This window comes from Lathyrus oleraceus, chromosome 4 (genome assembly GCF_024323335.1).
Source record: "Lathyrus oleraceus cultivar Zhongwan6 chromosome 4, CAAS_Psat_ZW6_1.0, whole genome shotgun sequence".
Lineage (NCBI taxonomy): Eukaryota > Viridiplantae > Streptophyta > Magnoliopsida > Fabales > Fabaceae > Lathyrus > Lathyrus oleraceus.
Window position 1 is genome coordinate 356,147,172 of NC_066582.1, and position 72,089 is coordinate 356,219,260.

The 72,089-nt window shown below is 38.2% G+C and overlaps 4 protein-coding genes and 1 pseudogene across 4 annotated transcripts; 2 read left to right on the forward strand and 3 right to left on the reverse strand.

Annotated features, from left to right (window-relative positions):
* Positions 1–2,798: 2,798 nt before the first annotated feature.
* Positions 2,799–3,545, forward strand: LOC127137405 (extensin-like). Its single transcript, XM_051063870.1, has one exon. The coding sequence runs from the start codon at positions 2,799–2,801 to the stop codon at positions 3,543–3,545; it is 747 nt and encodes a 248-aa protein (XP_050919827.1).
* A 30,114-nt stretch (positions 3,546–33,659) lies between these two features.
* On the reverse strand, positions 33,660–34,747 carry LOC127137406 (uncharacterized; annotated as a pseudogene).
* LOC127075455 (nuclear pore complex protein NUP50A-like) lies at positions 34,681–35,381 on the reverse strand. The gene has a single exon (XM_051016918.1). The coding sequence runs from the start codon at positions 35,207–35,209 to the stop codon at positions 34,814–34,816; it is 396 nt and encodes a 131-aa protein (XP_050872875.1). The 5' UTR covers positions 35,210–35,381; the 3' UTR covers positions 34,681–34,813.
* Positions 35,382–35,947: 566 nt separating this feature from the next.
* On the reverse strand, positions 35,948–36,713 carry LOC127137407 (histone H1). The gene is made up of 2 exons (XM_051063871.1): positions 36,478–36,713; positions 35,948–36,089 (listed from the first exon to the last, which is right to left on the reverse strand). The coding sequence occupies exons 1-2, from the start codon at positions 36,711–36,713 to the stop codon at positions 35,948–35,950; spliced, it is 378 nt and encodes a 125-aa protein (XP_050919828.1).
* A 10,173-nt stretch (positions 36,714–46,886) lies between these two features.
* Positions 46,887–47,844, forward strand: LOC127135521 (cyclin-A1-1). Its single transcript, XM_051062196.1, has one exon. It carries the CDS (start codon positions 47,022–47,024, stop codon positions 47,754–47,756), a length of 735 nt encoding a protein of 244 aa, XP_050918153.1. The 5' UTR covers positions 46,887–47,021; the 3' UTR covers positions 47,757–47,844.
* Positions 47,845–72,089: the final 24,245 nt, after the last annotated feature.

The following is a 72,089-nucleotide window of genomic DNA, read 5'->3' on the forward strand; positions in this document are numbered from 1 at the left end:
CCAATCACCAGGTTATAATTTATTCGCTTACTTGTTTCATTTGCTGTAAATCATTCTATCAAACTGTATCAAATGGATGTCAAGAGCGCATTTCTTAATGGCTATATATCAAAAGAAGTGTATGTCAATCAACCTCCAGGTTTTGAAAATTCAATTTGTCCAGTACATGTTTTTAAACTTAAGAAATCTTTATACAGACTAAAACAAGCTCCTAGAGCTTGGTATGAAAGACTAATTAATTTTCTTCTGGAACATGATTTTATCAGAGGGAAAGTTGACTCTACACTCTACTGTAAAAACATTAATAATGACCTCATGATATGCCAGATATATGTTGATGACATCATTTTTGGTTCAACTAACTCCTCTGTATGTCAAGAATTCTCTAAGCTAATGCAGGAAGAATTTGAAATGAGCTTGATGCAAGAACTAAAGTTCTTTCTAGGAATTCAAATCAACCAAGCTTCAGAAGTCACTTACGTGCATCAAAGTAAATACATAAAAGACATTCTGAAGAAATTCGAAATGGCGGAATGCAAACCTGCTAAGACACCCATGCATCCAACTTGCATTCTGGAAAAAGAAGAAGTTAGTCAGAAGGTTTGTCAGAAGCTCTATCATGGTATGATAGGCTCTCTTCTTTATCTGACTGCTACACGTCCTTATATTTTGTTTAGTGTTTGTCTCTGTGTCAGATTCCAATCAGATCCTAGAGAATCTCATTTAACAGTTGTTAAGAGAATACTCAGATATCTGAAAGGAACTCCTAACTTGGGCCTGATGTATGAGAAAACATCAGAGTATAGACTATTTGGTTTTTCTGATGCAGATTACGGAGGGGACAGAATGGAACGAAAAAGTACATCTGGAAACTGTCAGCTCTTGGGAAAGAATGTGATATCCTGGGCCAGCAAAAGACAATCAACCATAGCCTTGTCCATTGCAAAAGCAAAATATATTACAACATCATTATGCATTACTCAGATGCTATGGATGAAGAATCAATTAGAGGATCTTCAAATCTTTGAGAGTAACATTCCTATCTTTTGTGACAATACTGTTGCCATTTGTTTAAGTAAGAATCCTATTTTGCACTCCAGAGCTAAGCACATAGAAATAAAATATAATTTTTTAAGAGACTATGTTTAGAAAGGGGTAGTAATGTTAAAATTTATTGATACAGACCATCAATGGGCTGACATATTTACCAATCCCCTTGCTGAAGATAGATTCTCCTTTATCTTAAAGAATCTTAACATTCAAAATTGTCCTGAGTAAAATGTGCCTCTGAGATAGCAAAATAAGACTCTGATGTAAACAGTTGGATTCTGTATCTGAATCTGATGCTACTACCAATTATAAGTCATTTGAGTTAGAAATCTCTAGGAACCAACCCTTTGGTATTCCTAAAGATCAGATAAAGTAACACGTGGAGCATCATGCGTCTGACCTTGGAACTTCTAGACAGCTATCTAGCAGTAATCAAGAAACAGTCTCTTGAGATCTCCTCGAGCAGTGTGCTGATTTTAGGATTGGACATCATTTATGAGCTGTAATCATTTTCCCTCTAACGTGCGTACTTGGTTTTTGTGCTAAACTCATTTATGTGTGTTGTTTTGCATGCGCCCTAATTTGGGTATTTAGACGCTGTTTTTCACAAATGCACACTTTTCACTCACAAACACTCCTAACCATCTCCTTTAGTTTTCCTCTCTCTCAAGGCATTTCTGCAGTGATAACTCAAGTTCTTTAACGTTTATCAAAAGCTTATCAATATCTTCATGGATTCTCAACAACAGTCTGTGTATAACTTATCTCAAGAAATGCACTCGAATGAGCAAGCTCCTAGTTCAAGCCATCCAAACCCAGCAGTCATAGGCGTCGTCTCCACTCCCATTTACAAATAAACTCACATTCTTGATGGTGAGTCTCATATCCATATTGAAACACCCTTTGAAAAGCTAGAAGTGTTATGTGAAACATTGGTAGATTTTGACAACATGAGAAGAAATGGTGTCGACCTCACTAATGAATTGAAGAAGCAAGGGTGGGAAAACTACTTCTAACGTCTCTATGGCCCAGTCTATACAAATATGGTAAAACAATTCTGGAGATTCGCTGATGCTGACGACCACTACATCGTCTCCTACGTTCTGGGAGTCAAGATGGTGATCACAGAAAAATCTATTGCCGCTCTTCTGGGCATGGAGAAGGCTGGAGGAAGACGTATTTACAACATCAATCCTAGGGCAAAGTATTTTTCCCATGAAATAAACCCTACAATCTTTCAACAGAGCGTTGAAGGCAAGCATTCCAAGAACAAGGAACTACATCAGAACCTCCGGGTATGGCTGAAGATCATCTTAGGCACCATCCATCATCGCCCAGCCTCCAACTCCTCAGATTACATCAACACAGACCAGAAGTGCATTTTGTACTGCATTCACAAGGGTCTAAAGCTATGCCTTCCCGCACTCCTCTTTAAATATCTCAGAGACTCCGTGAGAGATACCAGAAACAACATGAAGACTAGAAATTACATTCCTCTGGGGAGGCTTATTTCTGATGTACTGATTGAAAGCGGTCTCGTGGACCATATGATACAGTTTAGACTCATGGAAGACGTGATGATAGATACTGGAAGACCTCTAAACGCTCACAATCTGAAGAGCATGGGAATTATCAATCAAGTAAGGGTCAAACCAACTCTGGACACCTCCTGGGAAGCTCTTAAAGATCAGAGGAAGATCCCAAATGGACTCTATCTGTTCTCAAAGATCGACCCTCCAGAGGTAGTCATGTACTACTTAGATGATCTGCGCAAACAAGGAGTAGACATCTTAGACTTCACCTTAGACTGGTTGCCAGAATTTCCCCCAGATTTCATGAATAGGACACGAGAACCATATGAGAAGACAAAGCAGGCTAAGAGAGCAAAGCTGGGAGAATCTTCTGGATCAAGACCTCCAGTACCTCTGGTTGGATCCCCTGGTAAGTCTGTACCTCTCCCTCCTTCTGTAATAATTAAACCAATTTCTTCCTCAATCCCTCAACCTTCGCCCATATACACAAACTCTGAAACTCCTCCCTCAACCTCCAGACCATCTAACCAACCTTCTCAAAAATTCAACCTTGCCACCATATCTCTACCCATTTCAGAAGCAGAAATTCTGAACGAAACCACTTCACCCTCCTCATCATCATCTCCAGAATTCCCACCTTACTACACCCTTTCATCTGACACTGAACCCTCTGACCCTCGCTCCCCAACTCTGGCTCAGCTCCAAAACCGTGCTTTGGCCTCTCAACAGCCAACACAATTTATCCCTGAACCAAAAGTTACCTCTCCACCCACAGAAAACCCAAACACAACCACCTATTACCCTCCACCATCCGAACCAATCCACTCTGAATCACATTCATTCCAACCTCAAAACTTTGAAATACCCCAACCAACTACATCCGCTGAACCACAAACTCCCACACTTAACTTAAGCCCCTCACTTCTCCACCCCAAGCCTTTGAACCAGAAAACACCCTTCTAACCCTTGAGGAAGTAATAAAGGTGTTTGTAGAAGCTTGAGTTGACAAGGTCAAGTCTCTGACCATCAACTCTGGCATCAGTGGTGATCCCTCCGTTGTAAGGACTCACATGAATAGAGTGATAACTTGGATGACCTTTGAAGCCTTCAAGCTGAAAGGCCTCGCTGAACAAGTCCACAACGACTTCATCAGAGATGTTGAGCTCAGACTCCAGGAGCCTCTAGCCACAGAAGTTGAGGAGAGGGCACAAAAAGAAGCTGAAGAGAAAGCAAGGCAAGAAGAACTTCAAAGGATCAAGGAAGTTGAGGCCAAAGCTCTAGCTGATGCTGCTGCTGCTGCTGCTGAAGCTGAGGAAAAAGCCAAAGATGCCGCTGAAGAAGCAGCTCGTCTGGATGAAGAGTCTGCTTCCAAAGTCAGAAATGATGCATTAACTCAGGGGGAGTCCTCCACCTTCGTCCCTCTGGTACTAAAGACACTTGAAGAGCTGCAGAAAGAACAACAGGTAGTTCGAGCCAGACTGGACCAACAGGATTCCGTCAATGTCAACATTTAGAACATGCTGACCCAGCTGCTCCAGAGGATGCCTCCACCTCCAAACCCTTAGGCACCTAGGATTTTCTGTGTTCTTATCTGATTTGCTTGTTGCTTTCATCTATTTTGCTTGTTGTTTTCTGCTTCTATGTTCTATGCGTTTCTGGCATCTGTAATTGCTATCTGTTAATATCAATCATTTACTCATATGTTTTTTTTGCTAAGTCTTTTTTATTCTAACAAAAAGGGGAGGAACTAAAAACAACTCTGATGAAAACATATCTAATTCCTTTCAAACTCTGCAAACATTGTTTCTAAATACTGACTTAAAGATTTACAAGAAAGTAGCTAGAAACACCAAATCATGGAAGGTCCGGTAAGAACTTCTCAACTTCCAGATCTAACTCAGGGGGAGCTCACTACAATCTAATCTAAGACTCTTTTCTAAAAATGTTTCATCTCTAAATTAAATTGTTTTGTCATCATCAAAAAGGGGGAGATTGTAAGAACAATATTGGTTCTACAATAGAATTCTAAGATTTTGATGATAACAAAGGATGAAACCAAAAATGGCACTCTAACGAGATTTTTTCTAAGTATGCAGGACTCTAAACAGCAATGAAGGACTCTGATCTCTTATCAGATACAAACACTTGTCAGATACAAAGTGCTAGAAGATCAGACACTGCTAAGGAAGAAGTACGTCCAAGAAGTTCTGATTTTGATCAAAGAAAGACTGTAAAAAGAACTAGAAGCTCCAACAAATACTGGTCTTAGAATCTGATGATCAAGAAGACTAGTACTCTGAGAAGCTCTGAAGAATTCAGACGTGATCACCCTCTAAAGAATGACTTCGATACAACAAGACTCTGATGAAGATTCACCAAGTCCAGTAAGAGTAACAGAAATAATTCTCACTATGGAAAGGAAGTATTTTAAGAAAGAAGTTAATTAGGGAGACAAAATGGTTATAGCAAGAAACACAGAAGTAATGACATTGAATACTCATCAAAGACCAAGATTCTGTTAGGACAACTGCTCCAATGGTGTCATCGACACTAGTTACACCGGTACCATTACAAAGGGTAACTACCCCACCATAGTCAGGAAATTCTTTATTTTACCCTACGGCCGCAAGGCCTTTGTTCAGTTTCTTTATGCCAATGAACAATAGGGATTAACCTTATGGCATGCCAACGTCGATGATGTTTGTGAATGAGAATTGCGACCCAAAGCGCAGCGGAAATAAAAAATTTCTCCTTTAGAGATCCTTACGAATGGTCATGATCAGTGATAGAATATTTACCTCTTGTGACGGTTGAAACCTTTGGTGCAGATCTCTTGTGACGATCAAACCCTTTGATGCAGATCTCTTGTGACGATCAAACCCTTTGATGCAGATCCACTAAACGATCACGAACGTTGAACGATGACAACGTCTCTACTCAGTCCACACGAACGGGTTCCTTCAATCTCAGTGCTAGCTGGTACGAATGAAGGCTTTGAGAGAGAGAGAGAGAGAGAGAGAGAAAACGAAAATAATGCAACCGCCCTTTGTGCTTCTGCACAAGGGTTCTATTTATAGAACCACTTGTGTGGGCTTCAAGCCAAAAGCCCACTTAAGTGTATTTTGGCCCATATCTTATAATATGCCCAAAATCACTTAAGCCCATGGTACCTTACCATATTTCGTATTCTACTCAAGTACACCGTACCTTACGATGTTCTATAATCCACTTAAGGGCACCGTACCTTACGGTATTCCTTAGTTACTCTATCTCTCATCAATCCGTCCTTTGTGTGTGACCCTGTAGGTTTTCGTGGCGTTGGCAATTATATTAAATCACGCATTTAATATAATAAACAGTGAGCGGTATCTAGCAACACATCACTGCTACCCAAGACACGAAAATGTCAAGTGATCTGACAATTCCTTCTGTGATAATACTTATGTGTATAATTACCCTTTTGCCCTTATGTCTATATTGAACACAAGGCATAGACCGTGTCATCCTTGTCCAGTTCAATATTGGGCCCATAGACATTTATCCTGTTATGCAGGATGGGCAAATTCCATCTAGGTCACTCATGTCCCTCAGCATGCTTTGTGGAGTACCCATCAACTGTCTTTATGGTTATCCAGTTACGGACAACGTTGGATCAGCAATAAAGCACTCGACTCTACATCTAGGATCCATAGTGGTTTCAGGTCGAAGAGTGGAATACACTATTATCACCATGAGAACAACCACCTATGACCCTCCACCATCCGAACCAATCCACTCTGAATCACATCCATTCCAACCTCAAAACTTTGAAATACCCCAACCAACTACATCCGCTGAACCACAAACTCCCACACTTAACTTAAGCCCCTCACTTCTCCACCCCAAGCCTTTGAACCAGAAAACACCCTTCTAACCCTTGAGGAAGTAATAAAGGTGTTTGTAGAAGCTTGAGTTGACAAGGTCAAGTCTCTGACCATCAACTCTGGCATCAGTGGTGATCCCTCCGTTGTAAGGACTCACATGAATAGAGTGATAACTTGGATGACCTTTGAAGCCTTCAAGCTGAAAGGCCTCGCTGAACAAGTCCACAACGACTTCATCAGAGATGTTGAGCTCAGACTCCAGGAGCCTCTAGCCACAGAAGTTGAGGAGAGGGCACAAAAAGAAGCTGAAGAGAAAGCAAGGCAAGAAGAACTTCAAAGGATCAAGGAAGTTGAGGCCAAAGCTCTAGCTGATGCTGCTGCTGCTGCTGCTGAAGCTGAGGAAAAAGCCAAAGATGCCGCTGAAGAAGCAGCTCGTCTGGATGAAGAGTCTGCTTCCAAAGTCAGAAATGATGCATTAACTCAGGGGGAGTCCTCCACCTTCGTCCCTCTGGTACTAAAGACACTTGAAGAGCTGCAGAAAGAACAACAGGTAGTTCGAGCCAGACTGGACCAACAGGATTCCGTCAATGTCAACATTTAGAACATGCTGACCCAGCTGCTCCAGAGGATGCCTCCACCTCCAAACCCTTAGGCACCTAGGATTTTCTGTGTTCTTATCTGATTTGCTTGTTGCTTTCATCTATTTTGCTTGTTGTTTTCTGCTTCTATGTTCTATGCGTTTCTGGCATCTGTAATTGCTATCTGTTAATATCAATCATTTACTCATATGTTTTTTTTGCTAAGTCTTTTTTATTCTAACAAAAAGGGGAGGAACTAAAAACAACTCTGATGAAAACATATCTAATTCCTTTCAAACTCTGCAAACATTGTTTCTAAATACTGACTTAAAGATTTGCAAGAAAGTAGCTAGAAACACCAAATCATGGAAGGTCCGGTAAGAACTTCTCAACTTCCAGATCTAACTCAGGGGGAGCTCACTACAATCTAATCTAAGACTCTTTTCTAAAAATGTTTCATCTCTAAATTAAATTGTTTTGTCATCATCAAAAAGGGGGAGATTGTAAGAACAATATTGGTTCTACAATAGAATTCTAAGATTTTGATGATAACAAAGGATGAAACCAAAAATGGCACTCTAACGAGATTTTTTCTAAGTATGCAGGACTCTAAACAGCAATGAAGGACTCTGATCTCTTATCAGATACAAACACTTGTCAGATACAAAGTGCTAGAAGATCAGACACTGCTAAGGAAGAAGTACGTCCAAGAAGTTCTGATTTTGATCAAAGAAAGACTGTAAAAAGAACTAGAAGCTCCAACAAATACTGGTCTTAGAATCTGATGATCAAGAAGACTAGTACTCTGAGAAGCTCTGAAGAATTCAGACGTGATCACCCTCTAAAGAATGACTTCGATACAACAAGACTCTGATGAAGATTCACCAAGTCCAGTAAGAGTAACAGAAATAATTCTCACTATGGAAAGGAAGTATTTTAAGAAAGAAGTTAATTAGGGAGACAAAATGGTTATAGCAAGAAACACAGAAGTAATGACATTGAATACTCATCAAAGACCAAGATTCTGTTAGGACAACTGCTCCAATGGTGTCATCGACACTAGTTACACCGGTACCATTACAAAGGGTAACTACCCCACCATAGTCAGGAAATTCTTTATTTTACCCTACGGCCGCAAGGCCTTTGTTCAGTTTCTTTATGCCAATGAACAATAGGGATTAACCTTATGGCATGCCAACGTCGATGATGTTTGTGAATGAGAATTGCGACCCAAAGCGCAGCGGAAATAAAAAATTTCTCCTTTAGAGATCCTTACGAATGGTCATGATCAGTGATAGAATATTTACCTCTTGTGACGGTTGAAACCTTTGGTGCAGATCTCTTGTGACGATCAAACCCTTTGATGCAGATCTCTTGTGACGATCAAACCCTTTGATGCAGATCCACTAAACGATCACGAACGTTGAACGATGACAACGTCTCTACTCAGTCCACACGAACGGGTTCCTTCAATCTCAGTGCTAGCTGGTACGAATGAAGGCTTTGAGAGAGAGAGAGAGAGAGAGAGAAAACGAAAATAATGCAACCGCCCTTTGTGCTTCTGCACAAGGGTTCTATTTATAGAACCACTTGTGTGGGCTTCAAGCCAAAAGCCCACTTAAGTGTATTTTGGCCCATATCTTATAATATGCCCAAAATCACTTAAGCCCATGGTACCTTACCATATTTCGTATTCTACTCAAGTACACCGTACCTTACGATGTTCTATAATCCACTTAAGGGCACCGTACCTTACGGTATTCCTTAGTTACTCTATCTCTCATCAATCCGTCCTTTGTGTGTGACCCTGTAGGTTTTCGTGACGTTGGCAATTATATTAAATCACGCATTTAATATAATAAACAGTGAGCGGTATCTAGCAACACATCACTGCTACCCAAGACACGAAAATGTCAAGTGATCTGACAATTCCTTCTGTGATAATACTTATGTGTATAATTACCCTTTTGCCCTTATGTCTATATTGAACACAAGGCATAGACCGTGTCATCCTTGTCCAGTTCAATATTGGGCCCATAGACATTTATCCTGTTATGCAGGATGGGCAAATTCCATCTAGGTCACTCATGTCCCTCAGCATGCTTTGTGGAGTACCCATCAACTGTCTTTATGGTTATCCAGTTACGGACAACGTTGGATCAGCAATAAAGCACTCGACTCTACATCTAGGATCCATAGTGGTTTCAGGTCGAAGAGTGGAATACACTATTATCACCATGAGAATAACTTATGACACCTTGCATAACTTTCTATATAGTATTCTCATAGCGGGTCAATCCGGTATAAATATTACTCCTAATATTCATACCTATGTTTAAGACTTGATAACTCTTTATCCATGATCCATGAGATGTGATCATCAGTCTACAACCATAATAGTCTTAATGCTTTAATGTTATCCCACTTCACACTAAAGCTCGACTACGGATACTTTAGGAATAATGTCCTTATGTTTAATGTGTTCTCATGATTAAGTCACACTTAATACGTTAAACGGACTATCTATTCCAGGGACTTTATTAATCAACCATAATAAAGAGAATGCCTTTTATTATTCGATACAAGTACCAAAATGTATTGGCCTCTAGGGCTTACACCAACAATCTCCCACTAGCACTAGAGCCAATCAGGTATACCCCTTATGCCCATTGATCTAGTATGGCCATCATGCTTCTGCTGCGCAAGAGGCTTTGTCAGTGGGTCAGCTATATTGTCAAGTGTAGGTACTCTACATATTCTCACACAACGTATAAGTATGTGTTTGGATCGTCGGTGAGATCTAGGCTCCTTAGCTTATGCGATAGCACCATTGTTATCATAATAGAGACCAATGGGATCCACAATGCTAGGGACTATGCCAAGTTCACTAATGAACTTTTTGATCCAAACAGCTTCCTTTGCTGCACTTGAGGCAGCAATATACTCGGCCTCGGTTGTAGATTCAGCAACTGTATCTTGCTTTGAACTTTTCAAGCTCACAGCGCCACCATTTCAGCAAAACACATAACCATTGGAATCATTCATATTAAAGCGTCTCAACACCTTGTCTATGTACTCTGACTTAGGCCAAGCATTTTATGATCTATCTCTATAGATTTTGATTCCTAATATATAGGCTGCTTTACCTAGGTCCTTCATAGATAGGCATTTCCCCACCCAAGACTTTGCTTGTTGCAGGGTAGGGATATCGTTTCCAATAAGTAATATGTCATCTACATATAATACCAGGAATACGATCATGCTCCCAATAACCTTCTTATAGACACAAGGCTCATCTTCGTTCTTCACAAATCCATACAGTTTCACTGTTTCATCAAAACGAAGATTCCATGAGTAGGTCACAGGCTCATCTTGATCCATGAGGAATACATCACCTTGATCAGATATCCATATATCTCAGGTAGGTGACGTATCCTGCCTGACCTACGCTGGTCTTGTTCTACTTGAGCAGGTTGCTCTTACACAACCACTTGTGTTTCCTGCTCTAATTCCTCCATAGGTGTATCGATAATTTGTGATTCTTGAATTTCTTCAAGTTCTACTTTCCTCCCACTGATTCCTTTGGAAATAAAATCCCTCTCTAGGAAAACTCAGGTTCGAGCGACAAACATTTTGCCCTCAGAAGGATTGTAGAAATAATATCCTCTTGTTTCTTTAGGATACCCCACAAATAAGCATTTGTCAGATTTGGGCTCAAGCTTAGTTGAAACTTGTTGTTTCACATAAACTTCGCCACCCCAAATCTTCATGTAAGACATATGTGGTCTCTTACCACTCCATATCTCATATGGTGTCTTATCAACCTTTTGGATGGAACACGGTTAAGTGTGTAAGCTGCTGTCAATAGTGCATGTCCCTAAAAGGAGTTTGGAAGATCGGCATGACTCATCATGGATCGGACCATGTCTAACAGGGTTCGATTTCTTCTCTCAGATACACCATTCCATTGTGGTGTTCCAGGAGGAGTAAGTTGGGATAGGATCCCACACTCTTTCAGATGGTCATCAAACTTTAGGCTTAAATACTCACCGCCTCGATCTGATCGAAGAGTTTTAATATTCTTACCTAGTTGGTTTTGTACTTCATTCTTGAATTCCTTGAACTTTTCAAAGGACATTGATTTGTGTTTCATTAAATACACACAACCATATCTATTGAAATCATCGATAAATGAAGTACTGAAAACCTCCTCTGGCTGGAATGTTCAGTGGTCCACATACATCAGTATGTATGAGGGCCAAAAGATCATTAGCTCTTTCACCTTTTCCTGTGAATGGAGATTTTGTCATCTTCCAAGTACTTTGGGCAGTTTCTCTTCCAGTGTCCGGTCTTACCGCAATGGAAGCAGGTGCCTGCCTTTGTTATGCCTCCACTAGGCCTCAATACAGTAACAGTGGGTCTGGGTTTGGCAACTTCCTTGCCCTTCCCTTTATCACCCTGCCTGGTGGGCCTTTTGTTCTGTCTCTTTCCATTTCCGATCATCAGAATGGACTTCCCTTTTGTCTTCAGATTCTGCTCGGCAGTTCTTAACATGGCGAGCAGTTCAGAAAGAGATTTGTCCATATCAATCATATTGAAATTTAGGACAAATTGACTGAAACTATCTGGCAACGATTGCAAGACCAAATCAGTCGCAAGTTCCTTTCCGAGGGGAAAACCCAACCTTTCAAGCTTTTCCATATACCCAATCATCTTGAGCACATGGGGACTTATAGGGGCTCCCTCAGCTAACTTGCCTTGAAAAAGGGTTTTTGAAACTTCAAACCTCTCATGCCTTGCTTGCTCTTGATAGAGCATCTTCATGTGTTCGATCATATCGAACGCTGTCATGTTCTCATGTTGCTTTTGCAACTCTGAGTTCATGACATCCAGCATGAGACAAGCAGTTTCATTGGCATCATCGACATGCTTCTTATAAGCATCTCTTTCTGCCTTAGGTGCAGAACTAGGAGGTTCCTCTTCAGGAACAGGTGTCTCCAAGACATACAGCTTTCTATTATGTTTGAGGACAATCCTCAGGTTTCGGTGTCAATCCAGAAAATTTGTCCCAGACAATTTTTTCTTATCAAGGATTGATCTCAAGATGTTGTTAGAGGTGTTTGCAGTCATGGTGATCTACATAAGGATTAATGAAAATATAAGTATCATTGACATATTTAATTAGGCCTTTAATTAAATATGCTCCCACTATTTTACTCAAAACAAATGACCCTCATCATTTGATTCGGAAAATCCCGTTGGAAGATTTTCTAGTGGGTCGAGATCCATATTTCACTTTGTTCTAAGTCCGCGTAGGCGGATTACACAAAACTAGGTTATTTAGGTAGGAACTCCTTCCAATTGTATCTCATACAACTCTCGAAAATTTCAATTGGGTGAATAACTCCTTATTCCAATCCATCATATGGATTATTCCCAACTCTTGCTTCTAAACATATATAAGAAAATTATAATCAAGTTTGACTCATCGTTTTAGCAGTTGGATATTACAATTATCCCATCGCACCTTAGCTAATACAAGACATGCACCTCGCGTAGGCGAAACCTACATATCCGATACCAGTCTTGATGAGTGCTAAAACTTGGAAAGCAAACACATATAATATTATTATAATTTGTTTAGTTAAGTTTGACCCATTGTTTTAACAGTTGGATATTACAATTATGCCATCGCACCTTACTAATATATAGATCATGCACCTCGCGTAGGCGAAACCTACATTATCCATTACTAGTCTTGATGAGTGTTAAAACTTGGAAAGCATAAACTTAATATTTTAGTTTGAGGGAATTGCAATTGTTATGATCTCACCGGCTTGTTTATCATATAAATCGTCTCTCACATGCATCAACATACATTCACATGCATCAACATACATACACAATGAAACAGTTATGGCCCCTAGCGCAATTGTTCTCCCAAGCCAATGAGAGAACCTAAGCTAACCTACAACGATCTAAGCTTCTCCAAGCAAGATCTTCAAGGTTGTCCTCCTTTAGTATTGAATTCTTCTCTAAGCTTCTCCAAGCAAGACCTTCAAGGTTGTCCTCCTTTGATCTTGAATTCTTCTCTTTCTTCATATCATTATTCTCCTTTGATATTGAATTCTTCTCTTTCTTCATATCATTATTCTCCTTTGATATTGAATTCTTCTCTTTCTTCATATCATTACATTACAGAAGAAACTCGTTTTACATACGAGGGTTTGAGATGAGAAAAGAAGTTACATTAAGAGATCAAAAGGAGAGGCACGACACGCAGGTCGTATTTAAAAAACCCAAAATAAAATAAAGAAAGACTAAGGCCATAACTGATCACCACAAGACAATAATAACAAACACATTATTATTATTAATTTTAATTCCTTTAATTAATTAAAACCAAATTAAATTTCAGCGACCGATCACACTACGCAGAGTTAGCCGGGGGTTCCGCTGCCCGGTCACATTACTATTATTCATTTGAAATGGACATTGTTTTTGCATCCACACAACTCTTGCGCAGGCACAAAACAGAGACCCCAAAATTTTTGATTCTGTGAGTGTGACGACCGTCACAGGCGTGTGACGACCGTCACAGGCAATGTGAGTGTGACGAGCGTCACAGGACACGTTACGACCGTCACAGGTCAAAAACAAAAAACGCGTCCTTGTTACGACCGTCATGGGCGTGTTACGACCGTCACACATCCAGTTTGTTACGCTTGTTACGCTCGTCACACGAGCTTCACGCGGCCAAAATAACAGACTTTGAAACAGTCAACACGCTCGTCACACGAGCTTCACGCAGCCAAAATAACAAACTTTGAAACAGTCAACAGACGTGTTCCAAAAGCCCTAAATTGACAACTCCTTGACGGCACAACCCTTGCGCCGTCACCAACCCTAATGCGCCAATTTCAGACCGTCAAACACACCTCGATTGTTGATTCAGTATGATTGATCAACAGGTCATTGCTTCACCATACTAATGTCGGATTCCGAAGCAAATGACCATTGATCGCTCAAAGGAAAACAATCATTTGGTGTTCGAATGAACGAAACAGAAACAGTATATCACATATACCGTATTTTGCATTAGGATTACTTATATCATATATAAGTTGATCGGTCTCAATTGCGTAACCTATGGATGATCGATGTATCGCTGCTTCACCATACTAATGTCGGATTCCGAAGCATAGTCAACATCAATCATCCAACTCGTACACTCATGATGCCAAATTTAATTACCCGTTTAATTAATTGATTCATTCTGTCTTTTAATCATATTAATACAGAAATTAAACAGCTATCCGATTCATGGTTTCGTAAGTGGCTCTAATACCACTGAAGGAGAATTGCGACCCAAAGCGCAGCGGAAATAAAAATTTTCTCCTTTAGAGATCCTTACGAATGGTCATGATCAGTGATAGAATATTTACCTCTTGTGACGGTTGAAACCTTTGGTGCAGATCTCTTGTGACGATCAAACCCTTTGATGCAGATCTCTTGTGACGATCAAACCCTTTGATGCAGATCCACTAAACGATCACGAACGTTGAACGATGACAACGTCTCTACTCAGTCCACACGAACGGGTTCCTTCAATCTCAGTGCTAGCTGGTACGAATGAAGGCTTTGAGTGAGAGAGAGAGAGAGAGAGAAAACGAAAATAATGCAACCGCCCTTTGTGCTTCTGCACAAGGGTTCTATTTATAGAACCACTTGTGTGGGCTTCAAGCCAAAAGCCCACTTAAGTGTATTTTGGCCCATATCTTATAATATGCCCAAAATCACTTAAGCCCATGGTACCTTACCATATTTCGTATTCTACTCAAGTACACCGTACCTTACGATGTTCTATAATCCACTTAAGGGCACCGTACCTTACGGTATTCCTTAGTTACTCTATCTCTCATCAATCCGTCCTTTGTGTGTGACCCTGTAGGTTTTCGTGGCGTTGGCAATTATATTAAATCACGCATTTAATATAATAAACAGTGAGCGGTATCTAGCAACACATCACTGCTACCCAAGACACGAAAATGTCAAGTGATCTGACAATTCCTTCTGTGATAATACTTATGTGTATAATTACCCTTTTGCCCTTATGTCTATATTGAACACAAGGCATAGACCGTGTCATCCTTGTCCAGTTCAATATTGGGCCCATAGACATTTATCCTGTTATGCAGGATGGGCAAATTCCATCTAGGTCACTCATGTCCCTCAGCATGCTTTGTGGAGTACCCATCAACTGTCTTTATGGTTATCCAGTTACGGACAACGTTGGATCAGCAATAAAGCACTCGACTCTACATCTAGGATCCATAGTGGTTTCAGGTCGAAGAGTGGAATACACTATTATCACCATGAGAACAACCACCTATGACCCTCCACCATCCGAACCAATCCACTCTGAATCACATCCATTCCAACCTCAAAACTTTGAAATACCCCAACCAACTACATCCGCTGAACCACAAACTCCCACACTTAACTTAAGCCCCTCACTTCTCCACCCCAAGCCTTTGAACCAGAAAACACCCTTCTAACCCTTGAGGAAGTAATAAAGGTGTTTGTAGAAGCTTGAGTTGACAAGGTCAAGTCTCTGACCATCAACTCTGGCATCAGTGGTGATCCCTCCGTTGTAAGGACTCACATGAATAGAGTGATAACTTGGATGACCTTTGAAGCCTTCAAGCTGAAAGGCCTCGCTGAACAAGTCCACAACGACTTCATCAGAGATGTTGAGCTCAGACTCCAGGAGCCTCTAGCCACAGAAGTTGAGGAGAGGGCACAAAAAGAAGCTGAAGAGAAAGCAAGGCAAGAAGAACTTCAAAGGATCAAGGAAGTTGAGGCCAAAGCTCTAGCTGATGCTGCTGCTGCTGCTGCTGAAGCTGAGGAAAAAGCCAAAGATGCCGCTGAAGAAGCAGCTCGTCTGGATGAAGAGTCTGCTTCCAAAGTCAGAAATGATGCATTAACTCAGGGGGAGTCCTCCACCTTCGTCCCTCTGGTACTAAAGACACTTGAAGAGCTGCAGAAAGAACAACAGGTAGTTCGAGCCAGACTGGACCAACAGGATTCCGTCAATGTCAACATTTAGAACATGCTGACCCAGCTGCTCCAGAGGATGCCTCCACCTCCAAACCCTTAGGCACCTAGGATTTTCTGTGTTCTTATCTGATTTGCTTGTTGCTTTCATCTATTTTGCTTGTTGTTTTCTGCTTCTATGTTCTATGCGTTTCTGGCATCTGTAATTGCTATCTGTTAATATCAATCATTTACTCATATGTTTTTTTTGCTAAGTCTTTTTTATTCTAACAAAAAGGGGAGGAACTAAAAACAACTCTGATGAAAACATATCTAATTCCTTTCAAACTCTGCAAACATTGTTTCTAAATACTGACTTAAAGATTTGCAGGAAAGTAGCTAGAAACACCAAATCATGGAAGGTCCGGTAAGAACTTCTCAACTTCCAGATCTAACTCAGGGGGAGCTCACTACAATCTAATCTAAGACTCTTTTCTAAAAATGTTTCATCTCTAAATTAAATTGTTTTGTCATCATCAAAAAGGGGGAGATTGTAAGAACAATATTGGTTCTACAATAGAATTCTAAGATTTTGATGATAACAAAGGATGAAACCAAAAATGGCACTCTAACGAGATTTTTTCTAAGTATGCAGGACTCTAAACAGCAATGAAGGACTCTGATCTCTTATCAGATACAAACACTTGTCAGATACAAAGTGCTAGAAGATCAGACACTGCTAAGGAAGAAGTACGTCCAAGAAGTTCTGATTTTGATCAAAGAAAGACTGTAAAAAGAACTAGAAGCTCCAACAAATACTGGTCTTAGAATCTGATGATCAAGAAGACTAGTACTCTGAGAAGCTCTGAAGAATTCAGACGTGATCACCCTCTAAAGAATGACTTCGATACAACAAGACTCTGATGAAGATTCACCAAGTCCAGTAAGAGTAACAGAAATAATTCTCACTATGGAAAGGAAGTATTTTAAGAAAGAAGTTAATTAGGGAGACAAAATGGTTATAGCAAGAAACACAGAAGTAATGACATTGAATACTCATCAAAGACCAAGATTCTGTTAGGACAACTGCTCCAATGGTGTCATCGACACTAGTTACACCGGTACCATTACAAAGGGTAACTACCCCACCATAGTCAGGAAATTCTTTATTTTACCCTACGGCCGCAAGGCCTTTGTTCAGTTTCTTTATGCCAATGAACAATAGGGATTAACCTTATGGCATGCCAACGTCGATGATGTTTGTGAATGAGAATTGCGACCCAAAGCGCAGCGGAAATAAAAATTTTCTCCTTTAGAGATCCTTACGAATGGTCATGATCAGTGATAGAATATTTACCTCTTGTGACGGTTGAAACCTTTGGTGCAGATCTCTTGTGACGATCAAACCCTTTGATGCAGATCTCTTGTGACGATCAAACCCTTTGATGCAGATCCACTAAACGATCACGAACGTTGAACGATGACAACGTCTCTACTCAGTCCACACGAACGGGTTCCTTCAATCTCAGTGCTAGCTGGTACAAATGAAGGCTTTGAGTGAGAGAGAGAGAGAGAGAGAGAGAGAGAAAACGAAAATAATGCAACCGCCCTTTGTGCTTCTGCACAAGGGTTCTATTTATAGAACCACTTGTGTGGGCTTCAAGCCAAAAGCCCACTTAAGTGTATTTTGGCCCATATCTTATAATATGCCCAAAATCACTTAAGCCCATGGTACCTTACCATATTTCGTATTCTACTCAAGTACATCGTACCTTACGATGTTCTATAATCCACTTAAGGGCACCGTACCTTACGGTATTCCTTAGTTACTCTATCTCTCATCAATCCGTCCTTTGTGTGTGACCCTGTAGGTTTTCGTGACGTTGGCAATTATATTAAATCACGCATTTAATATAATAAACAGTGAGCGGTATCTAGCAACACATCACTGCTACCCAAGACACGAAAATGTCAAGTGATCTGACAATTCCTTCTGTGATAATACTTATGTGTATAATTACCCTTTTGCCCTTATGTCTATATTGAACACAAGGCATAGACCGTGTCATCCTTGTCCAGTTCAATATTGGGCCCATAGACATTTATCCTGTTATGCAGGATGGGCAAATTCCATCTAGGTCACTCATGTCCCTCAGCATGCTTTGTGGAGTACCCATCAACTGTCTTTATGGTTATCCAGTTACGGACAACGTTGGATCAGCAATAAAGCACTCGACTCTACATCTAGGATCCATAGTGGTTTCAGGTCGAAGAGTGGAATACACTATTATCACCATGAGAATAACTTATGACACCTTGCATAACTTTCTATATAGTATTCTCATAGCGGGTCAATCCGGTATAAATATTACTCCTAATATTCATACCTATGTTTAAGACTTGATAACTCTTTATCCATGATCCATGAGATGTGATCATCAGTCTACAACCATAATAGTCTTAATGCTTTAATGTTATCCCACTTCACACTAAAGCTCGACTACGGATACTTTAGGAATAATGTCCTTATGTTTAATGTGTTCTCATGATTAAGTCACACTTAATACATTAAACGGACTATCTATTCCAGGGACTTTATTAATCAACCATAATAAAGAGAATGCCTTTTATTATTCGATACAAGTACCAAAATGTATTGGCCTCTAGGGCTTACACCAACAGTTTGGCCTACATTATAACATGTATACTTTTAGTGATAACGCAATGGCCACTGCGCCATTGTATAACCCACAAAACGCCTCGACGTCGACCATCAATAATATGTGTCGACTAGAAGGGATAAGCTATATCCCCCAAACAACACCGTCGTTGAATACCACTTACATGATGGCTATAAGGAAACAAATGGACGTGAGTAACCTGGAATTAGTAAACACTCTTACCCAAAAAAACGGGGATTATTTTCATCCCGTTGATTACAAACACAAACCAAATCTACAAACTATTGGCAAACCAAATAGGGCAGATAGCTGATTTCTTTGGCACACCCCAGATCACGCCTCGACCAACTCCACAAATATCAAATGTGAGATAGGTAGAAATGCCTGAGAATGGAATGGTCCAAGAAAATGTAGGCCAAGATCAAGGGTTTCAACCTGAACCAAACCCAAATATGGAAGAAAGGGAATACATGGGTCAAGCCAATTCCAGACCCCTGATGGTTCAAAGGAACCAAGATGCGGATCAGGTCCTTTGAAATTTTAAGCAAAACAATTTTGTGGGCATTATAACATAGCCAACATGGTCGAACAGATCTTGGCTCAGAATGGCCTCAATGTGGGACTCCAAAAACCTAACTTCATATCCCTTTTGTATGGATATGTTCAAGAAATGGAGTTACCCAAGGGTTGGAAAGTACCCAAATTCACAAAGTTCACTGGCGACATGAGTGAGTCGATGGTCAAACATGTCGCCAAGATTCAGATTGAAGTTGGTGACATTTCAAACAATGAGAATTTGAAAATGAAGTATTTTCTAAATTCTCTTACAAAGAACACCTTCACCTAGTTCACAACACTTCCTCCACACTCTGTCCAAACATGGAGTCAGTTGGAGAGGTTGTTCCAAGAACAATTTTACATGGGTCAGTCGAAAATACGTCTAAAAAAATTGGATAGTGTTAGCCAAAAGGTTCCTAAATCCATTTATCACTATCTATACAGGTTTAGACTTCTTAAAGCAAGGTGTTTTACATAAGTCCCTGAGCAAGAGCTGGTTGAAATGGTTGTGGGAAGCCTATACTATTCGATTAGGAAGAAGCTAGACACTCGTTACCATAGGGACATGACGCAATTGGCAGATAGGGTTTGCTAGGTAGAACGCCTAAAGGCTGAGAAGGACATGACAAATAAGTTTCATAAGAAAGAGTTAGTCGCTTATGTAGAGGAAGAAAGTTATTTTTCAGACATAGCTGACAAGTGTCTCAAAGAAAGCGAGGTAAATGTGGCTAAACTTAAGCCAGGACCCCCCGATTTATGCAAATTGCCGAAGCCTTCAGACGGAAAAGTCTTGTCGATCTCAACAAGAACGAAAAATTTGTCACCAAAACTTACACTTTTGAAATAACAAAATGCGAAGAAATATTTGATTTGATATTTAGAGATGGACAAATCATAGTGCCTCAAGGCTTAAAAACTCCCCCCATTAGAAAAAAGAAAAAATAGAGGCTTTTGTAAGTACCGTAACTTCTTAGGTCATAAGACTTCTCAATGTGTTATTTTCAGGGATTTGGTCCAGAAAGATTTGAAAGAGGGAAGACTCCAATTTGGCGAGAAGTCAAAGACAGTGATGAAGGTGGAGTCTGACCCAATGCAGACCGAGGATAGTCACTGAGGGCTTCAACATGGAAGTTGACAAGGGTGAGAAAATCTCTTTTATTGTTGACTCTGACATGCAGACGGTGTACCCCCAGGATAAAGAGGGGTTGATAGACTTTCATGAGTGTTGAAAGCTTAATGACTCTAAGACAATGTTGTGACCAAGGTCAAATGCTAATTCCTGACTAGAAAATGCTTTTAATAGCCAAACAATGCGTCAAAACACATTGAATTTTTTTATCTCTTTATCCCATAACGCCTGCGATGCTTAGAATCGCACGCGTGATGCAAATCCATTATGCATAAAATAGCGTGAGACGGCGTGGGAGAAACTCACTAGCATTCGTCTTTTTGTACCATCCCCCCCCCCCTAATTTTTGCTATTTTATCCTAGTATCTTTACTTAGTCAATCTTTCCTATTCCTTTGCACATTTGCTTCACTTTTACTTGATATTTCATCGAAATCACTCCAAATACTTGTGAAAAACATGTAATGCCAGAGTGTCATCAGAAACACCCCAATTTTGAGATCTCATTTTTTGAGAAGGATGTAGCAGACATTCACTTACATGATGATGGCCGCATGGTCAAAACTGTAAGGTGTGAAAATTGGGAGATTAAGGGGGCACTGATTGATCAAGGAAGCTCTACAGATATCCTCTACCTGCACTTGTTCGAAAGGCTTCACTTGGACCCGGACAACCTTAAAGCTTTCCAAGGATCATTGGTAGGATTCTAAGGAAAGCAATTGTAGGTGAACAGTTATATCACCCTGAAGATCACATTTGGACCAGAGGAGATCGCCAGGACGATAAAGGTAAGATACTTAGTTATAGATGCACCTTTCTCGTATAACATGATTATAGGGCATCCTTATTTATATCAACTTGGAGCAGCCTTATCTTCATTGTACATCAGCATGAAATACACATTAATGGATGAGCTAGTATGGGTTATCTAGAGAGATTAAGCGATCACCTATAAGTGTTATGTGGAGAGCCTAAGCTGAATAAGACTAGGAGCATAAGAGTGACCATTATAGGCATAAAGTTGGGTTGCAAGTCACGATAAGTAAATCCAGAGTATGAGGTCCTGACCGTTCCACTCTAGGAAAGTACAAAGGTAACAAGAGAAGATATTTTGTTGAAATATTTTAATTTTTTAGGTGTTAAGCCATGTTTATCTTAGTTTCATGTACTTTTGGTTTATTTATGATATTTTCAATCTTTGTCGCTTGTACGGTTAAATTCATGACATTCTTTGTTTGATGGGGAGCACTCTTTTCACATGTAATATTAATGAGGCACAAGGTTTTTTAATGAGGGCCATCACAATTATTATATAAATTTGGAATATTATTACTTTGTTTTGGAAAGAAAACCCATAGAAATTGCCTTTATAGGCGATCACACATGCTTAATCCAAATGCAGAAATCCTTGTCGCCCTTTGAGGCAATTACATATGTCACATCCTCAAGAAGGAAATCTTTCAGCTCTTTGAGGAGATTACATATGTTGGATCCTAAGGAAGGAATCCTTGTTGCCCTACGAGGAGATCACATGTGATGGATCCTTATTCAAGAATCCTTATCACCCTCGAGGCTTCATCGTCACCCTCAATGCATGAATCCTTATTTTCTAAGATAATAACGAGGATGAAACCGGTTCAAAGGACATTCTAAGATAACTCACACAAAGGTGATAATAATGAAGCATGTAATTAAATAGCATCAAAGCCATCGATGACAATATTCATCATTACATAAAAAATCCCCTAGTGAATAACTGAATAAGCCACCATGGACATGATTACATGATTAAGCAGCAAAGGGGAAAAATGAAATAGGAAAAATCTCCAACTGGATGACCCTCTTTGGGTACCCCTTCTTTCTTAGAAGCATACTCTATACGAGTCGCCTTTGTATTAACTTCCTCCACCGCCTTGTTGCCCTCAGGCTCAACTTGGATATCCTTAACAGGGGAAGTGACCGACGTATCAGAGCAATGACCCTCCTCTTCATCCACCAGTTGACCATCACTTACAACTTTGAATATGTCCACAAGGATCTAGTCCAGCTTATGATGAAGGAAGTACACCTTCTCTTTTGCTCACTTAATCTAAATACTAGAGGTGTCTACGAGCTTATCCATGAGCATAAACACCTAATCTTCTAGCTTATTCTTGGAATAGAGGGCACCATCAAGGGATGCCTGCAATATTTGCTCAAAGACAGCGAAATCCTGAGCCTTGGTGTATTCTTCCTTAAGATTGGTCACTAACGTCTTCTTCTCTTCGTCTAAGACCTCAATTTTTGTTTGACCTTTGGTATGATCCTCTTGGTAGCTTACACTATGATTTTAGCTCACTCTGAGTTTAAATGTTCTTCTCTCTATCAACATGCGCCATCAATAAAACCCTTAGAAATAGATTCTTCTTAAGGCCATACAACTTGAGGAGCTCCTTATTATAAATAACCTTGTAGTCATCTGGGAAGTCCTTAGGGAAAGGAAGGTGAGCGCTAATGTACTTGATTGTGTCAATGTTTGGATAATTCCATATAGAGGACGAGCAAGGAAGTTCCTTGTTGTCGCACCTCGAAAAAATGGGGATACGACTTCAAAGCGAAGCGCGATCGCACGCTCGCAATGATGGACTGAACAGAGTCGCCACCGAACTTTATTTATTCCTAAAAAGGAAAGGGGAAATATCGATAAAACCCAAGACAAATGAAAGGATAAGATATGGTCATCGCAACCAATATCAGGGTTCGGGAGTCGATTACGCAAGGGGAAGGTATTAGCACCCCTCACGTCCGTTGTACTCAACGGGAACCATTAGGTCAATTGTGTGCGTTAGTGTTAGTTAAAATGTTAGGCTTTTTAATTTATTAGGTGGGAAAGAAAGAATATAAGAGGGAATAAATGTTTTTGGATTTTTTTAACGAAGGACTAATCCTAAGTTTTTTTATTAGTGGGCCTGACAAGATTTACGAATCCTGCTCCTACGTATCTCAAAAGAGAAATCAAGGCTTACGTAGTTCTGGGTAGAAAAATGTTTGTTTGTTGGTCGATTATAGCGAAAGCTATATTGTATTAATCGATAAAAACATCGTTTTACCCAAAACAGATGAGGAGTGGACGCGTACCACACATCGAACGGATTTATAAATCTACATTTGGAAAAGCGTCATTTATCTCTACTCAACAATCGTGGCCGAAACATTGTTTTGTATCACTTAAGACAGTATATCTTCCATTTATGAAAAGGTTTTTGATTAATCCCACGGCGGCGAGAAAAGAGTTTGATCGGTTGGATGTGTTTTGAGTGATGGCGAGAACTTGGATGAGCGAGATATACATCTCGAATCCTAGCCTCAGGAGTGCATGGTATACACCATGTTCCATTTCCATCTTTATTGAAAAAAAGTTAAGATAGGAATTAAGTATTTTTGGAATTTGACTGGGAAAGGGTTTGAAGAAACCGCATTGACAATTTTAGACGATGGCGAGAACTTGGATGAGCGAGATATACATCTCGAATCCTAGCCTCAGGAGTGCACGGTATACACCATGTTCCAGTTCCATCCTTATTGAAAGAGTTTAAGATAGGAATTAAGTATTTTGGAATTTGATTGAGAAAGGGGTTTGAAGAAACCGCATTAACAATTTTGACGATGGCGAGAACTTGGATGAGCGAGATATACATCTCGAATCCTAGCCTCAGGAGTGCATGGTATACACCATGTTCCATTTCCACCTTTATTGAAAAAGTGTTAAATAAGAATTAGGTATCTTGAGTTTGATTGTGAAAATGACTTGACCCTAGATCAAGTATTGATGGACGTTCAAGAGAAATTTGAATGAGTGTTTGAGAGAAAACAAAGTGGATAAACTTGGATGATGGCGAGAGCTAGGATTGGCGAGATATACATCTCGAATCCTAGTCTCAGGAGTGCGTGGTATACACCACGTTCCATTTCCATCTTATTGAAAAGGTCTTAACTATAAATTAATATTTTTTGAGTTTTTATTAAGAAAAAGTGGCTTGACATTGAATCAAGCGTTTGGTGAAAGTTTGAAAGAAATGGAATAGAATGGAGGGAGAAATGAATTGGTTTGTTTATCGAGAAAATACTCGACGTTGGATCGAGTCATATTTTTGTATTTTTTGGAAATGGTTGATTTTATTCTTGTGTTAGTATCTAACTAAACAGTCAAGCAATAAAGAAATAAAACAGTACCAAATTATTACACATCGGGGGAGTGGGGTACATCTTGTTAAATGGGGATTCAAAATCATGATCTTTAGGCCAAGTGCCAAAAAATGAAAAAAAGGAAAAAAATCCAAAACCAAAATCGGGGTATGACAGTTGCCCCTATTTAAGCATCTTCAACTAGAGAATATGAAGCAGGACACTCTTCATATGATCATAGTGGGAGATGGTTAAATACTAAGAAGACCCGGATTATGATCCTGAATCCCTATGACATGATGTGATATGATATGATATGATATGATATGATAGGCATGGATGCATGATTCCTTTTTTGTAATTTTTATCTGCTAGGAATATGATGGACCATTGACAGGAGATGCTACTAGACAGACCAATCTGTGGGGAATGCTGGTGACCCACAGGGAGACAGACAAATGGTAAAAAACAAACTTATTGGGGAAGACAAAATCCTGCCGGAGAGACAGACACACACTGGGGAGTATTCAAAGTGAGATTTGATAAACGACACTTAGAATACAAGGGATTTCGGTAGTAAGTTCACATATGATTTACCAAACCCGAATAAAGGAAAAGATGCTACAACAGGTTCATATATGACCTGACAACGCTGGGGAATATCAAGAAGTTCTGACAGCAGGTTCAGGTATGACCTAACAAACTCAGAAAAATTCAAGAAGAGTGTATTAACATGTTTATATATGATCTGATAATACTGGAACAATCATAGAGAAAGACTCTTCAGAACAGGTTCATATATGAACTGACACCTGAATAAAAGTTCAACAACAGGTTCATATATGACCTGAATAGTATTGAACAAAAGGAAAGAATCTTCAGAGCAGGTTCAAGTATGACCTGACACCGGAATAAAGCTCAACAACAGGTTCATACATGACCTGAATAGTATTGAACAAACATAGGGAAAAAATCTTTAGAACAGGTTCAAGTATGACCTGACACCGGAATAAAGCTCAACAACAGGTTCATACATGACCTGAATGGTATTGAACAAAAATTGGAAAAACTCTTCAGAGCAGGTTCAAGTATGACCTAACCCCGGAATAAAAGCTCAACAACAGGTTCATATATGACCTGAATGGTATTGAACAAAAATTGGAAAAACTCTTCAGAGCAGGTTCAAGTATGACCTGACCCCGGAATTAAAGCTCAACAACAGGTTCATACATGACCTGAATGGTATTGAACAAAAATTGGAAAAACTCTTCAGAGCAAGTTCAAGTATGACCTGACCCCGGAATAAAAGCTCAACAATAGGTTCATACATGACCTGAATGGTATTGAACAAAAATTGGAAAAACTCTTCAGAGCAAGTTCATGTATGACCTGACCCCGGAATAAAAGCTCAACAACAGGTTCATATATGACCTGAATGGTATTGAACAAAAATTGGAAAAACTCTTCAGAGCAAGTTCAAGTATGACCTGACCCCGGAATAAAAGCTCAACAACAGGTTCATATATGACCTGAATGGTATTGAACAAAAATTGGAAAAACTCTTCAGAGCAGGTTCAAGTATGACCTGACCCCGGAATAAAAGCTCAACAACAGGTTCATACATGACCTGAATGGTATTGAACAAAAATTGGATTTGAAAATGACTGCGAAAACCGGATGTGGGTTTAAGGACACCAAATACAAACTGGAATCAAAGGTCAAAGGATCTAGGATCGACAATGAGACCTGGGTCAATGCAAAATGAGCACGAAGTGCATTTCGGCTATGCATGATTTGAATTTACTTTTATGCATGATATATGAATGATCATGATTATGAGAATGTAGACACTGGGCAGACTGGGAGTTCATAAAGGCTTTTTATGGAGGCTCATGATTCCTCAACACCGAGAACTCAACCAAATATTTTATGATAGATGTTGCCAAAGGAGGATTCTATCCAGCTTGATAACTACAACTTTGCCAATGGGATCCTTTTGGAGGATTAATGAATCGTGCTAGCATAATTTTCGGGCACTCGTCTTAAACTAAATAGTTGTTGACGTATGGCAGAATTTGTTTGAGTAGTTTGAAAGCACGAAGAAAGAGGTTCTGCCCCTCTGTGGCTCATCTTGCCCCAGTTTGTTGGGTCCTTGGAAATGTTCACCTTGAAAGTGAGTTTGGAAACAGCTTGCCATGAGACTACCTCGAGATGGCTTGCCCCAAGTGTTTGAAACTTGCAATGGTCTGAACTTGACTAATCCAAATGTTGGAACGGTAGACTCTTGACTGACATTCCTTGGATAGTTGGACTCATTGAGCTCTGAGGTGGCTTGCCCCGGTCTAAATCTTGAAGCAAATTACTCTTGGTTAACTGAACCTTGGAGTGATTGGACTTACTGAGCTCTGAGGTGGCTTGCCCCTGACTAGACTTCTTTCACTTTATCAAGTTCCTCAACTGTATTTGGAATTTCTTGATGCTAAGTGTTGACTTGCAAATAAGATTGTTCATTCAAAAATGGTAATTTTAATGCAGTGTTTATGCAAAAATTTGAAATCAAAATTTATTGATATGAACGGGTGAAATACAGTGAACGAGTCGTTGATCAAGTCATTCACAGTGTGCAAGTTGGTGCCATTAAATGATTTACAAAAATCGCTTGGAGTCAAGTTAACACAAACTTGTTATAGTATGCTTTCAAAATAAACCCTGCCTCAATTAGGTCTTTTAAGGGTTGTAACGTGGTCTGGTTCACGGTTTTTTTTAAAACAAAAGGATATAAGGCTCAAAAATTGTTTTTACCCACCCCTTCTTCTTGATGATCTCCAGTTCCTACGTTCAGTTAATTCGATACACGCATTCGACTTCCAAGAGGGTTCGAAGGTGTGATGAGGATTCAAGACGAATTTTCTTGAAATGGCAGTCACCCCTTTTTTTTTGTTGAGGATTTTGGTGACCTCTTTTGATTGATCTTCTTTATCCCTAATTTTGCCTGGACCGCTTCTCTGAAGCTTTTGGTCCATCGGGATGCCCTGACTTTTGCCTAAGTCATTTTGTGGTATTTGATTTAGCGGGCTTTTTTATTTTTTAAAGGTATTGACTGCCACATTATTGGTGGATAAGGATCAACCAACACTAATTTTAGCTTTTCTTAGCTTCTTCGACATCTCAACATGTGCGCGAAGGATAACATGTGGTTGAACCTAATTGGAGGGTGTTCATATGGACGGTTTTTTTTTGAAAGATCGGATGCATGATCAAACTATCTGAACACAACTACCCTGCCCCAGGTTAAGATTAAGGGTTTTAGATCCGAAATAAACACCAACTTCTAGGCTCAAAGTGGTTGTCTAGGGATTAACTCCTTATCACTCCAGTGTTTGGGGATTTGAAACAATGCCTTACATCATCGACAAGGTTTCACTCAAAAGCATACCTCAACAATTTCAGGTGTTTCGTTTTCATCATCCTCCCTCCAATCTTTGTTAGCACAACGGTTTGATAAACCAAAGTGAATGAGAGGAGTATTTTTGTTTTTAACATAAATGAGAAACGAGTGAATACGAATGGATCAATTCAAAAGATGCATAAACATTTCATTAATCTTACCAATTCAAAGAAAACAACAATGCTTAAAAGCAAATATCAGTCAACATGCAAGGAAACTACAAAAGAAATGCTGAAACAGCCAAATGATTGCCAGCTTTAGGGAATGACTTCTTCAATCTTGATCCATTAACTTAGGTGGACACCCCTTGAGATCTTCGCACTTATCCGGTCAATGGGTTAACATTTACCACCAAGCTTCCTTCTTGAAAGGCTATGTACCTGTTGTCAATCAGCTGCTGTACTTTGGCTTTGAAAGCGTCACAGTCTTCAGTTGAGTGCCCTTCTGATCCAGCATGATATCCACATTTCTCATTTGGGTTATACCCGGGTGGGTAAGGTTGTGGAACCAGCTTAAGAGACTTGGGAACCACCAACGAGTTTTGAATTAGAGGTTGTAGGAGTTGGCTATATGTCATGAAGACTGGATGTCGAGGATCATTTCTTCTTTCCAAGCCATTTTGAAACCTATGTTGATTTTGATATCTCGGGCCTTGGGCTTGTTGATTTGGATGGGGAGCAAACCAGGATTGTTGGCAATGAAGACCTGAAGGTGGTGGTTGCTGGTACAACACTTTGGGCATTACTAACTGCTCATTTTCAGCCACTTGAAGGTTGGGATCAACAAGCCTTTTGACATTGGCAGGATGATCTTCAAATTCTTTTCCTTCAGTCTCATCGTTGAACGCAACCCTCTTGGATCCACTACTCACTTCTCCTTTTCTTTCATTGGTATGGGTCGTGATATTGGAAATCCAAGGCGGTATCTCAATGCTCTTACCAGGAAACAATGATAGCTCACTAGCCACATCCCTGACATCTTCCTTGTGGTACAAAACCTTGAGGGGTCTCAAGGGTCCTTTCCCTTTCTCATTACCTGGCCCAGAAATCAAGGTATATGTACCTGAGCCTTCTTCCTTGAGTGTTGGTGACCTTATGTCAATCAATCCTTGCAGCTTGAGCTTAAAACTCTTGCATTCCTCGATGGACTGCCCCATTGTCCCAGTATGGTATTCGCACTTGACCTTCGGATGATCTTCTTCAAAGATTAAGCTCTTTTTGTTAATCAACCCTCGCACCAAGGCTTTCAACGCTAAGCAAGAATCCAGGTCATGTACCAATGCTCCTTTATGGAATTCACATGTTGCATTTGGATTGTACCATGGCAGGTATGGTGACACAGGTGTGAGAGCTCGAGGGGTCACCAAAGCATTTTGGATCAGTTGCGGGTAGAGCTTATTATATGGCACCGGAATCGAGTCATTATGATCCTTGTTCCTCTTGTTCTGATTCTGATTTTTGTTCTGAACCTGGCTTTGGTGACTTTGAGGAGCAATAGCCAGAGGATGTTGATGATGACGTCTTGAGGGAGGTCCATATACTGGTAAATGAGGATTTTCCACATAGAACTTCCCTTGACTTGGGGTAACACCAGATGGATGTGGCGTAGTAGCTCTCTTTGTTGCAGCAGCGTATATTGGGTGACCCTCTTTTCTCAACAAGACTTGCAGGGTTTCCAAGACCCATCTCATTTGGCTCTTCAAAAGATTAAGTTCCTCCTTCAGCGCTTCTTGGCTTTTCCTTAGCTCGTCCATCATCCCCTGAGACATGGTTCTTTGCTCTTCGCGTGTTGAGAATCACTTTGCTTCACGGACAAAAGATGGATGAGTTTTTTTGGTATTTTGTCTGGAGAATGACATGCATTATGATGCGATGCAAATGCAATGGAATGCGAATGAATGCAATGCAAGCCATGCACATTTGTTTTTTTCATACACGGGTTCAAAAGTCTGAGGTATTGATGAATCTGATTGTTTTCCAAGAATAGGTTCTCACCGGGTAAGATCTAAGGTTTTGTTATAAAGGATTCCCAGAGTCATTGATTCACAAGAATGTTTGACGCTTACGGGAAATACTTTGCGGTCGTCAACTCCATCAAGGGAATCTATTCTGGGTGAGGTTCTCGTACCGACCCTTACGAAGTATTCACCTCGGGAGTCCGTACTACGCAACCATCGACTGGGTTTTAGACAGGGTACTCAGAGTCATGGATTCAAAAGACTGTTTGACGCTTACGGAAAATACTTTCCGGTCATCAACTCCATCTAGAGAATCTATTCTGAGTGAGGTTCTCGTATCGATCCTTACGAAGTATCCACCTCGGGAATCCATACTACGCAACCATCATTTCTAGTTGGCCAAAGGTTCAATGTTCTAAAAGGTCCTTAGAGTCATGGACCCCTTTGAAACATCAAAGCTTATGAGGTATACACCTCGGGCGACAATATTTGCAAAAGAATCTACTCTAAGTGAGGTTCTCGTACCGACTCTTACGAAGTATACACCTCGGGAGTCTGTACTACTCAACCATCGTCCTATCTTACATTTATTCTTTTTCACTCTAGACTCGGGCGTAGAGTCTTTCCCACATGGTTTGCAATCAAATACCCAAGTACCAACAATCACAATAGAACCAATATCCAACAGATATAACAATAAAGATGATAAAACAATAAAGAAAAGCTACACAATTAAACAAACAAAGGCACACAAATGTCCTAACTAGGCTTGACTCGCTTAGCACCCCTCACGTCCGTTGTACTCAACGGGAACCATTAGGTCAATTGTGTGCGTTAGTGTTAGTTAAAATGTTAGGCTTTTTAATTTATTAGGTGGGAAAGAAAGAATATAAGAGGGAATAAATGTTTTTGGATTTTTTTAACGAAGGACTAATCCTAAGTTTTTTTATTAGTGGGCCTGACAAGATTTACGAATCCTGCTCCTACGTATCTGAAAAGAGAAATCAAGGCTTACGTAGTTCTGGGTAGAAAAATGTTTGTTTGTTGGTCGATTTTAGCGAAAGCTATATTGTATTAATCGATAAAAACATCGTTTTACCCAAAATAGATGAGGAGTGGACGCGTACCACACATCGAACGGATTTATAAATCTACATTCGGAAAAGCGTCATTTATCTCTACTCAACAATCGTGGCCGAAACATTGTTTTGTATCACTTAAGACAATATATCTTCCATTTATGAAAAGGTTTTTGATTAATCGCATGGCGGCGAGAAAAGAGTTTGATCGGTTGGATGTGTTTTGAGTGATGGCGAGAACTTGGATGAGCGAGATATACATCTCGAATCCTAGCCTCAGGAGTGCATGATATACACCATGTTCCATTTCCATCTTTATTGAAAAAAAGTTAAGATAGGAATTAAGTATTTTTGGAATTTGACTGGGAAAGGGTTTGAAGAAACCGCATTGACAATTTTAGACGATGGCGAGAACTTGGATGAGCGAGATATACATCTCGAATCCTAGCCTCAGGAGTGCACGGTATACACCATGTTCCAGTTCCATCCTTATTGAAAGAGTTTAAGATAGGAATTAAGTATTTTGGAATTTGATTGAGAAAGGGGTTTGAAGAAACCGCATTGACAATTTTGACGATGGCGAGAACTTGGATGAGCGAGATATACATCTCGAATCCTAGCCTCAGGAGTGCATGGTATACACCATGTTCCATTTCCACCTTTATTGAAAAAGTGTTAAATAAGAATTAGGTATCTTGAGTTTGATTGTGAAAATGACTTGACCCTAGATCAAGTATTGATGGACGTTCAAGAGAAATTTGAATGAGTGTTTGAGAGAAAACAAAGTGGATAAACTTGGATGATGGCGAGAGCTAGGATTGGCGAGATATACATCTCGAATCCTAGTCTCAGGAGTGCGTGGTATACACCACGTTCCATTTCCATCTTATTGAAAAGGTCTTAACTATAAATTAATATTTTTTGAGTTTTTATTAAGAAAAAGTGGCTTGACATTGAATCAAGCGTTTGGTGAAAGTTTGAAAGAAATGGAATAGAATGGAGGGAGAAATGAATTGGTTTGTTTATCGAGAAAATACTCGACGTTGGATCGAGTCATATTTTTGTATTTTTTGGAAATGGTTGATTTTATTCTTGTGTTAGTATCTAACTAAACAGTCAAGTAATAAAGAAATAAAACAATACCAAATTATTACACATCGGGGGAGTGGGGTACATCTTGTTAAATGGGGATTCAAAATCATGAAATAATTAAATCGGACCCAAACAACAAATAATGCAATGCATGAGTGTAAGTGCAAGAGAACCGGCTCATTGTAAGAAAGCCCAAGAGTAAGCTATGTGAGGTTGATGGCGATGCTTAAAAGCAATCGACTTACAAGGGTATGAAAATGGGCTCGACATTGAATCGAGAAAAATATGATTTTTATAGTTTTAAAATGGTTTTGAATGAATGATGAAATTAAAAGAAAGCAGATCAACCATGAGTATAATAAAAACAACAAACATATAATAAAATGCTACATAAACATAAAAATAAAATGCTAAAAGAAAATAAAATGCTAAAAGAAAAAAGGCTAAAAGAAATAAAATGCTCAATACGGGTATCGAACCCACTACACTAAAGACCATAAAAATCACCCCTCTCCACCAGACCATTTATCATTAGTTGTCATTTTGATGCTAGATTGGATAAATAAACTAAAATGGATTAAAAATTAGAATTAAAATAAAAAACTAATAAAAAAGAAAACTGTTGGACTAACCTAATTAAACCCAGCCGCTTGGCTGTTGGGTTCTAGAGGCTAGTGAGATTGGGAATCAAAAACATAAGTTAATGTAGTGTATTAAATGAAAACATTAATAAATGAAAATCTAGAAAGTTTAATCATAAAAAAAACTTAATGGTTTTCCTGTTTATCCTCGTTTAAAAATAAATTGAAAAAAGGAAAAGGAAACAGAGTAGCAGTTTCATCGCCCTCGTTCTCCCCATCTGCTTCACAAAAAAAACGCCCTCAATGAGATCTCCTTCCTCATTACTCCGTCCCCAATCGCTCTCTCCAAATTGCGTCTTTCTCACAATCTCTCTCAAAATCGCCCATCATCGCTTACCCATCGCTCATTTCTCTCAGTCTCACGATTCGCTCACACCTCAGCATCTCTCAATCGAAATCTCTCTCTGCTCTCAAAACCGCCCATCACCTCTCACTCTCTCTCAGCAAAACTCACAGTTTTAAAGAAAATCTGAAGTTTACCTCCGGTGGTGATTTGGTAGTGACGATGACGATGAAGCCTAAACTTCACTCTTTCTTCTCTAATCCAGGTATGTTCGATTTTGGAGTTAGGGTTCTTGGTCGAATTTGGTCCGCCTCCTTTTTTTCTCCAATCCCCTTTCTCACTGATTCGCCTCTCTTTTTATATTTGCAGATTAGGGTTTTCAGTTTGGTATCCAAAGGTTCAAAAGAGGAATTTCCTGGAAGTGCTTTTTTGGTGCTCAGAACTGGATCGCCCTACTTGATGCTAGATTTGGAACAGGTAATCTGAGCTCAAACTTTCTTCTTCATTTTTGTCTTAATTCCAATTTGGGAATTTTCTGGATTTTTACAGCTTTGAGTAATTCAAATTTCTTACTGCAGTGAAACTTTGGGGTAGTGGATGAGGTTGCGGACCAGGGGCACAATTGAAACAAGACGGGTACAAGTTTGAGCGTGAAACATTGATGGATGATTCTTTGCTGCAGATTCTGTTGATACATGCAGCGTAATCTTCCAATCTCTCTTCATTTGCATCCGAAACTTAGAAGTTTCAGAAATAATCATTGAATCCATCACCTTTGCTCGTGACACATAGGCTAGTATGAACTTGCATTTTCCGCCTTCTTTAACTTGCAGGAGCTGTCTAACACTATAAAACAGCAAAGGGATGCTTGACTGCTGAAAGCAGATATCCGCCCCAAGAACGAAGTCGAAACCTCCGGGATGCTTTTGTAGAATTTCATGGACCTGATCAGTGTTCCCCCATTTTAGTTTCTCTGCTACCAATCCATGAGAAGTAGGACTAACATCTTCAGGACATAAATGCAGCTCTATATTTTTATTTATGATCTTAAGCACCTCTTCATTATAGTCTGTTGACACAACTTTATTGCAGAATTTGCGGTAAAGTATTCCAGTAATACCAACGCCAGAACCTAATTCAATGACAGTGGAGGCAGAATGCAGACAGAAGAGTCGAATATGTTGAGAGCCAAATGTGAATTCCGTCAGCTAGTAATTGTCATTCATGAAGAACGATACACATAAGAAAACGATTTCATCATCATCGGTAGAAACTCGTTGTGTTTGATGTTACAGGTTTATGAACATGGATTTGATGTGTTTGAACTCTGACTTGTTGAATGTGCATGATGATTGCAGCCTTATTGTAGCAGGTTATGGTTGGTGATTCTGATGTTTCGCCCAATGCTTCCACCCAATTTTCTGGAAGATTCAAAGACGGTTTCGGTTTTGATCACAGCTTTGGATTGCTATGGTTTGGGGAATCTCACGACAACAAATGGTAATCTTTTGTTCCTTGTTTACGCTATTTTCGCTCTTATCATTGTTCTCAGTATTTTTTTCTTCTGTAGATGGTTCTTTTTCAATCTCGTCAATCTCATCTGCACTTTCTTTATCAGCAGCTTCCTTATTTCCCTCATTTTCAATCTTACTTCCATCCTTACTTTGTTCATGATCTACTTTAGAGTTCTCGCCGATACTCTCCTTCTCCGCAAGCTCCTTACTTACATTGTTTTTTTTTTTTTTGCAGCATCGTTATTTGAAGTAGATTTGTCCTGTACCTCAAGAGCTTTGCTCTCTAGCTGCTGCTTAGTTTCTTCATCCTTAGCTTTCTCCGGTAGTGTTTCAGCAGTAGCTTCAACAGGCTTGGCACTGGATTCAGTAGGAGCAGACAAGCGTATTCCAGCAAAAGGGTTTGAAGAAAGAGTAGAATTAGTTTGTTGGCGACGTCCTACTTTGATAATTCTCTGGGATGCTAGAACCTCGTCACTGGCTTTCTTGAAAGTTCCAGTATAAAGATCAGCGTCATCTTCATCGTCGTCAAGAGGAGTGTCTCGTGTGAGCTCCCGTCCAGCAGCCCTTTTCTTTGATGACTGTAAGGCATTCTCGGTATCCTCCATTACAGCAAGAACTTCGTTTCTGGCAACCGGCGAGAGATTCCGGCTGAGATTTCTGGGAAGAAGAATAGCTCAGTGATGCGATGAAATTGAATGGAAAATGTTAGTTTGATTCGATGTAGCTGCTGAGTTTTTGTTGTTTTAGGGTTTTGATTCTTGCAGGGCTGCGATTGTTTTGCTGACGGTCGCATGATAACACTTGCCGAATTGAAAGCAGTACCTTTTTCAAAGTCACTACTACCATTGTCATCATCAGAAAAGCTTATCACAAGATTTTTATCATCGCTTGCATGACCAGTCCATGGAGAAGATTTAAGGGGTAACTGTTTTGAATTTTTTTTATGCTCTTCTGTGAAACTGGTTGTATGGTTGGTTATACTTTTGTAACACGTTTCCACTGCAAGTTTTGGCTCAAACGAGGCTTGGTGATAGAGCAACAACAGCAAGTGTCATGGCAACATCTGGCATCTTGAACCGTGAATCAATTCAAATGACCCTGTAGGAAATGGTAGTTGTTTTGTGGACATGGCGGAAATCATTGCACCCATTCCTCGCTCAAATGCAATATGAATCTGATTTTCGTGACCATCCTTGGGGGCAAAGGACATAGCAGTCAATTCACTGTTGAAGGTTCAAGCTTTCACAATAGGCCGAAGTTCGAATCCACCATGAAACGAGTCACCAACCTAACGACCATTTCTCACAAGTAACAACCATCCTGAATTTGTTCAGACGCCGGTTTTACTCAGACCACAGCCTTCTCCTCTGGCAGGTAAGTCCCATATCCTTAGCCATTTGATGCACAATATGAGCGCTGTGTGAATTTCTGTGATGTGGATATATGTTGATTTGAGAAGCCACCACTACTGTTGTGAGGTAAATTCTGCATAGAGCCGGGAATTATAGCAACAGTGTTAATTTCTACTTCCTCTTCTACTTCCCAATAAAACTAACCTTCATGCACCGTTGATTTGTTGTTTTCTAAAACTGTTTCCAAGCAATTAAGAAGAACAGTGGCAGAAGCTTCAAGATGGGCAACCGTTGTTTGCACTCACTTGGGCAGTGCCTTATAATGGTGCACAATAGTTGACAACAAGCAATAAATAGATTAATTGTGAACTGGTGATCTACATGACAAAAATTCACTCCATCTTCCGAATGGGAATTTTGCTCTTCTACGACCATAATTGAATCTGAAGGATGAGAAGCTTTTAATCGGGCACATTCCTGGTTAAGGAAAATTTGATATCCACTTCGTCCTATTGGAACACCTCGATTTTTCTTCTGTGACTCTGTGATAGGTAAACTTGACAAGCTTACGGAAAGTTGGAGGTGAGTCCTCGTGTTTCTCTTCGATGAATTTTGTTACAGCATATTGGCTTGAACCGGTTCTTTCTTTCAGGTTTGCGATTGCTTCAGTTATCATCTCAGCGAAAGTGGGATGAGAAAGCGGCTTATTTGCTGCAGCGGTTTTTTTTTTAGGCTTGGTTTGAGCGACGGTTGACATGGCTGAAAGTGGAGAGCTGGGTTGTATTCAACATTGAGATCTATGAGTTTTATGTGTTCTGAGGCTTTGGTAGTTTTGAGTTTTTTTTTTCAAGTAACAGTAGGACTCCATTAGACATTTGTGCTTTATGATTCTAATGTGTCCATGGATAGTTTGTAACAAGAATTGATTGTAGCTCCAACTTTATTATGGAAAGTTCACGGCATCTACTTATGGCTTTGCCTTTTTGCTAGTGTTTATGACAGGATGTGATGCATTGTTATGCTTGAATGTTAAATGGACATGAAAATGTATGAATGAAAATGAGTTTGGAAATGTTTGATAGTTAAATATTATTGAATGTTATGAAATGAGTGTATGCACTATTTTGATTTGAACTATAGATGGAAAATGGATCATGTTTGGTTATAAAATGGATATGGATTTTTAGGAATAATCCAAGACTAATTTAAATATCAATTTAAATAATAATAAAAAATCAGTAAAAACCAAATTAAAATCAAACTAATCTATAATTTGTTAAAATTACTTTGATGTCAAATTCTAACATTTATTTGGATATTAAAAATCAATTAGAATTTGAATCATTAGTAAAAATACAATTAAGATTAAATTGAAATTTGGAATTAGACTTAATTTGGAATTAAAATAGAAAAAAATAAAAAAGAGTCAAATATTTAGAATCCATTTCATAATCAAAACACCATGACAAAGAAAAACTAAATAATGACCAATGTATATAAAAAAAATATGGATTTGGGAATGGATGGTATGCAAATGAACTTTAGGCCAAGTGCCAAAAAATGAAAAAAAGGAAAAAAATCCAGGACCAAAATCGGGGTATGACACTTGTGAGTGACAGATGTTCACTGGGCCCCTCAACTTTAGAGGTTTGTATTTCCTTTCCCTTTAGAGAAGGGGATAATCCCACTTCCTATTTTTGACTTTTAGGGGTATGGTATGTCGGAGGTACATCGCCCTTAGTGTTCAATCTGTCTAGGTGACTCTAGAGGTTACTTATCGCTAAGGGCTTGAAATTTTTCTTTTCCCGACTTTCCTTCCTCTATTCTAGGGAGACTTTTGACATCTTATATGTAAAAAATAATACTACAATTTATGAATAATATGACCCAAAAAAGTCCTAAATAAGTTTGTTACTATATTGAATTTACTTATATTTATATTCAAGTTTTTATCCTCTCATTTGTTTTAAGCGATCACGATATGAGAATTCATAACCTCAAACTCATCCAAAATATGAACCACCTTTATCTCATTGGGTGTAAGGTGCCCAAATCTGCACCTAGTGATTTCCTCTAGATTTTGTGTCCAGGCTATAGGAAAAAGTGTGTGTGTGTGGGGGGGAGGGGAGGGAGGGGTATCATCCACTCAATAGTAACTGTGGAGGAGCCATCTCACCCTATCACCTTCGCAAACTTATCGTTCTAATTCTTGTAGGGATTGGAGTATGGTCTGAATAAAGTTATCCAATATAAGGTACCTAGGGTCACCCAACCCCTTTAATATCCGCCTTGGTGCCAATGGTACCAATGAAGGAGAAGAAAATTCCTACTGTAGGATGAACTGCAAATCACTGACATATGATCCCAAATGTTGATATTAAGCTCCAACCTTTGAAGGGTGGACTGGAGGTAGCTTACTTAACAGCGAATCGTGATAAAAAAAAATGTGTATTTTATATTTGTTGAATCTTTGATGTTTGTGTTCTTGGTTAGCGAAAAAATTTTAATCTAGAAACGTAATTCAACCCCCCCCCCCTCCCCCTTCTTGTGTTTCTTGAAATTACAATTGGCATCAGAGCTCCGGTTTTGGTATTGATTATTTTATATCAAACACTTAATTGTGTTAGTAAAAGATCGAATTCTTGAAACACAATATGACTACTATCAACAGTGAAAAAGATCCTTACTCTACTAGAAGGATAGAATCAAAAGCTTATTCATTGGAGACAAGTTTGATTATTAGAAGGATAGAATCAAAAGCTTATTCATTGGTTATGATGCAGACTTGGTGATATGGTCATAGATGTCTATACACATCCCCTGGATACAAATGGTACTAAGTTGGAAATAAGTAAGATGGGTGACCAACAAAAGAAAGACAACATAAATCATCACAGGTCAAGAACCATCCTACTGAATGCTATCTCATACATTGAGTATAAAAAGAAAAAAATAGAGACTCGGCAAAGTCCATATTTGACTATCCTAGAATGACTCGTGAAGGAAACAAACAAGTAAATGAAACCAACGCTCTTGCCTTAATTCAAAACTATGAAGCCTTCAAAATGGAGAATGATAAAACTGCCAAGGGCATGCTCTCAAAGTTTCAAACACTTGTAGATGGCTTAAAGGTTCAAAACAAAGGCTACACTACTGCATATAATGTGAATAATATTATCAGAAGCTTACCAAAGAAGTGGATGCTTATGGTGACTGGTCTTAAGGTGTCCAAAAATATGAACAATACGACTTTGGAAGAACTTGTAAGTTCTTTAAGAAGTCATGTGAAAAAGTTGGAAGAGGATGGGCCTCAAAGAAAAGTAAAATATGTGGCTCTTAAATCCAAAGGAAGGACAAAAAAGGCGAAGGAATATTAAGCTGAAGAAGAAGAAGAATCAGAAGAAGATTCTGACAAAGAAGACGAGCTTTCTCTTCTTTATAGAAGATTCAATCAACTTTGAAGGAAAAGTCAAAAGAAGCCCAAAGGAAACAAAATAAAAAGTGGATGCTTTGAGTCAACATCTGGATAAAAGAAGTCTGGTGCTGACAAATTTGTCATCTTTTTTGAGGGTAAGGAGCCAGACCATTACATAAATGAATGTCCCAAGCTAAAGAAAGAAAAGCCTAAGAAACAGTTCTTCAAAGATAAGAAAAAGGTTTTGATGGATACATGAGACGACTTTGAGAATTCATAATATGATTATGAAGAAGATCAAGCCAATGTAGAGCTGATGGAAAGCACATAAGCATCTGACTATGGACCAGGATTAGAATCTGTATCACAATCTGAATCAAACTTTGATGAGGTATTCTCTAAGTTAAATCATTCTGAAGTAGAGTTATGTCTCACTAAAATTCTTGAAAAGTATTAGAGGTTTTAGAAAAGGTACAAGGATTTGAAGCAAATTCATGTAGCTGACTCTGAAGCCCATAGTGAGCTAAAGAAAGAAAACTCCACTCTAGAAGAAAAGATATGCAATCTTGAAAAAGATAACTCTGCCCTCAAAAACAAAATTAAAGAACTTGAGAAGGAGATTCTTTCATAATCTCTTATGGACTTTGAATCCGTCATTAATAAATATGACATGTCTTCTAAAAAAATCTTGCATGAAACATAGATCAAAACAAAATGGCTTCTATGATCTATGGAGTAAGCAGAAATGGAAGGAGATGTAATTGTTATGTGCCAACTAAGAATTCTAGGGTTAAACCTAATTCAAAATAAAATGAAATTAAACTAAAAGATATATACTCCAATTTCACATATGGACATACACATCATGATTATTTAATGAACAATTCATTTGAAACCAACGTCATTTTTTGCATTAACATTTTATACTTTAAAGCACAACCCTTATACCGCCATGAACCCTAATGCAACAATTTCATACCATTAAACACACCTCGATTGATAATTCAGTATGACTTATTAACACGTCATTGCTTCACCATACTAATGTCGGATTCCGAAGCAAATGACGATTGATTGCTCAAAGGGATAACAATCATTAAGTGTTTGAATGAGCGAAATAGAAACAGTATATCATATATACCACATTTTGCATCAATATTACTTATATCATATATATAAATTGATCGATCTCATTTGTGTAACCTATGGACGATCGATGCATCGTTGCTTCACCATTTTAACATCGGATTCCGAAGCATAGTCAACATCAATCATCCAAATCATACACACATGTTGCCAAATTTAGTTACTCGTTTATTATTTAATTCATTTTGTATTTTAACCATATTAATACAGAAAATATAGAAAATAAACAACTATCAGATGCATGGGTTCGTAAGTGTCTCTGATACCATTGAAGGAAAATTGAGATCCAAGACGCAACACAAATTAAAAAAATTCCTTTAGTGATTCTTACGAATGGGCATGATCAATTATAGAAACCGTTACCTCTTATGGCGATTGAAACCTTTGATGCAAATCTAATGAGTGATCATAAGAGTTGAATGGTGACAACGTTTCTACTCAGTCCACACGAACGGATTCCTTCAATCTTAGTGTTAGCTGCTACAAATGAAGGCTTTGAGTGAGAAAGAGAGAAAAACTAAATTTCATCAAGTGAAATGCTTATACACAAGGGTTCTATTTATAGAACCTCTTATGTGGGCTGCAAGCTAAAAAGCCGACGTAAGTGTATGTGGCCCACATCTTATGCTATACCGAAAATCACTTAAGTGTATGGTACCTTACCATATTTTGTATTATACTTAAGTGCACCATACCTTATGATGTTCTATATTTCATTTAAGTGCACTGTACCTTACGGTGTTCCTTATTAACTTTATCCCTCATCAATCTGTCCTTTGGTGTGTGATCCTATAGGTTTTCGTGACATTGACAATTATATTAAATCACATATTTAACATAATAAACAGTGAGCGGTATCTAGAAACACATCACTGCTACCCAAGACACGAAAATGTCATGTGATCTGACAAATCCCTTTTTGGGATAATACTTGTGTGTACAATTACCCTTTTCTCCCTTATGTCTGTATTGAACACAAGGCATATACCGTGTCATCCTTGTCCAATTAAATATTGGACACTTAGACATTTATTCTATTACACAAGATGGGAAAATTCCATCTAGGTCACTCATGTCCCTCGGCATGCTTCGTGGAGTACCCATCAACTGTCTGTATGGCCATCCAATTACGGAAAATGTTTGATCAACAATAAAGCACTCGACTCTACATTTAGGGTCCATAGCGGTTTTAGGTCGAAGGGTGATATACACCACTATCACAATGAGAATAATTTATGACACTTTGCATAACATTCTATGTAGTATTCTCATAGAGGGTCAATCCAATATAAATATTACTCCTAATATTCATACCCATGTTTAATACTTGATAACTCCTTATCCATGATCCATGAGATGTGATCATCAGTCTATATACATAATAGTATTAATGATTTAATATTATCCCACTTCACAACAAATCTCGACTACAGATACTTTAAGAATATTGTCCTTATGTTTAATGGGATCTCATGATTAAGTCACACTTGATACATTAAACGGACTAGCTATTCTAGGGAATTTATTAAACAAACATAATAAAGAAAAAGCCTTTTATTATTAATAAATAATTTGATACAAGTACCAAAAGTATTAGCCTCTAGAGCTTACACCAACAATATCCCACTAGCACTAGAGCCAATCATACATACCCCTAATACCCATAGATCTAGTATCGCCATCATGCTTCTGCTGCACAAGAGGCTTTGCCAGTGGGTTGCAATATTGTCAAGTGTAGGTACTCTGCATATTTTCACATCTCCTCTATCTATTATCTCTCGAATGAGGTGATAACGCATAAGTATGTGTTTGGATCATTGGTGAGATCTGGGCTCCTTAGCTTGTGCGATAGCATCATTGTCATCACAATAGATATCAATGGGATCCATAATGCTAGGAACTATGCTAAGTTCAGTAATGAACTTTTTGATCCAAACGGCTTCCTTTGTTGCACTTAAGGCAACAATATAATCGGCCTTGATTGAAGAATCAACAATTGTATCTTACTTTGAACTTTTCTAGCTCACAGGGCCACCGTTTAAGCAGAACACATAACCAAATTGTGATCTAAAGTCATCCTTATCTGTCTGGAAGTTATCATCGTTGTATCCAATTACATCCAGCATTTCCTGACCTTCATATATCAAGAATGAGTCCTTAGTCCTTCTAAAATACTTAAGGATATTCTCGATAGCTACCCAATGAGCATCACCAGGATCAGATTTGTACCTACTCGTTGCACTTAAAGCATACGAGACTTCTGGTCGAGTACATAACATGGCATACATTATATATCCTATTGCAGATGCATATGGAATCTTATTCACACGATCCCTTTCTTCCTTAGTTGGAGGGGATTGTGTTTTTGATAGACACATGCCATGTTGCATAGGTATGAATCCTTTCTTGGAATCATGCATATCAAAGCGTCTCAACACTTTATCTATATAGGTACTCTGACTTAGGCCAAGCAGTTTTTGTGATCTATCTTTATAGATCCTAATTCCTAATATACAGGCTGCTTCACCTAGGTCCTTCATAGAAAAGCATTTCCCCGACCAAGTCTTTACTTGTTGCAGGGTAGGGACATCATTTCCAATGAGTAATATGACAACTACATATAATACCAGGAAGGTGATCATGCTCCCACTAACCTTCTTGTAGACACAAGGCTCATCTTCATTCTTGATGAATCCATATTGTTTTACTGTTTCATCAAAACGGAGATTCCACCTTCTAGACGCTTGCTTTAATCCATAGATTCATGTTTGTAACTTGCATATCTTTTGGGCTTCTTCTGGTATGTCAAATCCTTCAGGTTGTGTCATGTACACATCCTTAAGAAGATTACCATTAAGGAAAGCATTTTTGACATCCATCTACCATATTTCATAATCATGATATGCAGCGATAGCAAGTAAAATCCGAATAGATTTAAGTATTGCAATTGGTGAAAAGGTTTCATCACAGTCAACCCCATGGATTTGTTTATATTCTTTTGCAACCTGTCTTGCCTTATAGGTATGTACCTTACCATCCATGTCAGTCTTCTTTTTGAAGACCCACTTTCATCCTATAGGGTTAACTCCTACATGAGGCTCTACCTAGGTCCAAACCTGGTTTGTGTACATGGAATCCATTTCAGATTTCATGGCTTCTAGCCACTTCTCAAACTCAGGACCAGTTATGGCCTCTTGGTAGGTCACAGGCTCATCTTGATCCATGAGTACTACATCATCTTGATTAGTTATGAGATATCCATATCTCTCAGATAGATGATGTATCCTGCTTGACCTATGTTGGTCTTATTCTACTTGAGCAGGTTTCTCTTCTATAACTACTTATGTTTCCTACTCTAATTCCTCCATAGGTGTATCAATGCTTTGTGATTCTTGAATTTCTTCAAGCTCTACTTTCCTCCCACTGATTCCTTTGGAAATAAAATCCGTTCCTAGGAAAACTCCAGTTCGAGCGACAAACACTTTGCCCTCGGAAGGATTGTAAAAGTAATACCCTCTTGTTTCTTTAGTATACCCCACAAATAAGTATTTTTCAGATTTGGGCTCAAGCTTAGTTGAAATTTGTAATTTTACATAAACTTCGCAACCCAAAATCTTAATGTAAGACATATGTGGTTTCTTACCACTCCATATCTCATATGGTGTCTTCTCAACCTTTTTGGATGGAACACAATTAAGTGTGTAAGCTGTTGTCAATAGTACATGTCCCCAAAAGGAGTTTGGAAGATCGACGTGACTCATCATAGATCGGACCATGTCTAACAAGGTCCGATTTCTTCTCTCAGATACACCATTCCATTGGGGTGTTCTAGGAGGAGTAAGTTGGGATAGAGTCCCACACTCTTTCAGATGGTCATCAAACTCTAGGCTTAAATATTCACAACCTTGATCTAATCTAAGAGTTTTAATATTCTTACCTAGTTGGTTTTGTACTTCATTCTTTAATTCCTTGAACTTTTCAAAGGACTCTGATTTGTGTTTCATTAAATACACATAACCATATCTACTGAAATCATCAGTAAATGTGATGAGTACTGAAAACCTCCTATGGTTGGTATGTTCAGTGGTCCACATACATCTGTATGTATGAGGGCCAAAATATCATTAGCTCTGTCACCTTTTCCTGTGAATAGAGACTTTGTCATCTTTCCAATTAAACAAGATTTGCATGTCTCATATGATTCATAATCAAAAGAGTCCAATAGTCCATCTTTATGGAGTTTGAAAATGTGTTTCTCATTTATGTGGCCTAATCAATAATTCTAAAGGTAAGTTGGATTTAACTCATTAGGTTTCATCTTTTTAGTATTAATGTTATAAATAGGCATTTCAAGATCAAGGACATATAGTACATTATTCATTTGTGAAGTAGCATAAAATATATCATTCAAATAAATGGAGCAACAATTGTTCTTGATTATGAATGAAAATCAAACTTGTCCAAACAAGAAACAGAAATAATATTCTTATTAATTGCAGGTACATAATAACAGTTCTCTAACTGAGTTATTAAACCACTAGGTAAAGTCAATACATAAGTTCTTATGGCTAAAGCAACAACCTTTGCTCCATTGCCAATTCGTAGGTCAACTTCACCTTTTTGCAAATCTCTACTCCTTTTTAGTCCCTGCACATTTGTACAAATGTGAGAACCGCATCAAGTATTTAATACCCATGATGCAGAAGTAGATAGATTAATTTCAATAACAAAAATACCTGAAGTTTAAGTCTCTACTCCATTCTTATTATCTTCCAGGTACTTTGGGCAATTTCTCTTCCAATCTTTGGTCTTACCGCAATGGAATCAAGTGGCATCCTTTGCTATGCCTCCAATAGGATTCAAAGCAGGAGCAATGGGTTTGGGTTTAAAAACTTCCTTGCCTTTCCCTTTACCACCCTGCTTGGTGGGCCTTTTGTTCTGTTTCTTTCCATTTCCGATCATCAAATTGGACTTACATTTTGACTTCAGATTCTGCTCAGCAGTTCTTAACATGCCTAGCAGTTCAGGAAGTGTTTTGTCCATATCAGTCATGTTGAAATTAAGGACAAATTGACTGAAGCTCTCTGGCAACAATTGTAAGATCAAATCAGTCGCAAGTTCCTTTACAAGGGGAAAACCCAACCACTCAAGGTTCTCCACATACCCAATCATCTTGAGCAAATAGGGACCTAAAGGGGATCCCTCATCTAACTTTCCTTGAAAAAGTAATTTTGAAACTTTAAACCTTTCATGCCTTGCTTTCTCTTGATATAGCATCTTCAAGTGTCTGATCATATTGAACTCTGTTATGTTCTCATGTTGCTTTTGCAACTTCGAGTTCATGGTAGCTAACATGAGGTAAGAAGCTTCATTGGCATCATCAACATGCTTCTTATAAGCATCTCTTTCTACTTTAGGTGCAGAACTAGGTGTCATACCCTGATTTTTGTCCTGAAATTTTTTCCAATCAATCATTCATTTACATTTCTCCTCGTGACCATTTCATCTGGTCATGAATCTATCCACCGTTTTGTTTTGTTTAGACCTATCACCACCTGCTAATCCATAAACCTTTGGGCCTTGCCATTTGTCTTGGTAGGGGGTATTAATTTCCCTTGGTCAAGTAGGACATGGAGCCCATTATCATTTTATAAGAATCAGGTGGAATCTCACAAATTTTATTCTCATGACTAAATTCAATCCATGTTTTGTCTCCCTCGTAAAGTACCATTCACCCCTCGTTCAAGTGTGTCACGTATGTTATCATTCACATTCTGTTGTCTTGTTCCTAATCCTCACTCATTTCTAATGAATTTCTATGCCAAATACAAACATTAGATTCATTCAATCATTCATATTCATTATCCATTCATTCATGATTAAAATAAATTCCAAATGTTCCTCTATACACATTCATATTCTCTATTTCATATTCATATTTTTCACTCTATATTGGGAAATTTTCCATTCATTCATATTTAAAAACTTACACATATTCATTCATATTCCATATTATTTCATTCATGTCCAAGAATTTCTCACATTCATTCAATCATAGTAATCCATTTACACGGCCTGTGATTAGTTCATAATTTTAAAAGTACCTCACATAAATAAATGAAAGTTCTAAGGTACAAGGAAATAACTTTGTTTTTCCCCAAGAGGACCAAACATGATACTAATAAGAAACAATCACCTAATATTGCAAAATGGCACTTGAATTTCAATTACAAGGAGGAAGATGCCACCTTTGTTTACAATGAACCGCAAAAGCATGAGAAAGATTTTCCAAGCTGTTTACAAAATGAACTTTGTGTTGAGAAAATTAATGCACATACTGGTTCAGGATCCTTGACACATGAGCTAAAAGATTTGGTAGAGGGGGAGAAAATTGTTAATATTGATGATGATCATGTGGATCCTCAGCTTTGTGCATCGTTTGCTTGTGATATCTACAAGCATTTGTGTGCTTCTGAGGCAAAGAAAAGACCATCCACAAACTTCATGGAGAAAATTCAGAAGGATATAAATCCCAGCATGCGTGCTATATTGATTGATTGGCTAGTGGAGGTGGCTGAAGAATATAGACTTGTACCAGATACATTGTATTTGACAGTAAACTACATAGATCGGTATCTCTCTAGGAATGCGATGAATAGGAAACAATTACAATTACTTGGAGTTGCTTCTATAATGATTGCCTCTAAATATGAGGAGATTTGTGCACCTCAGGTGGAGGAGTTTTGTTATATAACGGATAACACATACTTCAAGGAAGAGGTTTTGCAGATGGAATCTACTGTCTTGAATTTTTTGAAATTCGAAATGACTACCCCAACAATTAAATGCTTCCTAAGAAGATTTGTACGTGCAGCTCAGGGAATTGATGAGGTCCCTTCACTACAACTAGAGTGTTTGACAAACTACACTGCCGAATTATCCCTTTTGGAGTATAGTATGCTTTCTTACACTCCATCACTTATAACAACTTCTTCAATTTTCCTGGCAAAATTTATGCTATTCCCTTCTACGAAACCATGGAATTCAACATTGCAGCATTACACTCAATACCAAACATCTGATTTGTGTGCTTGTGAAAAAGATCTCCATCATCTTTGTTGTAACAGCCCTAATTCTAATTTGCCTACAATTAAGGAGAAATACAATCAGCACAAGTACAAGTATATGGCCAAGAAGTATTGTCCTTCATCAATACCCCAAGAGTTTTTCCATAATTGAGCAGAGTTGAAATGTTGAACGTCCAATTTCCAATTGGAAAGCAGTAGATCAACACAAAGGGCTTCTTGTATCTGCTTTAATTGATATGCCCCCAAAATCTACCATTTAGAAACAACCTGTGACTGTCGTAGCCTTGCAACTAAACACGACCAAAGCCCTGTCGAGACCAACCAAAATCACGTCGAAACTGCTACAACAGAACACACCAAATCAGTATATTTCCATAGGACATAAACCAAAATACACCGCGGTAAATAAGCTTGTTACCGACTGTAAAAGATTGAGGAAAGGAAAAAGGGACCACTAAGACAGACGCGGACAAAAAAGGTCCCAAAGCGTCCATACCGATGCTCACCACTACCCAATGTTTGATACCATCACTAACGGTAAGAGGGAGAGTGGAGGGGACCACAGGGAGATGATAAAACCTTGTCTCTCACGAAATGAAAGGGGGCATTCACATATCGAAAAAGAAAAGAGAGGGGGCGGAGAAGAAATTCGGCAGAAATCAAAAATTCTAGAAAACCCTAGAGTCCCCAACTTCCTTTTGAAAAACAGACGGTAATAGAGATTTATGGAAAATACCTGATTTCTGAACGAGTCCTCTACCAAATGTAGCATGCGAGCAAGGAAAGAAAGTTTCAAGCAAGGCGTTTACCTGGTCGTCCAACCGCCGTTGACCCCATTACAATCGATTAGTTTTGCCTTCGATCTCCGTTGCGTTTCAACTTTGTGGTGCATCCGTTCGAAGCCATAGAATTTTAATATGGTGGCTTTCCGAGTCCAACTCTGATTCCACTTTGAGTTTCTTTTTTTTTTTTTGGTTTGAGTCGTGGCGCTGTTGTTCTCCTTCAGCTATTGCTGAATCATCCTTCTTTTCGTTACTGTTCCAAAATATACATTTCCTTTTTGAAGGAGGTGGAAAGTTTTTTGCATTTTGTGAAGAGCTGATTTGTTTTCGTGGAGGGAGGAAGACGAGTTATCGGTTTTTCTATGCTTTGATTTTTCCAAGTTTTGTTGTGATTTGACTTTTAAAGTCTGGAATTGACACTTGTGCTGCTTTGCATTTTCCCTATGGCCTTTTGGTTTTCCCATTTGGCCGTGTTCCCATAAATGGCAGACAACTAGCCATTAATGAAGGAGATTATTCTCCTCTGTTCGTCACCCAACAGCCACACGGCTAGCGTGTTGTTTCATTTTCCGGTTGCCACCTCATCATGGGCCAGACTGGAGCGGGTCTCATATGACTCGAACCCAAACAGTCCAAGAGGATGTTGGGTATTCTTCAGGCTTAAACTTGTACGACCCATTGTTTTAATTTCATTTAGTTTTTTTTATTTTCCTTTTCACTCTATTTTGTTTCTTGCTTATATGTATGGGCCGCTGCTAGTCTAACAGCTGGTTGTCCATGGCTGAGTGGAGGGAGAGTTGTCTCATCTCCCTTTATGTGGTGGGTTTGATACCCATGTATGGCATGTGGATTTTGATATACACTAATTTTCCCATTTATTTCCTTTGATTTCCTTTCATATTGTTTGCATTTATCCAACGCTCGTTGATCTTGCCGCTTGTCCTCGATTTTATTTTAATTGCTAAAACATCGATTTTAATTTATGGATTCAATCACTCTCATGTTGTTTATCCATGATTATTTTATCGATATAGCGATAGAATTTCGCCGCGTTTCGATTTGTCGCACATGATCCTCCAATGTTTGTCATGATGTGTAAACCGGCTTTGAGCACATTACTTTTTTGTCACCCCCCATCTCCACAACCTTGTAACTGGATTGCTTTTAAGCATCGCCACCAACCTCACATAGCTTACTCTTGGGCTTTCTTACAATGAGACAGTTCTCTTACACTTACACTCATGCATTGCCCATTGATTGTTTTGTTCCATTTTAATTATTTCATTTATTTTGAATCCCCATTTGATAAAATGTACCCCACTCCCATGATATGTAATAATTTTACCATTTTATTTCTTTATTTGCTTGACTGTTTAGCTAGCCACTAACACAAGAGTAAAATCAACCATTTCAAAACATCAAAATAATGACTCGATCCAACGTCGAGTATTTTTCTCAATAAACAAATCTATCCATTTCTACCCATTCCATTTCTTTCTAACCTTCATTCAAACCTCTCTCAATCGCCCACCAAATACTTGATCCAACGTCAAGCCATTTTCACAACAAAAACTCAAAATATACTGAACTTCTACTTAAGACTTTTTTTTCAATAAAATGGAAACGGAACCTGGTGGATACCACGCACTCCTGAGACCAGGATTCGAGACGGATGTCTCGCCTATCTTAGCTCCCGTCATCACCCAAATCTATCTATTCCATTTTGTTCAAACCTTCATTCAAATTTTTCATAACGTCCATCAAATACTTGATCCAACGTCAAGTTATTTTCTTAATAAAAATCAAAATACCTAATCCCTGTTTAAACACTTCTCAATAAAGATGGAAACGGAACGTGGTGGATATCATGCACTCTTGAGACTATGATCCGAGATGGATGTCTCGCCTATCTTAGATCTAGCCAACATTTAAAATTGTCAACACGGTTTCGTCAAACCCTTTCTCAATCAAATTAAAAAAACACTTAATTCTCATTAAATACTTTTGCAAATAAGATGGAAATGGATCGTGGTGGATACCACGTATTCCTCGCCATTACTCAAAACACACTCAAACCAATCAAATCCTTTTTCTCGCCATCGTGCGATCGATCCTTAAACCCTTTCTTAAACGATAGGTACTTTGTTTCAAAATAATGCAAGGCAATGTTTCTCCACTTGTTTTGGGTAGTCCAACAATGTTTTCGTCGATTAACACAAAGTAGCTTTCGCTAAAATTGACCAACAAACAAATATTTTTCTACCTAGAACTACATGAGCCTTGAGTTCTCTATTGAGATACGTAGGAGCAGGATTCATAAATCTTGTCAGGCCCATTAATAAAAAACTTAGGTTTAGTCCCCTTCGTTGAAAATCCAAAAACATTTCTTCTCTCTTCTACTCTTTCTTTCCCACCTAATAACTTGAGAAAGCCTAACATTTCAAACTAACACTAATGCGAACAACTAACCTAACGGTTCGCGTTGAGTACAACAGACGTGAGGGGTCCTAATACCTTCCCCTTGCGTAATCGACTCTCGAACCCTAATTCGGTTGTGACGACCATAATCATTGTCGTTTTTTCTTGGGTTTTATCGATATTTCCCCTTTCCTTTTAGGAATATATAAATTTCGACGGCGACTCTGTTCTGTCCATCATTGTGAGCGTGCGATTATGCTTCGCTAGGTCGTTCTCTCATTTTTTTCAAGGTACGACACTAGGAGGTTCCTCTTCAGGAACAGGTTTGTCCAAGACATACAGTTTTTTATCATGCTTGAGGACAATCCTCAGATTTTGGTGTCAATCCAGAAAATTTGTCCCAGACAATTTTTCCTTATCAAGGATTGATCGCAAAATGTTGTTAGAGGTGTTTGTTGTCATGGTAATCTACATGAAAAATATGAAAATATAAGTATCATTAAAATAACATATTTAATTAGACATTTAATTAAATATGCTCCCACTATTTTACTCAAAACAAATGACACTCACCATTTGATTCAGAAAATTCTGTTGGAAGATTTTCTAGAGGGTCGAAATCCACATTTCACTTTGTTTTAAGTCCGCGTAGGCGGATTACACAAAACTAGGTTATTTAGGTAGGAACTCCTTCCAATTGTATCTAATACAACTCTCGAATATTTTAGTTGGGTGAATAACTCCTTATTCTAATCCATAATATGGATCATTTCCAACTCTTTCTTCTAAACATATATAATCTTATTATAATTTGTTTAGTTAAGTTTGACCCATTATTTTAGAAATTTGATATTACAATTATCCCATTGCACCTTACTAATATAGAACATGCACCTCGCGTAGGCGAAACCTACATTATTCGATACTAGTCTTGATGAGTGCTAAAACTTGGAAAGCATGAACTTTATATTTAATTTGAGGGAATTTGAAATTATTTTAATCTCACCGACTTATTTATCATATAAATCGTCACTCACATGCATCAATATACATTCACATGCATCAATATACATTCACATGCATCAACATACATACAAAAACGAAACAGTTATGTCCCCTAGCGCAATTGTTCTCCCAAGCCAATGAGAGAATCTAAGCTAACCTAATAACGATCTAAGCTTCTCAATGCAAGATCTTCAAGGTTTTCCTCCTTTGATATTTTATTCTTCTCTTTCTTCATAAAATTACAATACATAAAAGAAACTCGTTTTACATAAGAGGGAGTGAGATGAGAAAAGAAGTTACATTAAGAGATTAAAAGAGAGGCACGACACGAAAGCTGTATTTTAAAATCCCTAAAACAAAATAAAGGGAAACTAAGGCCATACCTGATCACCACAAGACAATAATAATAAACACATTATTATTATTTATTTAAATTTTGTTAATTAAATAAACCAAATTAAATTTTGGCGATTGATCACACTACGCGGTGGTTCCGAAACAAAATTCTTGCATGGAACATAGACCGAAACAGAATGGCTTCTATGATCTATGGAGTAAGCAAAAATGGAAGGAGATGTATTCATTATGTGCCAACTAAGAATTCTAAGGGCAAACCTAATTAAAAAATGAAATTAAACAAAAAGATATATACTCCAATTTTACATATGGACAGACACATGATGATTATTTAATGAACAATTCATTTGAAATCGACGTCGTTTTTCGCATCAACACTTAATACTTTAAAGCACAACACTTGTGCAGTCACAACCCTAATCGCATAACTCTTTGACAGCACAACCCTTGTACCGTCATAAACCATAATGCAAAAATTTCATACCATTAAATACACCTCGATTGATAATTCAGTATGATTGATCAACACGTCATTGCTCATGTCTCATTCTGAAGCAAATGACCATTGACCGCTCAAAGGAATAACAATTATTCAGTGTTTGAATGAACGAAATAGAAACAATATATCATATATACCATATTTTTCATAAATTGATCGATCTCATTTATATAAATTGCTTATATCATACAGAAGATCGATGTATCAGAATTACTTATATCATGTATATAAATTGATCGATCTCATTTGTGTAACCTATGGACGATCGATGTATCGCTGCTTCACCATACTAACATCGGATTCTGAAGCATAGTCAACACCAATCATCCAAATCATACACACATGATGCCAAATTTAATTACTCATTTATAATTTAATTAATTATATCTTTTAATCGTATTAATACAGAAAATACATAAAATATCCAACTATCAGGTGCATGGTTTTGTAAGTGGCTCTGATACCACTAAAGAAAAATTGAGATCCAAGACGCAGCGGAAATTAAAAATATTCCTTTAGTGATCTTTACGAATGGGCATGATCAGTGATAGAAACCGTTACCTCTTTTGGTGATTGAAACCTTCGATGCATATTTAAGAAGTGATCACAAGTGTTGAATGGTGGCAACACCTCTACTCAGTCCACACGAACGGATTCCTCCAGTATCAGTGCTAGCTGCTATGAGTGAAGGCTTTGAGTGAGAAAGAGAGAAAAACAAAATTTCATCAACTGAAATGCTTCTGCACAAGGGTTTTATTTATAGAACCACTTGTGTTAGATGCAAGCTAAAAAGACCACTTAAGTGTATGTGGTCCATATCTTATGATATACCGAAAATCACTTAAGTGCATGGTACCTTACCATATTTTGTATTCTACGTAAGTGCATTGTACCTTACGATGTTCTACAATTAATTTAAGTGCACCGTACCTTAAAGTGTTCCTTATTTACTCTATCTCTCATCAATCCATCCTTTTGTATGTGACCCTGTAGGTTTTCGCGACATTGGGAATTATATTAGATCATGTATTTAACATAATAAACAGTGAGCGGTATCTAGCAACACATCACTACTACCCAAGACACGAAAATGTCATGTGATCTGACAAATCCCTTTTTGTGATAATACTTGTGTATATAATTACCCTTTTTGCCCTTATGTCTATATTGAACACAAGGCATAGACCGTGTCATCCTAGTCCAGTTCAATATTGAGCCCCTAGACATTTATCATGTTACGTAGGATAAGCAAATTCCATCTAGGTCACTCATGTCCCTCAACATGCTTCGTGCAGTACCCATCAAATGTCTTTATCGTCATCCAGTTACGGATAATGTTTGATCAGCAATAAAACACTTGACTTTACATCTAGGATCCATAGTGGTTTCAGGTCGAAGGGTGGTATACACCACTATCACCATGAGAATAACTTATGACACTTTGCATAACATTCTATTTAGTATTCTCATAGCGGGTCAATCCAGTATAAATATTACTCCTAATATTGATACCTATGTTTAAGCTTTGATAACTCCTTGTCCATGATCCATGAGATGTGATCATCAATCAATATACATAATAGTCTTAATGCTTTAATGTTATCCCACTTCACAACAAAGCTCGACTATGGATACTTTAAGAATAATGTCCTTATGTTTAATGGGATCTCATGATTAAGTCACACTTGATACATTAAACGGACTAGCTATTCTATGAACTTTATTAAACAAACATAATAAAGAAAAAGCCTTTGATTATTAATAAATAATTCAATACAAGTACCAAAAGCATTGGCCTCTAGGGCTTACACCACCACTTGGCATAAAAGGTTAGGCCACATTAGCATGAGAAGAATGTCAAATCTAAACAAGCTGAAAATAGTCAGAGGCTTTCCAAATTTGAAGTTTGCTTCAGATGCTCTTTGTGAGGCATGCCAGAAAGGTAAGTTTTCAGAAAATTCTTTCAGAGCTAAAAATATTGTTTCAACCTCTAAGCAATTAGAGCTTTTGTACATTGATTTATTTGAGCTTGTGAAAACAACCTCTGTCAATGGCAAAAATTATGGATTAATTATAGTAGATAACTACAACAGATGGGCCAGGGTAAAGTTCCTAAAACACAAGGATGAGTCACATTTTTTGTTTGCTACATTTTGCTCCCAACTACAAAATAAAAAATATTTTAAAATTATTACAGTCGAAAGTGATCATGGTGGGAATTTGAAAACAAAAAAATTGAACTCATTTTTTATGAAAATTGAATTTTCCATGTTTTTTTCCCGCCCTAGTACCTCTCAACAAAATGGAGTTGTAGGGAGAAAAAACCGTACGTTATAAGAAATGGCCAGAACCACGATCAATGAAACTAATATTGCAAAGCACTTCTAGAAAGGAACAGTTAAGATAATATGTTACATTCAGAACATGATCTCAATAAGACCTATTATGGGTACGACTCCATATGAATTTTGGAAGAACGAAAGCCCAACATATCATATTTTCATCTATTTGGATGTTCATGTTTTATTTTAAATACTAAAGAGAACATGAAAAAGTTTTATTCCAAAGCAAAAAAATATATCATGTTAGGATACTCTGAACACTTAAAAGGCTACAAAGTGTACAACACTGAAACACGAACTATTGAGGAATCACTTCATGTTAAGTTTGATGATAAACTTGAGCTTCAAAATTCAAAGCTATTTGACAAGTTTTCATATTTGGAGATTAGCTACTTAGACTCTAAAGGCAAGGAATCTGAAGTGAAAGACTTTGTAAGTGCTTAACGCAAAACTGCTTAATCAGAATCAGAAGTTGCTGACACACCAGCGCATCTGAGGAAACATAGGAAAAGATATTCACGTCTTAAGGGATTGATTATCGGAGATAAGATAGAACCCATAAGAACCAGATCCTTATTCAAATCTTCTGAAGAAATGCTTATAGGTTTGGTTTCCATTACATAACCTATTTCCATTGATGAACCACTTATGGACATAAACTGGATTATGGCAGAGGCAAGATAAATTGAATCAATTCTCCAGAAATGACATATCGGATCTTGTGCTACGACCCAAAGAAACTCGTGTTATTGGAACTAAATGGGTTTTCAAAAATAAGCTAAATGAGTAGGGAGAATTGGTAAGGAATAAAGCTAGTCTGGTTGGACAAGGCTATAGTCAACAAGGAGGAATTGACTATACTAAAACCTTTTCACCAGTGGCCAGGTTAGAATTCATTTTGAAGGAGAATAGCAATCCAAAATGCAACGGAAATTAAAAAATTTCCTCCTTTAGTGATCCTTACGAATGGGCATGATCAGTGATAGAATCATTACCTCTTGTGGAAATTGAAACCTTTGATGCAGATCTAATGAGTGATCACGAATATTGAATGGTGACAACACCTCTACTCAGTCCACTCGAACGGATTCCTTCAGTCTCAGTGCTAGCTACTACAAATGAAGGCTTTGAGAGAGAGAGAGAGAGAGAGAGAGAGAGAGAGAGAGAGAGAAACGAAATTTCATCTGAACATATGCTTCTGCACAAGGGTTCTATTTATAGAACCACTTGTGTGGGTTGAAAGCTAAAAAGCCCACTTAAGTGTATGTAGCCCATATCTTATGATATACCAAAATCACTTAAGCGCGTGGTACCTTACCATATTTCGTATTCTACTTATGTGAATTGTAACTTACGATGTTCTACAATACACTTAAGTGCATCGTACCTTACGGTGTTCCTTATTTACTCTATCTCTCATCAATCCATTCTTTTGTGTGTGATTCTGTAGGTTTCCGCGGCATTGGCAATTACATTAAATCACATATTTAACATAATAAACAATAAGCGGTATCTAGCAACACATCACTGCTACCCAAGACACGAAAATGTCATGTGATCTGAAAAAAAAAATTATGATAATACCTGTGTGTACAATTACCCTTTTTCCCTTATGTCTATATTGAACACAAGGCATGGATCATGTCATCCTTGTCCAGTTCAATATTGGGCCCTTAGACATTTATCATGTTACGCGGGATGGGCAAATTCCATATAGGTAACTCATGTCCCTCAGCATGCTTCATGGAGTACCCATTAACTGTATTTATGGTCATCCAGTTACGGGCAATGTTTGATAAACAATAAAGCACTGGACTCTACATCTAGGGTCCGTAGTGGTTTCAGGTCGAAGGATGGTGTAAGACCCCAATTTTGACCCTAAGATCCCTCATGCAATTTCATCATATGCATTAGCATTGGGATCATACCTTGGCATCCTCCTTACCCCTCTCTCATTGGGTTTGTTTTGGGAGAGATCACCAAGCACCATGAGATTATATCATACTTGTATATTATCATTTTACTGACCAAAATACCAAAAACAAAGAGTATTTTCATTTGTCTAACTTTTTGTAGGTAGGGCATAATCCTCATTGATCTATCAAGTCCATTTAAGGGGTTTGAGACCCTCATGACTAAAAGCACAACCATGGATTGACCCACAAATGTTTCAAAGCATCATATATGAGTCCCGATGATCTCTACATGTTATATTGATCAAGTTTTCTTCAAGAGTATGGAGGTGATTTGCCTTAGAAACCCTAGTTAGACTGGGTATCTTGAGTAAATCCTCCAACAAGGTATCTCACCAATTGATCAAATTTCTCAAGGGATACTTCAAAATTCATCATCTTATGCATATACGATCTACCATGATCCTAGAAAGCCAAGAGAATTGAAGGTTAGCAAGTTGGTTGGTGGTGGTTGGCCAGATGAATCATCTTATCCAAACTGGGTCTCCCTAGACCCTATCTCCTACAATTTTCACCATATGAAAATGATTCCAATATTCAAGTTACTCTAAATAACATTCCAAACAACTTTCATGTTGAGACCTAGAGCTAGTTTTTCTTGGAAATCATTTTCTATGTTGAAACATTATAGGTCATTTTGTCTAAACCCTAATTTGAAAGTCAACCTCCCAAGGCCATAACTTTCTCAATTTTTATTATATGAAAGATTTACAAGTTTCACAATCAAATTCAAGATGTCTACTTCAACTCTGATGTTTGGAGTAAGAGCTAATTCAACTTTTATGAGCATGTGATATGAGGATACATTATAGGTCATTTTTGACCTATACCATTGAACAAGTGATTTTCCTCAACTTCAAAAATGCATAACTCTATCATTCTAAATCCAAATTACATGAAATTGGTGACCATTTTGAAGGTATTTGAAATATATATAACTTTTATGAATACACTTTTCTCATTTGAAGCTCACATAAAAAGTTAAGCAAGGTGGAATATTGAGATATATGGCTTGACACTTAGAAACATTTTCAACATGTTGAAATTTCCAAACTTCCACCTTAAAATTCGCCATGATCCAAGTTCCAAATTAAAAAGTGTCAAATATAAAAGTTGTTCCCCTTGATCTAAGCTTTCCAAAGAACCCAAGTTCATGTATTTTGGATAAAGTTTGATAGGGATGCACATGGCTTTAACAGGTTTGCATGATTGGAAGAAATCAAATGCCGAAAATCCCATTTCACATTGCCTTGACACCCAAGCCTCATTTGAACTTCAAAACAGTTGCAAGTGGATCAAATTGGATTACTTCATGGTCTTGTACACGCCCATGCAAGCTTGTGCATGAAATATCCAAATTTAGCAATTTTTCAAGTGTGCAAATATCAGTCCCAATTGCTATAAATACAGGCCCTTGGAGCTCAATTCAAAGACCCCTTGCGCGCCAGCTTTTCCCCCCAATTGAAACCCTCACCATTCAAAGGAAAACCTGAGAATTTTCAACTTGAAAATTGAGTTTGAATCTCACTGTTTGGAGATTCAGAAACTCCAGGATCCAAAGCTTTGTACCATTGTCAAACCTCTCCTGCAAGCTTCTCAAGTGTGATCAGATCAAGGTTGAAGCAAGCAAGATCCATTTCTGCACAACATTGAAGGTAAATTTTAGAAAACTTCATCTCTCCGATTCTCACTCTGTTCTCATTAATTCTCTTGAATCTTTGGTTGTCTGAAGTCCTACCAATGTGGGCAAGAAGATTGAGTTGCTTTGAGGTCAAATCGAAGCAACTCAGTTGTCACACCTCAAAATTCAACTCCTCATATCTTTTTATATATTTGGAGTTAGTTGAAATTGAGGTCAGATTCGTGTTCTACGCCATTTTTTCTTTCAAATCATATCCTCCTTTTTTATTTTGGTGATGGTTGACGGTGGACCAGTCCGGTGAGGTCCACCAGAAGAGAAGACTGGAGCTCTGGCTCCGGCAGTGTGTTGGCACGTCTCTAGACCACAGGATCCATTTGAAATGTTTAAATCTTAGGCGTTGGTTTTGATTACCATGCGTGTGGCGCGCTGACTAAGTTCCACCATGGAACGCGCGTTTCCAGCCACTTAATGAGGGAGATCAAGTGGCTCACGTTTTGATTTTTGGATTTTTGTTTTAATTCATTTTATTTCATTAATTCATATTATATTTAATATTAATCCAAAAAATATGAGAGTTTCACCAAAAAAATTTAAATAAATTCCTCTTCCATATTCTAAATTAAAATTATTTTTTTGGATCATTATTAATATTTTTCATGATTTAATTGATTTTGTGATTATTTTTAATTATTTAAAAATACTTTTAAGTCTTTAAAAATTCTGAATTTTTTTCTCCAAAGTCCTTTGATCTTGTTTGACCTATGATAAATCTCATGGCCATTTCTTTGGTTTTTTGATGAAGTTTTAGGAATTTGACAAACCGTATTTAATTTAAATGCATTATTTTAGTATTTTTAAATTGAATAAATGCCAAATAATTATGTTGACCTCTTGCGATTGGTTTGTGTAAGTTTGACTTGTGTTGTTGGGCCTTGGTCAAGGTTGATTTGACTTTGCTAGGTTAATATCATTGGATTTAGGGGATTGACAGAATGTACATTCCATCTCCCAAAATGAATGAATGATATTAACTTGGTAAAAGTCCTCCCTTGACCAATTTGAAGTATGATCCATTCCCCTCCCTCTTCATCTAATTCGCCTATGACATCTCAAAATCCTAAGGCTAGTTAATTGCAAAATCAACATAAGTATGGATGAGATTAGACCACCTCTTTTGCATATTCTTTGTGTGTGGTATGTTTCATGAGCATATCCCATTATACTATGTCTCTAACATGCATTAACACCAAAATTCTATTGCCCGGCCTCAAATAGTTGTGACTTCAACATAAGTCCAATTACGATTGCTTAACATAGCGCTAAATTTTTTACACAAAAGGCATAGCATTCTAGTTAGTGAGATTGTAAGTCTCCCCTATTTCATGGTATTGTGTTGAAACTTCATCTTTTTTCCTTCCTTTGGAAGATGTCTTGGCTCAAGGATTCATGCTTGTGATAAGTGGGTTGAGTGTTCTCCAAAGAATGACTTAAAACAAAAAAAAGCAAAAGCAAAACAATACTAACTTCTAACTCATTAACAACTAACATTTAATTTCAAGTCATTTACTTTAATGCCATTTAATTTCATTATTCATACCATTCTAATTGTTTATGTTAATGCCATTTTCACTTTGTCCATTTGGACCATATGGTGTGATATATCTTGCTTGTGTATATTTTGTTTGTTTGTGTGGTCCTTGACCATTGATGTACATAATAACAACAAAAAAACCCTAAAAAACTTTTTTGTGGACTGTTGATTTGGTCTTGGACAATTGGACTTAGAATTTAGGCAACATTCCTATGCTAAAGGACTTGGCCAATGCCAACTTTTGTAAACCAAGTGCTTGCAATTTGAAACTTCATTTGATACATCTTTGAAGATCCCTTTGAGTTCATCTGCAACATGATCATTATGAAGCTGTTATTTTATGGAATTCATCTGCTACATGGGCTAATTTGAAGAAGATCATGGAGTGGTTAAGCTTGGATGTGGCTATCTTTATTTGATGCCTTGCTCTTCAAGATTGATATAATATGCATTGTGTGTTGCTTGATTCTAAATGCCCAAGGGAATTTGGGTTTCTATATGACATTCTTGTCTATTGGATTGCTACCCATTGGTCAGATCTTTTCAACTCTTAACTTTTAATTTTGTGCATAGGATTAGTCTCTTCATCTCCTCCCCACTTCTTTAATTTCAAAATATCTCCCGTCTTTTAAAAATTCTTCTTTGCTTGAACTAGTTTTATTCTAAACTTTGAACACTTTACAAACTAGAAACTTTGGCCTTATGTGTAGCGGGAAATTCATGATCATCAAGCTATGGATAAGCTAGAGATCAAATAACAAGAGTCTCCACCACGCTTTTATTGTTTCCAAAGGAAAAAGGGAAAAAGTATGAACAAAACCCAAAAAGTAAGAAGTTTTCAAATCAAAACTAATAAAATGTCAGAGATTACCGGTAAGGGGGTTGGTTACACAGAGGGAAGGTGTTAGCACCCAAAGTGTCTTAGGTACTCATAGGTAGCCCTTTTTGTGTGCATATGTATTTGGTATAAATTGATGTTTACAAACAAATAGAATGGGAGGATGAGAAAAGAATTCATTAATTATATTTTTGTGTTGGACAAGACCTTCGGTCTTTGTAGAGGGGTATTCGTTACCTTTAGATTTATTGACTATATCAAAAGTAAATCATACAATTCGAGTCGCCACCGCACTTCTATTTATCCAAAGGAAAGGTTAGAAACGAACAAAAACCGAGAAGTTTTATCAAGTCAAAAACTAATAAAAAAGTCAGAGATTTGGGTAAGGGGGTTGGTTATGCAATGGGAAGGTTTTAAGCACCCAAAACATCCTTAGTACTCTAAGGGGGCCTTTTTTACAAATGTTGTAAGGTAGGTTGGTATTTGTGAAAATTATTTGTGCAAACATGATTGGGGGGATGAAAGAAGAATATACAAGTTATATACAATTTTGTGTTTGAATGGATAAACCCATTGCCTACTGTCATACGGTGAACTGACTTTGTGTGTTTTTGCTTTGGAAAGAAAATGTCGCGGTTAGCAAGAGTCGCCACCGACTTTTCTTTTATCCAATAAGGAAAGGAGGAAAAGAACAGGAAAGACCTTAATTAGATTTTGGGTTCGGGAGGTACATTATACAAAGGGAAGGTGTTAGCACCCTTTGTATCCATGGTTATCCATGGGCTCTTAATTGCTTGATCACTTATGTTTTTCTTGTCTGAAAAAAGTGTTTGTGAACTGCTTAGGAAATGTTTTGAAAAGAGAGTTTAACTTTGTAATGATTCTTGTACGAATGTATACAAAGTATTTATCTCGTTTAATTTTGAAAGCTGTTTAGAAAAATATAACTTGGCAATGATTCTATACGAATGTATACCAAGTGGTGATTTTCTAATAGATGTTTTGCAAAGTGTGAGGTGTGAAAAGTATTTTAAGTTGTGAGTCAGCATTTAAGAGTTATACCTACCCAAGGTCTTTATGGGCATTTCCTTTCCTTAGGAGGGTAAAACTGTCCTTACTATTGAGGAGTAAGTAGTCTTATCCTTTGGATGTAAAGGGACATCGTAGGGTCATCGATTGGTCATTGAAGGCAACATTTGTAAGGATACCTTAGCATTCGAAGGGACGATCATCATTTTAACCGTAGGCTACCACGAAGGGTCATCGAGGGACAAAATCATATATTCGCAGGCAACATCCGAGGGACTATGATTTATCTTATAGGGACATGATGATTTAATCGAAGGGTCTTTGCTAAGTGTATCCCCACATTCGCGGGACATGACCGTAATACCGTAATACCGTAAGGCAACAAAGAGAGGGCCAAGATCACATATTCAAAGACAATATTTTATAATCAATTAGGCAATTAGGATGAATCTCCATATTATTATCAATTAGGTAATTAGGATGAATCTCCAAAAACATTTGTAATCAGTTAGGTAATTAGGATGAATCTCCACAAGGGTATCCCACAAATAAAGGGGAATACCTAGCAAGCTACCTTTTCCGGGAGTATATGAGTCCTTTCAAAATTCAGCAAATAGGTCAGAATACCAAACGGTGTGCAATCAAGAGTTGCACCAAACAAAGGAATCACAACAGTAATAGTGTCAGGTAAACAATGCATGGTTATAATAAAACATGCTAGAGGAGCAAAGCCCAAACCCTATGGCATCCCTTACGGCAATTACATGGTTAAACATTCAAGATATTATTTTTGCACATTCAGATATACTTAAACCCACATGCAAAGCCTAAGATACGTTTAGAAATCATGTCACATGTAAATTGGGAACATAAAACGGTGGTGGTAATGCAAACCTGTTTGCAATTGAATTGCAACGTTGAATTGGCATATCACTCTTAGAGTTGGTCTCGGATTGAGTTGGGCGGAGGTAACCTTTGTGCAGATGAGTTGCCCTCAGGGTTTCCTTTAGGGTTGCTCTGAATTCTCTTGGTTAGCCTCCAGGGTTTGCTCGGTTGCTTCTGTTAGGGTTTCCTTGCTAGGGTTGATGTTCGTCTCCTCTCTGTCCATTTTTCTGAATGAGGTCTTGGTATTTATAATAGTTTTTTTTGTGACCTAATGGGATCAGAATGAAGCCCAAAATTAACGGGCAAATTTTGGGGTATGACACCTACGTACCATCTTAAAAAGGTAGGATCAAAACCTCGTAGTTCGGGGTAAATATCTCAAAACAAATTGGTGAATTGATTGGTCAAAAAGCCTTAAGGTCTTTTGTTATCAAAGGGAGAAAACTCAACCTAAAACCACAAATCCACCATGTGAGGAGAGCTTCAACATGCTAGTGAGGGGTTAACCCTATAATAAGCATGGAAGACTTATTGTCCATCACTAAGGATATAGGTGAGTATTATATAAACCTCAAGGATAAATCAAACCTAATAGCTAATGTTTATGAAAAGCTTTGGCAAGAAGTGGCCATTGAAACCACAAAAACAATTGAGTGAGTTGTATATACCAATGAAAAGTATTTACAAAGTAAGGTCAAAGTTGACTTAGGAATAAATTTAAAATAAGTGTTATTGAAAAGAAGTTTGAAAAATCAAAAGCATAGTGCTTAGGTTTCTAATTTTGGAAACAATGTTAATGTTTGCACTAAAGTTTGGCTTGGGTTAGAGTGGAGGGAAGAAGAAGAATGGCTAGATCCTAGACATACAAAGATAAAGGAGGAGAAATGAAACCACAATGGAGTTCCATTATTGATATCATAGTGATGATCCAAGTTGTTCCCTTTCCTTTGGATTAGCAAGCAATAAGCAAATAACTCAAGAAATCAAGCAAACAAGCAAGCTCCTAGGAATCTTCCAATGGATTTTGTATCTCTCACTTTGGATGCTCATGACAATGGTTCTTCTACTTGATTCAAGTAAGGAGATCCCTAGCACATAAGAACACACAAATCAAAAAGTTCCACAATGCAAATAAAAGAATAGACAAGAGTGAGTTTAGAATTAGGATCCTTTCCAAGTCTTCTTCAAGATTAAGCATTCTAAAGGCATGAGGCCTAGTTGCTCTTTGACATTTTTCTTCTTTTATAGCATTCTAAAGGCATGAGTGTTAATACCTTAGGATTGGCATTAATTTTAGTAAAACAAATAATGTAATCACCTTTGTTGTTTTAATATGTTGGGTTGAAAAAATTCAACATCTGGACCAACATGTCATGTACGATGTCACGACATCAGGTCTGTGACATCGCACTTGTGTAGAAAACTGAATTAATTAATTCAGTATATATTCTGGGATCAGCAAGGATATCTGGTGAATATCCTAACTCCCATGTGGAGGTCTTGAAGACTCAATCAGAATATATATAGGCTCTAAATATGGAGATATATATGGAGAGAGTTTGGAAACTTGAAGACCTTGTTTGTAGCGGAATTTTTCTGCTGAAGTTGTAATAGCAAAGAACAAGTCTGCTGTGACTTCTGAAGGCCCAAATCCAGTTGGGTGATTAGGTTATAAATAGCTGATTGTAATCTAGTCTTTGTAAGCCTCTTAGAATGAAAATTTAGGGGTGTGTGTGAGGTAAACCTCCCAATCTGTGGGAAGGTTACCATGTGTTTCTCAGTGGTAAAAGCTGAGAGTATTTGTAACTCAAAGCCTGTAGGCAAGAGTGATTTTGTTCTTGAATGAAGCTGTGAAGCAAGTTCAAGGTGTGTTAACTGTAGCGGTGTATTCGTCGCTATATGATTTATCGATTAAACCATAAGCAAGAGATACAATGAATTTTCGAGTCGCCACCGCACTTTTATTTATCCAAAGGATTGGCTAAAAAGCGAACAAAAGCCTAAGAAGTTTTACACGTAGAAAACTAATAAAAAGATCAGAGAGTCTGGGTAAGGGGTAAATTACGCAATGGGAAGGTGTTAGGCACCCACTACGTCCTAGGTACTCCTAGGGAGCCCTTTTCACACTTGTTGTAAAATATTGTTATTTGTTATGACATAAGCATTGTGCAAACATGATTGGGATGATGAGAAAAGAATATACAATTTTTATTGGGTTATTGGGTTTGAACGGATGAACCCGCTGCCTACGTACCTTCCATCAAAGGTAAGGATCAAAACGCCGTAGTTCGGCTAAAAGATTTCCAAAAATTGGTGGATTCAATTTTAAACAATAGCACTGAGGCTTTTCATTATCAATGGGAGAACACTTGACCAAAACCAACATCCACCATGCGAGGATAGCTTCGACGTACTAGAGGGGTTAGCCCTGTTTTCAGTACGGAAGTCTTACTGTCGACTCACTAAGGATAGGCAAGATTTACATCAACCACAAAGATAATTGAAACCTATGGCTAATGCATGAAAAGATTAACAATGGACAAAGCCAAAACAAGTGAATGAGTGAAGTTAATTGATTGTGATTATGAAAGTGAAGTCAAAGTATGATTAAGATTGATTCAAAAGAAGTATTATGAAATGGAGTTTGAAAAAAAGTCAAGGACTTGGGGTCCAGGTTTTTAACTTAAAAGCATGAAGATGTTTGCACAATATCTATATCAAGTTTTGAAAGTAATGTGTGAAAAGGTTTAGGACAAAGAGGGATGAATGGATGAGGATGGATTGTAAAACTTCTTAGAAGGTTCACTTCTTGAAGTCATATAAAAGATGATTCAAGTGTGTCCTTTGGAATGGACAATGGATAATAACAAACAAACAAGAAAAGCGGATATCGGATGCCAATCACTGGGCTTATACCAATCTCCTAAAATAAAACTAGATATCAGATGCCACTCAATGGTCTTACACTAATCTCCTCCAACAAAGAAATAAAAGGTGGATGCCGGATACCAATAGATGGATTTACACCAGTCTCCTAAAACAGAACAGGATATCAGAAGCCACTCAATGGACTTATACTAATCTCCTCGAAAGAAAACAAAGATGAAATATGGAAGTCAACTGCCAATCTATCTGGACTTAGGTTAACTCCACATATGCTCATAGGAAAACCAATGCCACATTACAGGGACTTACAATGGATCCTCACATACAAGAACAAAAGCAACACATGATCATAGGAAAGCAAATGCCAACTCACAGGGACTTATAATTGCAACCTCACATACAATCAGAAGCAAAACATGGATGTCAGATGCCAATCTGTCTGGGCTTACTCTAACATACACAGTATGATCCTAGGAAAACAAATGCCAACTTGCAGGGACTTACAATTGTATCCTCACATACAAACAAACAATGCAACAAGCAAAGATAAGATGAGTGGCCAAGGTGATGGTCTTATACTCACTTCCATATCATAGGAGCAATGGCCAATGGATGGTCTTACAATTGTCCTCAATGGGTAAACAACAATGATAATGTCACAAAGACAAATGAGATGATTATGCATTGATGAGCAATTAATGATGATAAATGCATAAAGCATACAAGCAAGCATGTGCATATGAAACAATCAAGCAATCAATGAAGTCAATCAGCACACACTATAACCACACAAGGAGGCTCACACAAGAGGGTTAGGCACTGAGGCCAACTGGAATAGGGTCAAAGATTTGCTCTTAACCTTGCCATTGAGAGGCTAAGGTGAAGCAGATGAAAGGAGATGAGGGGTGTGCCTCATTGCTCTTATCCCTGATCAGGGAGAGCATTGAATATCAGAAAGTGTGGGAGTTCAGAAGGTAGGAACTCTCTCCACATTATTGACTCGATTGATCTTGGGTTTTGATCTCAATGCTACAACCATGTAATGGGAGCAAGGAGAAGACTCACTGAATAGTAGGGGATAGGCTACTTATCCCTTTGATCTACCAATTGCCTTACTTGAAGGACTTTTCCTGCTTGGGACAAATATAAACACACACAAGCATTGCCTCTTAAGGAGGACTTCAGACAGTTTGCCCGGCCAAATAACAGGCCGGGTCTCCAGACTACATGAAGAAAGAGGGATTACCTCAAAGCAAATTGCTAAATAGCAAAGCAAAGCAAGTTCAAAGAACTTAAGCAACTAAATGGTACTTGGTTATGAAGAAACTTGTGAAACAGTGTTGTTTTGAGTGCCTTAGCTTGAAACAGATGAAGATTAGGGTTGGAAATGATGGATGCTGAAGTTATTTCAACTCAAGAATGCATGAGGTAGCTCGAACCAGAACCTGCCATTGTTGGTAGCTTGAAGAAACAGAACACGAAAATGGCTGTGCAGTTGGTGTTATATGCTTGCAAAGGGCTCACAAAGATGGTTAGGTGATGAAGCAATGAAAGCTAGCTCGAGTGGTTTGGGAGTTTTTGGCCAGAAAATGCAATATGTGAAAATGCCAGTTTTTGAGAGAAGAGAGAATTCTGTTTGATTGTGGCTGCTAGCTAGGGTTGAATGGCCAGAAAATAACTCTTTATACTTCTGTTTAACATTGCTAATGAAAGTGCTAAGCATGCTTAACTTAAATGAAGCCAAATTGCATTTTGCTAATTTTCAACATAAGCACATGGAGGGTGTAAGGTCCTGCACGAATTGGGCCTCAAACAAGTTTCAAATATCAATTAAAACAAATCCCAAATGGCCAAAGTGAGTGAAAATGTTTAATTCCAAAAGTCAACTTTTGGTCCACACTTGAATTTAAATGAAACAAGTCCAAAAATGCCATTTTGCATGGTGAGGTTTTGGTACATGAGGAATGCATTTTTGGAAAGAGGGGATTAAATAGGACTTGTAGGAAAAAACCCCACTAAAATTGGCCAAATGGTTCATGAGATATGGCCCTTTGAAGTTCAAGATTTTGTGAAAATGAATTGATCATATCTTGCCAACCATACATGGGATTTGGGTGTTCTTGGACTTTTTGAAAATGGGAGAACAAGATCTTCAACTTTTATGTTGGGCAAAAATTCATTTGAAGCTTGTATCATGATGTAAGTTTAAGATCAAGAAGTTTCCATTTTTGGCAGTTAAAATTACAGGTCCACTTTCTATTTTGGGAAATTTCTGATTTTGCTTCAAATTTTTCCATGATGAGGTTTGGCATGATACATGAGGCTTATATGGACATGAATGAACTCCTTCAAATCAATTCCATCCATCAAATCATTGATTAAATCCACAGTTGACCAAGTTTGACTTTCTGTTGACTTTTCTAGGGTTTTGCATGATTGAACCACTTCTGATGAATTCCAAACCCTAATTTCTTGAGGACTTGATTCCAAATGATGTCCCAGGTCATATGAACTCTTGATTATTGATCATGGTGCCCAAATTCTGCAAGAATGGCCACCATCCACTGCTTTGACTGACCAATGACTGACTTTGACCTAATTGCTGATGATTGCTTCAACTGCAAGCAACAAGGTTAAACTGACAATATTTTTGTACTTTTTGAATGATAAACATATGAAAAGCAAAGATATACAAATGCAAGGTATGCTTGGTGATCAAGAACCACACTCACAAGGCAACCTACCCACTAGGAGGGAAGCTAGGGCATGCAGTGATCCTTGAGGCCATGATATGATATGATATGGGCCATGAGGGATCTTAGGGCCCAAAATTGGGGTCTTACAGATGCCCCTATTTAAGGTCATTCTAGCCGGAGAAGTGAAGTTTAGAAATCTTCAACTTGACACGGTAGAATGGGCTTAAATAACAGTAATGAGACAAATTTTGGTCCCTAAGAGACCTCATGATGCAAATGTATGCATGCAAAAGACACAAACTCTGTGGGGAATATGATTCACACAGAAGAAAAGACGATCCATCGGAGTAGTACACTCACCAGGAACAGAGACTCTGACAAGACTCTAGTTGGGGATAAACAAAAGCTGACACAGCGTGAACAAAACACGACTCTGATTAGGAAAAGGAAAACAGACTGGAGGCCTCACTGGGGAGTGAAGGACTCACACTGGGAAAAGAATTCCAAAGGAAAACAAATCCATTGGAAAGACACAAGCTGACTCCTGGGGAGAAACAACAAGAAAACTTCACTGAGGAAGCAACAAAGAAATGAGATGTTACCGGTATAAGGGTAACAAACTCAGGAAAATCTGACTCCACAAGGGACCAAGGTCATAATAGGGAGCAGAAAGGAGGGAACACCAAGGATACCGGTTACTGGGTATATAATAGGTGACCGACCAAAGCGTGAATTGGATTTCACTTCCAAAACACTCATCATCCTGAAGAGAGCGAAAGCAAACTTGTTTATAGGATGGATATTTGATTCTGTAAAGAATGCAAATCTTACTCAGTTGGGGAAACAAACAAAGTGTTCGACAAAAGAGTGCATGAGATATATTATCTATAGCCGTCAAAACGTAGATAATGTACTCGCATGGAAAATTATCCTGAACCGGGTTGTAGGTTATTTATAGGATAAAAATCCGAAGACGTGCATTGGTTTGTGTTCCAAAACACTCATCACCCTGAAGAAAGCTAGAACAGCAGACTTGTTTATAGGATGGACATTCGATTCCGCAAGGAATACGAATCTTACTCTGCGGAGAAAACAATCAAAAGATTGACCCAAGAGTGAACGAGATATAATATCCATAGCCGTCAAAACGTGGATAGAATACTCAAAAGGAAAATTATCCTGAACCGGGTTGTAGGTTGTTTATAGGATAAAATCCGAAAACGTGAATTGGTTTTCACTTCCAAGACACTCATCACCCTGAAGAAAGCTAGAACAGCAAACTTGTTTATAGGATGGACATTCGATTCTACAAGGAATATGAATCTTACTCGACTGGGGAAGATCAACAAAGGACTCCAACCAAAGAGCGCATGAGACATATTATTCATTACCGGCAGACCGTGAATAATATACTCGAAAGGAAAATTATCCTGAACCGGTTACTGGGTTGTTTATAGGATAAGATCCGAAATCGTGAATTGGTTTGTGTTCCAAGACACTCATCACCCTGAAGAAAGCTAGAACAGCAGACTTGTTTATAGGATGGACATTCGAATCCACAACGGGAAAACGAATCTTACTCAACTGGGGACACAAACCCAAAGAGTGCATGAGATATAATATCCATTACCGGCAGACCGTGGATAAGATACTCGCGTGAGATATATTATCTATTACCGTCAGAACGTAGATAATAAACTCGCATGGTAAGAAACACCAGAGATACCGGTTACTGGGTATATAATAGGTGATCTACCGAAAACGTGAATTGGATTTCACTTCCAAAACACTCATCATCCAAAACACAAACTGGCTAAAGGATGGATATTCGATTCTACAAAGAATACGAATCTTGCTCAGCTGGGAAAAATCAAGAAAGGATTCCAACTAAAGAGCGCATGAGACATATTATTCATTACCGGCAGACCGTGAATAATATACTCGCATGGAAGATTATCCACAACCGGTTACTGGGTTAATAAAGGATAAATCAACCGAAAAGAGAGGCATCGGGATACCAAACTAGGTATATAATGATGACCAATCAAAAGGGAGCAACAGACATTACCAACAAAAGGGTAAATGAAAGGCAATCTGCTGAGGATTCACTGGTGAAAATCAAAGATCCGGGGAACACAATCACTGACAAAAGGTGAAAGGACCCGCTGGGGATAAAATTGCTAGCATACGGCAATTATCCACAAAAAATTTGCTGGGGATATAAGTGCTGATCTGAGCAACTTATCCAAGCAAAGGAAAATCAACATCAAGGACTAGATGGAGATAACCACAAAATTAGGGTTTACATCTACCGAATACGGGGTAGAAGACCAAAAACTCTGGCTGGAGAATAAAAGGTGTATAACCACAAATTCTGTTAAGAAAGCCAGGAAGAATAGGACTTATAACTACCGGTATGAGGGTAGAGGCCCAAAACATTCCGCTGGGGAACAACCCACTGGGAAGCACAAGACATGACAAATAGCCAATTCGGGAATAATCCGAAAAGACGGACTGAATCAAGACACGTCCTAATGAGGATGTAACTCAAATAGGAAAATCCATCCCAATATATGTGTTGGGAGGAAACGGAAGAAACCGTCATCCACGAGGACATATCTCAGTGGGGAACTGCAGAAGGAAAGACAACATTTTCTGCTTATGGGCTGACTCTATATGGATAGATTTATAACACCCGACATCTGCTTGGGGAGATCTGTAAAGAGATCTATATCACCATAGCAGGAGACACGACAAACAAAAAGATATATGGCAAGAAATGCAACATGAATATCTGAATGTTTATGAATATGCATGAATATGCGTGATTTATGTTTGATGAATGCTGACAAAACAGACAATTCTAACACAACAGGTTCAGGAACAAACATCCGGTATTATACTTCCAGGGGAAAAACCAGCTGGAGAGCCAATCTGCGGAGATCTACATGCTGTAAAGCAAAGATCTACGGGTACTGCTGAAGAAGCAGAGGATCAGAGATATCAGGAGACAAACCAATCCAGGGACAGAAAGTCACAACGGGCAAAACAGCCACCAAGACGAATCTGTAGGGGAACAAGAGATGTCCCAAAGTATCTGCAGGGGATCCCAGTGTCAACTGAGAAACAAAAAGGTGCATAGCACGAACTGCTGTAGAAGCAAATCCACATAACTCCACTGGGGGACAACCCACTGAGGGAGAATGATATCATCCAAATAGAATCTAACTGCATAAGCAACTCTATTGGGGAAAACTGTCGGCTACTCTCTTGGGGAACAACCCACTGAGGGAGGACAGATCAAACAAATAGATTCTGCAACGAACCACTCCACTTGGGGAGAACATACATAGCAAACTGATCACAACAAGTAGATTCTGCCATATAAGCCACTCTACTGGGGATCACAAATATTCAGGAAGTCGATCCATTCTCGGGATGCTAGAGCCAATATCCGACCATACTGGGGATTGAAGGAGTATCCAACGGGCGAAATTACCATAACAAACGCTCTGCAGACTATGCTGAGGAAAAGATGGAT

What these genes read in the sequence shown, in the direction of transcription:
- LOC127137405 (XM_051063870.1), top strand. Translation starts at nt 2,799, where the DNA reads ATGTACTACTTAGATGATCTGCGCAAACAAGGAGTAGACATCTTAGAC.
- LOC127075455 (XM_051016918.1), bottom strand. Translation starts at nt 35,209, where the DNA reads ATGGAGGATACCGAGAATGCCTTACAGTCATCAAAGAAAAGGGCTGCT.
- LOC127137407 (XM_051063871.1), bottom strand. Translation starts at nt 36,713, where the DNA reads ATGTCAACCGTCGCTCAAACCAAGCCTAAAAAAAAAACCGCTGCAGCA. An exon ending in GTCACAGAAGAAAAATCGAG is followed by an intron (nt 36,090 to 36,477) that starts GTGTTCCAATAG and finishes GGCTCTATGCAG; the next exon opens with AATTTACCTCACAACAGTAG.
- LOC127135521 (XM_051062196.1), top strand. Translation starts at nt 47,022, where the DNA reads ATGGAGAAAATTCAGAAGGATATAAATCCCAGCATGCGTGCTATATTG.